This window comes from Marmota flaviventris, chromosome 1 (assembly GCF_047511675.1).
Source record: "Marmota flaviventris isolate mMarFla1 chromosome 1, mMarFla1.hap1, whole genome shotgun sequence".
Classification (NCBI taxonomy): Eukaryota; Metazoa; Chordata; class Mammalia; order Rodentia; family Sciuridae; genus Marmota; species Marmota flaviventris.
In genome coordinates this window covers 103,191,774-103,263,862 of record NC_092498.1, presented here as the reverse complement: position 1 = coordinate 103,263,862, position 72,089 = coordinate 103,191,774, and the positions used below count along the sequence as shown (strand labels likewise).

Genomic DNA, 72,089 nt, shown 5'->3' with positions numbered 1-72,089 from the left:
TGATTTTATACCTAGAAGATCCAGAAAATTCCACCAGAAAACTTCTAGAACTAATAAACGAATTCAGCAAAGTAGCAGGACATAAAATCAATACCCATAAGTCAAAGGCATTTCTGTCCTTCAGTGACAAATCCACTGAAAGAGAAACTAGGAAACCTATCCATTTATAATACCTCAAAAACAATAAAATACTTTGAACTCAAACTAAGAAAAGAGGCAAAAGACCTCTACAATGAAAACTACAGGGAGGGGATGGGGGATAGTAGAGGATAGGAAAGGCAGCAGAATACAACAGACACTAGTATAGCAATATGTAAAACAGTGGATGTGTAACCAATGTGATTCTGCAATCTGTATACCGGGTAAAAATGGGAGTTCATAACCCACTTGAATCAAAGTGTGAAATATGATTTGTCAAGAACTATGCAATGTTTTGAACAACCAACAATAAAAATTAAAGAAAAATATTTTTAAAAAATGAAAACTACAGAATGCTAAAGAAAGAAATTAAAGAAGACCTTAGAAGATGGAACAGTCTCCCTTGTTCTTAGATAGGCAGAATTAATATTGTCAAAATGACCATACTACCAAAAGCACTATACAAATTTAATGCAATTCCAATCAAAATCCCAATGACATTCCTCGTAGAAATAGAAAAATCAGTCATGAAATTCAACTGGAAAAATAAGAGACCCAGAATAGCCAAAGCAATTCTTAGTAAGAAGAGTGAAGCAGGTGGCATCACTATACCAGAACTTAAACTGTACTACAGAGCTATTGTAACAAAAACAGCATGGGATTGGCACCAAAATAGACTTTTAGACCAATGGTACAGAATAGGGGACACAGAGACAAACCCACATAAATACAATTATCTTATATTAGACAAAGTTGCCAAAAACATGCATTGGAGAAAAAGATAACCTCTTCAACAAATGGTGCTGAGAAAACTGGATCAAATGCAGCAAAATGAAATTAAGCCCCTTTCTCTCATCATGCACAAAACTCAACTTAAAGTGGATCAAGGACCTAGGAATTAAACCAGAAACCCTGGGTCTAAAAGAAGAAAAAATAGGACCAAATCTTCATCATGTCAGATTAAGCCCTGACTGCTTTATAAGACTCCTATAGCGCAAAAAATAAAATCAAGAATCAATAAATGGGATGGATTCAAACTAAAAAGCTTCTTATAGCAAAAGAAACAATCAGTGAGGTGAATAGACAGCCTACAGAATGGGAGCAAATTTTTACCACACACATATTAGTTAGTCACTAATCTGTAGGATATATAAAGAACTCAAAACTTTTAACACCAAAAAAAAAAACCCAATCAATAAATGGGCCAAGAAACTGAACAGATGCTTCTCAGAAGATGATATACAATTAATCAAAAACTATATGAAAAAATGTTCAAAGTCTCTAACAATTAGAAAAATGCAAATCAAAACTACTCTAAGATTTCATCTTACTCCAGTCAGAATGGCAGCTATTAAAAATACAAACAATAATAAGTGTTGGAAAGGATGTGGGGAAAAGGCACACTCATACATTGCTGGTGGGACTGCAAATTGGTGCAACCAATATGGAAAGCAGTATGGAGATTCCTTGGAAAACTTGGAATGGAACCACCATTTGACCCAGCTATCCCACTCCTCAGTTTATACCCAAAAGAATTAAAAACAGTATACTACAGTGATGCAACCACATGAATGTTTATAACAACACAATTCACAATAGCTAAGTTGTGGAAGCAATCTAGATGCCCTTCAGTTGATGAATGGATAAAGAAACTGTGGTATGTATACACAATGGAATATTACTCAGCATTACAAGTGAATAAAATCATGGCATTTGCAGGTAAATGGCTGGAGTTGGAGAATATCATGCTAAATGAAGTAAGCCAATTCCCAAAAACAAATGCCAAATGTTTTCTCTGATATGTGGATGCTGATCCATAATGGGGATGGTTGGTGGGGGAGCATGGGAGGAATGGAAGTACTTTAGATAGGGCAAAGGGGAGGTAAGGGGAAGGGAAAAGGAGGGGGCACGGGGATAGGAAAGATGATGGAATGAGATGAACTTTACAAGTTCACTCTTTTTTGATCCTCATCTAAATACTGCAAATAAGGGAAGCAGCCAGTTTTCCTTCTCCATTTCCTTCATTATCACATTTTTAAGAGTCTATCTCATTGCCAACTTTCCTAGGCACTGATTAGTTTTAACCCAACAGGCACAAACAGAAACTGAGAGTGTTCCTCCACCAAATGAGATCAGTAAAATGCAAGAAATGTCTCAAATAAGTGCCTTCCCCAGCCCACAAGACACTTCCCTTCTCCCCACCTGGACACCTTCTCCCTCAAAGGCTTCCTGGGAGCTCTTCCAACTCTCCTATCATTGCTCTGGGAAACCTGCCCTGGCCCCATGGAAGTTCCCACCTAGCTATGTGCACCCCTCAATTGCTGGGCTTTGAGTACATCTATAAATGCTGCGTGGATCACTGTTAAACCATCCAGAAGCCCAGCAAAACAGAGATACTGAGCCCTCCAAACAGGGCATTCTCTGACATATTCAAACCTCTTAGTTCCCCTTCATGGAACAAGAAAATCCTAGAAGTGCTAAGTAGAGGTAAAAATCAAACCAAGGAGAATAAAATATAGTTAGACAGCCCTAGGCCTTTCTCTGGTGTGCTGTCCTGGGTATGTGACATAGCCTCTTTATCAGTAAAATAATGATATTTGTCTCCTGGTTTGATACTGACACACCATAGAGGTACACAGCATTGAGTCCATAACAGGCATGCTGTAATTGACAATTAGTATTATTCTTACAATAATTTTCTTCAAAGTAAATCTGCCAAAGATGGGCAATATTTACCCAGAGACTCACTACTCCCACCAAAGAAAAAAACTCAGGGGAGAGTAATTGAAGATACTTGATGCTTACTTGAATTTGGGGAGATTTCTTTGTGGCAGACATAGTATGAGTGACTTAGGAACTCGGTTCAAGATTGAACATGGCCTCCCCAAGGAGGCATGCTCTTAGAAAACATACTTGGTGTTTATTTCTTGTCCTAAGAACATTATGATGGCAACCAAAGGAATTTGTGCTAAAATAATAACCTTTCCAAAGCCAAAGGGCCCTTTGCACGTAGCAGGGAGTCCCAGGGAACCATCGAGGAACCAGAGCCCAATTGCTCCATTGACACACAGGAACAGGTGTGGCCCCCAGAGAAAAAGACGCTGACAGTGCTGGTTTTGAGAAAAATAGAAGACAAGAAAAATGACAAGAGTTAGGGTAAAACCCAAGTGTATCTAAATAAATGTCCCCTTCCCTTAACCTCTGTATGAAGGAACCACATTGCATCCTAAAGGAAGGGATCCAGATATACCACAGAATGCTCATCCCCTGACTCCTGGAACATCAGTGTGGTTTCCCTGGGGTCCCCTGGCTCCTTTCTCACCCTGTCTAAGTCATATTGCTGGAACACTGCCAGAACTCTGCCTCTAGACACAGGTTTTCTGATGTTCCTACCATTACCTATCAAATAAAGACCTCCAACATAAAAGCACAACCTGGCAAATGTGATAGATGAGATAATGTATTTAAGAGATTCCAGATAAAATCATGACACAAGAGTATTACATGGGCATTAAGTTTAGGAAAAACCAGTTTTTATCCTGCAGCTCGATCTCCATGTTGAGTCCTTGTAGAGAGTAGTAGGCTTGTGGTAGCTTATTTTCTTATGTGTTTTGTAATTTTGGAATTAGAGTCTATCCATGCTCAGCAAGGCAGCACAATAATCTTGGGATGGTTAAATTACAAGCACATCCCTGGAAAAAAAGTGGATTTTTATATGCTTCTGCCAGTGTCTACAGAATAAGAGCTTCAGTATTGTCCAAATTCCCCTAGTGCTGGGACAGAGGATGCCCTGCCCTGAGATTCTGAGTTCAGCCCTGATAACATTGTATAGCATGAAATATCTGCTCTCGTGACTAACCCCACTCACAGTCCAAGAAAAGATTCCCCCATCTCATGCTGCACAGCTTTAAAGTAGGAAAGAATGGAATCCAAATATCACGCTAACGTGGGCCTGGATGTTGCTTCAGAAGGTGGAGGAATTGGGTGGTGGAAGTACTTCTGTAAGAAAACCAATTAACTCGACAAACCCTTCTTCTCAACATTAATTTAAACAGTTCTTATACAATTAAAAACTCAATTCCAATTTGCTTGTTGTTTAGGGTTTTCTTTTTACAAGATGCAGGCAGAAGGCTAAAGGAAGCCAAAGTTATGGTTGCTTGATGTATGGATACTGCATCTCTGAGGAGCAGAACACAGAGCTATCACTTGTGTCCTGGGCCTCCTAGCTATAGCCAAACCTCAGCTGGGTTAGCCGCTCTAGGCTCTGGGTTCTGTTTGCTGTCCTTCAAACTAACTAAAATATACTCATCCTTCAAAAAGATTCAGCAATCCAGGAGTGGCTATAAGAGTAAATGCTTGCCACTTAGACTCAGGAGATAATAAGACTGCCATAGGAGGAAATTGGGCTTCCATTATACCACAGTATTTCAAATCCCAAAAGCAGATATTTTAGTGAACCCAGCAACAGTTAGTACTTCAGGAACAAAACAATGGCCCTGTCTATGTCTGTGTGGTATAAAAATGATTGCATGTAATTATATTGTTATTTTCATCTAAATTTTCTTAAGGAAAAATTTTTTTATATTTCTCTAGAGGTGAAGTTAACTTAATTTATTAGAATTGTGAACCTAATAGAACACAATAGTATTTGCTATTTCTCAATAGCCGAGTTTCAATGTCTGCCATATAATCACTCACTTAAAAGCAGAAGGGGAAACCCATATTTTGTGATTTAAGCTTACAATAGCACCTGTACATATCTTGATGATTCTCATTCTTCATGTCAACCAGGCAGCCATAAATAGTCCTGGACAACCACCTCCCACCCCTAATGCTTTTAGATCCTCAAACCACAACTGAAGCACTTCATCCCTATTTAGCCTGAAAAGCTGCACTAGTGCGGGCTCTACCTCAAGATTTCTGGGATTTCCTATTGCCAGTGAAGCCAAAAATGTCCTCATATTAGGGTTTATGATGGTTTCATGCTGCTACTGTTGATGGTTCTCCCTAGAAACATATCTTGCAGAAAGCAGAGTTGAGTTATAGCCACATACTAGAGATTTAGCAGGTGTTTGATTTGTAAGAAAAACTACCTGTTTTCTACAGTTTGGGCCAAGACCTCATGAGGATCTTAGGAAGGGGACAAGGGACCAAAATGTAGCCTGTATGCAGCCACACCAGGCCAGCAGAGGAAACATATTAGGCTCTGCAGTAAGTTGAAGAGAAGACTAAAATCTACTTACTGGACATGACAAGGTAGTTTTAGGAATAAAAAAATAAAAGTGGTTTTATATTATGCTTTAGATATGAGGTGTCCCCCAAAAGCTCATATGTAAAACAATGTAAGATTTTCAGAGGTGAAATGATTAGATTATGAGAAATGTAACCTAATCAATGGAATAATCCACTGATGTGGATTAACTGGACAGTAACTGTAGACAAGTAGGGTGTGGCTGCAAGAAGTAGATCTCTAGGGGCATAACTTTAGGGTCTATATTTTGTTGCTGGTGAGAAGAGCTCTCTCCCTGTACTTCCTGTTCCCATATTCTGCACTGCTTTCATCTGCCATGATGTTCTGCCTATCTTGGGCCCAGAGCTGAGTTAGCCCACCATGAATTGAACCTCTAAAACCATAAGTCAAAATAAACTTTTCTTGCTTTTAGTTGTTCTTTTTAGACCTTTGAGTCACAGTCACAAAATGCTGACTGAAACATTTTATAATGTGGTAAATTTGATTAACTTACTAAGGACTTTCTTGACAAATTTTTGACAATGTCAATTACTAAATATAAAAGAACTTTTTCTTATGGTATTCTTTTCCTTCAAGATGAGACCGTTGGATAAGCACAACAACATTCCATCTCATCTTTTACCACACAATGCTAAGAGCCTGGATGAACAGAAATCATGTGGTCACACATATCTGGCTCACACAGAGGCTGAGCAGGAGGGCAGACCTAGGAAGCCAAGCTTCTGCCAATTATGAATTGGCAGATGTAATGAAATATTCCTTTTAGGCAAAGGAGCCCCCAAGATAAAGGACATCCCAGGGGTTACATGTCCTACATGTGGCCAGCCTGTAGCTACAGAAAGGAAGATGACCTTGGCCTTGAAGCATAAAAGCAAACACACCAAAGGGTATCTTCATCCCAAAAAGCACCAGATGTCCATGAGCAGGTTCAGATGGAGAAGGACGTCATCCCTGAGAGCTACACAGATGCTGTGCAGAGCACTGGACTCAGCACTGCATTTGCAAGCTCTGTTACCCAGATGTAGTGCCTTTGTCAGCTGGGCATCTGCCCATTCATGGCCTCCCATGGGGACTATGACCCAGGTCCCACCCGGGACCAGTATGAGCAGAGCCACAGACACACAATGTACACACTGTAGAGCTACATTAACTAAGTAAGGAAAAGACAGAACCACCCTAAGGTCCAGCCAACAAAACAGGAGAGAAGAGGACACACTGGTGGGAAAGGTTAGACCCTTGTCCTCCCAGCCCTACAGCATCAGTATCCTGCCCAAACTCTGCCTTCACTCCCCCTACCACACAGATCCTGGGAGGGAAGAACAGCCAGCCAGACCCAGACCTGAGACATGGGGGCTCTCAGTGTTACCTTGGACAAGCAAACCAAACTGACCCAGCATGAAGCCCCCAGATACTCCTGCGGATCTCTCTCATGACAAAGAGATTCACCATTTGCATAATCAAACCATCTTTATGGCTTGTTCTACTTATCTCAGGATTATTTCTATGCCAAGACCTCTATTGGGAGGTTGGGCATTATATCTGCCTCATTGAGTAAGGCCCCTAAACTGTTAATTTGTCCCAGTGTGGGGGACAGCATCTACATTATCCCAATGAAGCAGAGCCAGGAGCTGAACTCAGAGTATGGGTGGGGGCTTCACAATGTGTACACTCCCCTTCCTCCAGGCCAGAGCCTACTACTCCTGGGCTGTGCAGGATTTGAAATCTAATTATCAAGCTAACTGGAATCTAAAAAGTTCATAAATTTGGAAATTAGGCAAGATTGGAGGCTCTTCCAAACTCTGTCACTTTCCTCTGACAGATCAACACTTTATAAATCTCACACCAAAATAGGCTGTGAATTGTGTGGGACTCCCCCCATCTGGTCTGCCCCCATGGGACTGGGATTTTTGCCTGTTTGCAGCTTGTTAGAGAAGTTACTTCTTTTTATTTTTAATTTATTTTACATATTTCAATGTGTTTCTTTGCATGCTCAGAATCCTCTAAAGTTGTGAAGTTAACAATGACCACATTATAAATAATCCTCATGTAATCTGGTGACTTTAGTTAAGGGGAAATAATCAGAAGTCTTTGCAAAAGGTTTTATTTTTTTTTAACTCCTCCACCCTAAAATTAACGAAAATTACTTTCCGCGTTTCAACAAAATACAATCTATCTTTGCCCACTGCAATTGCATTCAATATGAATCAATGCTTGAATTCTTGCCAATCTTGATAATTATTGCTTCCTTATGGCTTCAGCTAATTCTTCGTGGAACTCAAAACAAGTGATAAAATGGACAAATGTGAGTTTACATCCATATCACACACTCATACGAACTCACACTCACACAGACACACTCATGCACGTACCCTACATTCACATGTACACACACAAGCTCATACACACAAGCACAATCTTTGGGGGAGGTTGCTTGAAGTGGAATAGAAAAAGTATCTCAGAGCACAAATCTTTTCCATTGCCTCACTGAAAAACAGAATCTTATCCAACAATAAATATTCCACCCAACCCTTTAAAAGGAGCTGACATGCCCACACAACAAGAGAAGTTTGTTTATTTTTTTTAAGTCTCAGATTTGGATTATTTGCCTGGAATATCCTCCTCCTCTTATCCTCCCAGGCTCTGTCAACCTTGCAATTTTGAACATCTCACTAATTCAATTCTATCAACAACCTGGCTCCTTTTCCTTACCCCAGGTCCTCAGACTGTACTCAAAAAGTAACTGAGCAGTTCATATGTCTTTTCTTTTTAATTTTTTTTTCAGTTGTAGATGAACATAATACATCTATTTATTTATTTTTATGTGGTGCTGAAGATCGAATCCAGTGCCTCACACGTGCTAGGCAAGCACTCTACCCCTGAGCCACAACCCAAGCCCACATGTCTTTTTATTGAAAAACAGCTACCTCTAAATTGAGAAGAGTTACTTAAAATTGCACTGGAAAATGACACTAAGTGAAAGTATGATAGTAGGTGGAAAATAGCCTGTACTTCAGGCCTAAGATATCTTAGAATGGACCTTGGTGCTTCTGTTGCCCATCTGACACACCTTCAGATTCCTTATCTGCAAAATTCTCTGAATGTAGTTGCTGTAGGGATTAAATATTATGAACCTCAGGCACACCTTGCAGATATTGCACGTTGTTTCATACCACTGCAGTCAAGTGAATGTCACAATAAAGGGAGTCACATAAACTTTTTGGTTTCTCAGAACATATATTACAGTTACCCTAATTGTAGTAATGTTAAGTGTAGAGATATACAAGTAGCCAAATAAGTGTATGAAAAAAATGTTTAACATTATTAGTAACTAGGGAAATGAAAATTAAAAACTACACTGAGATTTCATTGCACACCAGTCAGAATGGTAGTCATCAAGAATACAAATAATAATAAATGCTGAAGAGGGTGTGGAGAAAAAGGAACACTTTACACGATTGATGGGATTGTAAATTAATTCAACCATTATGGAAATTAGTATGGAGCTTCCTCAAAAGACTAGAAAACACCACATGACCCAGCTATACCACTCCTCAGTATTTATTCTGAAGAATTAAATTTATCATACCATACTACAGTGATATAGCAGCACAATTCACAATTGTTAACCTACCAAACCTGCCTAGATGTCCATCAGAAAATAAATGAATAGAGAAGAGGTAGTATATGTACACAATGGAGTATTGTTCTGCCATAATAAAAATGAAATTATGTCATTTTCAGGGAAATTGATGAAACTAGAGACCATTATGTCAAAAGAAATAAATCAAACTCAGAAGGTCAAAGGTCCTATATTTTCTTTCAAATGTGTAAGGTAGGGAGGAAAATGGAAAAAAAAGATGGGGGACAGGGATTTCATGAAAATTAAAGGGAGATCAATAGAGGAAGGGGGACAAGGGGTGAGATAGTAATACCAAAAACTACTGAGCACCATAAAAAATAATAATAACAAAAAATTTTGAAATGTGAGCATTGCTAAAATGTGTCACAGAGACATGAAGTGACCACATACTATTGGTAAAATGGCACCGATAAAGTTCTTGAGGCAAGTCTGCCACAATCTTTGATTTGCAATATCTGAAAAACACAATAAAATAAAGGACAATAAACGAAAGTTTTTTTACAGTAAAAGTCTCAGTGAAAAACAAAATGGGATATTATATTGTATAGATGAGATGATCTTAACTATAAAGAAGAAAAACCCATGGATGTTAGAATGAAGGAAAAGATAATGCTAAGTGAATTTAGCCAATCAAAAAAAAAAAAAAAATGGCGAATGTTTTCTCTGATATAAGGTGACTGACTCATAGTGGGGTAGGGAGAGGGAGCATGGGAGAAATAGATGAACTCTAGATAGGGCAGAGGGGTGGGAGGGGAGGGGAGGGGGCAGAGGATTAGCAAGAATGGTGGAATGTGATGGACATCATTATCCAAAGTACGTGTATAAAGACATGAATTGGTGTGAACATACTTTATATACAGAGATATGAAATATTGTGTTCTGTATGTGTAATAAGAATTGTGATGCATTCCGCTGTCATGTATTTAAAAAATAAAAGCAATTAAAAAATTTTTTAAAAAAAGAAATCTTTCAACATGAAAATAAGCAGACCATCTGAGAAGAGATGTTCTGCAAAGGCAATCCTGACACTGACTACCCAGAGTTAGATCATACTTCACAGGTTAAGGGTTACAATAGTTTGAATGAGTATCCTTCAAAGGCCCATGTGCTAAAGGATTTGTTCCCAAATCAAGAGGTGGTGGAATCTTTAGAGGTGTGGCCTAGTGGAAGAAAGTCTGGTTACTGGGATCATGTCCATTCCTCTTCCCCTCTTTTTCACTTCCTTGCTACTATGAGGTATGCATCTCTCTCCTCCATATGCTCCCCACATGATGTGTTGCCTCACAGCAGTCCCAAAAGCAACAGAGTAAACAAACCATGGACCAAATCCTCTCAAACTGTAAGCCAAAGCAAATTTTCCTCTTTCTAAGTTGATTATTTCAGATGTTTTGTTATAGCAATGCAAAGCTAACTAACACAAGAGCACAGTCCCTAACAAGACTGTCCTCCCTTCAGACATAAATTCAAGGATTCCCAGACAACCCTTATTTCTGATTAACTTGCAGCACACTCATGGTTCCCCCAACCCCCTGAATTTCAACCTCAAATAGTGCTATTATGATTATAGATTTATAACAGAAAAACTAAAAAGGATATGAGGGAGATGTAAAAGGGCTTAGGCAGCCAGGGCAAGATGGTGAGTGAGGAGTTAGGGGACAGAGCCAGAACACAGGAGCATGGAGAAGGTCTTCTGATGAGGTCAACTTCCTGTTTAACAAAAGTGCTCATGAAGACAAGCAGGGGACTCAATCAGATTGACACTTCTGTACTTGTGCTTCTAAGTGGGGGATCCAACAGAAAAACTAAAACAGATACATGGACAGAGGGGGTACCAATCAATAATAGTGAGGAGCATGTGAACAGAAGAGAAGATCAGGAAAGGAAGAAATTCCAGAGACCATAAAAAAAGAACAGGCCCAAACTTCCCCCACTGGATTCCCAGCTCTGGGGTCCCTTCTCTCAGGAGAAATCTCTCTGTGTCACTTTTGCAATAAACCTAATTCTTTCTTGTTACTTCTGTGTCCTGTTCTTCAATTCTTTGCTGAACAGAGACAATGACTCCAGCACCCCTAGACAGTAACAGATATAAGCTATGACTAACCAAGATGAGAGTCATAGAGTGACCTCTGGGAGGGTCTCAAATGTGAAGCTTCTGTGTCCTTAGTCACCCTCGGGGCACATTAATAGGTATCAATAACCAGGGAAGCTCATTTGGGCTGTGGTACCCAGAGTTTTTAATCAGGCAAGACTGACTGAGTTATTGACTATGAACCTGAAGTCAATCTCTAGCTTCTCTCCTTCCCCAGAAGTTGGGCTGATGTCACATGGCCCAAAGCCCTAACTCTGTAATCACATTCTTGGACTTTCTGACATGACCAGGCTCACATCCTTAAGTTAATGAGGAAGCACATCATGAATTACCTCATTAGTATAAATTCTGGTATTGTCCCAGTGGTACATCATGAATAATAAAGATATTTATTGTCACTTGGAAGATTCCAAGACTGCCTCCTATGAACTGAGGGGGGGTAAAGTACACAGATTCTTTATTATACAAAAGACTATAAAATAATATTTCCCAATTTATACTTTCTCTGACTTTCTACAGTGTTTCACATGAGCATGAATTATTTGTGATCACAAAAATAAACAAATAAAGTAAACAAAGAGGGAGAGAGAATTTTTTAAAGTCATCTAAAAGAAAGTGGAAGACACTAAATTAAGAAGAGAAGTATTATTCCCCCACCTCCATTCAGAAAAGAAATTATATAATAAAATAAAACCTAAGGGAAAACTCAAAACCTTAAAAATTAAGACTGGAAACCAAAAAAATCCAGAAACTCAAAAGAATTTCTATTATGAATAATAGAAATGGAACCAGGTTCTTAAGAATCCCCAGGTCTTTCAAAACTTCATCAGACTAAGAAAAAAGACCCATAGGATTCAAATGGAGAAGACTGAGGACTCCCAAAGCACTCCAAAATTGAAGGGTAAGTAAATAAAAGGGTAGACCTCAAAACTGGTACAGAAATTGCATTTGGGGAGGTTTTGATGGCCATAGTAATGGAATATGTGCACAGGGATAAAAAGGGCTGTGGGGCTCTGTCTCCCAGCATGGTTTCCCAGGACTCTGAGAGTTCTTCACTTATGCAGAGAACAGGAAGTGGGAGAAAGGGACTCTCAAGGCCAGGAGTTAATCTCTCTCCAAAGAGAAAAAGGCACCTGCTTCCCCACATCATATTTGGTATCAAAACAGAGCATTGCTAAATCCAGAGCAGAAAAGACACAAACAGTCATAGAAGCAAATTTATTTTGCAAAAAATATATTCAAGCCTTTAGTCCCCTCTCCTCCTCCATCCATTAAACTGGCATCAAGGCTTGAACCTGAGGATCCACAGGGCATCCCAACAGAAGGAAGAGTAGATACACGAAACCATCGTTCACTATGTGAAAATACCACCTAACTGGAAGTCTATGAATCTAAGTAAATAGAAAAACACATTATCAATGAATCGATGAGAACACTGTGTGGTATACAAATGATAGAAAATGAACAAATGTTGAGACTAATTTAGTGCAGGAAACAAAAATGAATCGGGACATTTACTTGTACCAGCAAAATTGAAAATAATATTTATTTAATGAAATGAGACAAAGTGAGAGGAAAAAAGAAAAAACCAAGAGACTGCTCTTATAATTTGACATATCAATTATGTATACATATCAATTATGTATGCATGCATTGCATCATCAGACTCTTGCAATAAAATTTAAAAGAGCAAAGAGCAGGGCTCGGGTGATAGCTCAGCAGTAGAGTGCTCGCCTAGCACACACAAGGCCCTGGATTCGATCCTCAGCACCACATAAAAATAAACAAATAAGATAAAGGTATTTAAAAAAAAGAACAAATATATAAAATGAGGATTTTCATCACACATTTGACTTTATAACATTAGCCAGAAACTACTACCATCAACGCAAGTTTTTCATTTGTATGTAGGATACCTGACAAATTCATTAAAAAATAAAATAGAAATAAAAAATTTAGATAAAAAAATCTGAGAGAACTTGTCAATAGAACACACTGCTAGAAAATACAAAGGATATATTTTAGGTAGAAGGAACATTATCACAGATGGAAAACCGAAGATATAAGAGGAAATCAAAAGAATTATGAGACTATCTCCAAATTGACTATATTAAAACAAAAACAATAACCTTTTCTAGGATTTAGATTATACAGATGGAAATAAAATGCCTGAAAAAATGCATTGAAATTTTAAAAAGTACAGATTGAAGAAAATTATCTGTGTTTTTATTGCACAGGAATAAAATAAAGGTATCAATTAATATTAAAATTTGACACAAAATGATTAGTGGAAAGGCAGCAGAATACAACAGACACTAGTATGGCAGCATGTATAAACGTGGATGTATAACCAATGTTATCCTGCAATCTGTACACGTGGTAAAAATAAGAATTCATACCCCACTTGAGTCAAATGTATGAAATATGATATGTCAAGATCATTGTAATGTTTTGAGCAATCAATAAAAATAAATAAATAAATACTAAATATTTCCCAAAAAAAATAAAATAAAATAATAGGAAAATTAACCAGGAAAGCTACTTCTAGCTAAATAAAATTTCCATAGCTGCATCCATGGTCGATTTATAAATAAAATATTCAGTAAACCAAAACCAGTCAGTTGTGTGGCAGGGAGTCAAAACATGGAAAAGCAGCCCCTATAGGGGTGTTTTCTGTTTTATTTTTTCTCTTCTATCTTATCACACTGATCCAAAGGCAGCCCCAGTCACAGAAGGTGCAACAGTGGTAGACGAGACTCAGAATTCTATCTTTCTAGGAAGAGGAACTAAGAAAAGAGCTCTTGAAATTAAAAGAGTACAGATGGAAATCCCTTATTTTTTTCTGCGCTTTTCTTTCCAAGCTTTGTTCTCAGGATAAGCCCCATCCTGGGGCTGGAGAATAGACAAGTTGTGCTCCAGAATAAACCACCATAGTGACCAGAGAAATCACACACCAAAAAAAGACGCTCTACATTCCAGAGAGCATGGGGTCATCCCAGAGGAAAGAGAGCTGTGAAGGAGGTTGCCTGACTCTGGGTATGAAACTTCACACACCCAAAGACAGTGTGCCAACTGGTTCACAAGTGGACCATGCAAGGCAGGGAAAGCTTCAAGAAATGAATTGAGAGTTAAACCACAGCCAAAGTCACAGAGCAAGTGCTGTGTGATGCAGGCCTGGGAGAGACACAGAGCAGCATAGTAAAAGCTTTACAAACAGACATGAGGTTGAAACCACTGGCCACAGACAATGAAAGAGAAGTTGTGGTCAGGGTCTGATGAAAAGCCTGCCCAAACCAGCTAACCAACAAAAGCATCAACATGCCCCAACAGGATCTGGACCTGGTGTCTGAAGAGTGTAATATTCCCCATGTGGAGGACACAATCTAAAAGTAATCAGCACACAGAAAAACTAAGAGGATAGGGAAAATGCTCAAGAGGAAAAATAACCAACGAGGCTTGTCCTCAAGACTAATCTCATATAGAAATGACCAAAGAGATAAAGTAGCTTTTATATCCATGTTTCCTGAAGATATGGGAAGTGAACTTAAAAACTGCTAAGAGAATGCATGTTAAGTGTTCTTAACCTCAAAACATGTTGGACACCATAAATACATACAAGATTATCTGCCAATTACAAAAATACAAAAGATTAAGGTTTTCAACAGAAAGGAAACAAAACAAATAACCAACTGAAATGGAATATATGAAATAAAAACTAAATGGGCCTGCTCAAGAGCACAATGGGGATCCCAGAGGAAAGAGTTCATGGATTAATGATGAATTAATAAACATTATCCAATCTGAAGAACAGAAAGAATGACAAACAATGTGACATGATCAGAGCGCCACAAATCTCCATAACTATCTTAATATAATGATGACATCATGGGAATCACAGCAAAAGAGAAAGGATTGGCCCAGAAAATCCATTTAAAAATAATAGCTGAAAACATCCTCAAATTGATTCTTGAAGTAAGCAAGCATTAAAGAGAATAAACTCCAAATTCAAATGAATCAAATCATGAAAAACAAAGGGGGAAAAAACTAAAGAGCTGGAGAAGATGGCACTTGTCACAAAGGGCAACCATGATGTAAATGGACCATGAGAGTTTGTTTGGAGCCTTGTGTACCCTTGATGGAAGATTGGTCCTCCTCTATCCGGAAAGCCATCCCCTTCCACTGAAAGCATAGCTTTGGGAGGGATACACAAGAAACAGCAAGGCAAGAAGGGGACACTCAAACCACTCAGATCAGTCAAATCAATCCTAGAGATCAATGGAGGGACAAGTATGGCAGCCAGATGGCCCTTGCATCCACAAAGATGCAAATGACTGAGAATTTTCCCTGAGAAGTGGGAAGACATAGGTAGATGAGAAAAACAGTCACAGATAATAAATAAGAGATGTTTTTCCAAGTGGTCAAAGAGTTATCCAGGTGTTTGCATGCATAATTTGAGACCTGTGGATTGTCATTAGTGAAAGAAAGTGGAATTCTAAAGTTCATCCTGCCCTGAATATAAGCAGTTGGAATTCTGAATTCCTCTTAGGTTTCCCTCAGAGCTAGGAAACTGAGGACTCCAGACAATGTTTAGAGAATGAGTACATTTTCATGTGACTGAATTTAGATTGAGAGGGTGGAAGATTTGTAGCATTACTGCCCCATGGTTACAAGCCAAGTATAATTGAGCATACTTATTTAAGAGATAGTAGTTATGCAGTCAAATCTCATGCTGTTGTCATTTCAAAATATGGTTTTGAGCCAGCAGCCTTTGTACTGGGTTTTAAGAAAACCACTGTTGCCTTTGTGGAGACTCACATGGAGACTCAGTAGACCCTATTATACTATAAATATCTATACTGTATCCTAAGAAGTTCTTTGAGGTAACTCACCTATAGGTTACCTTTTTAAAGTTTTGTTTTTTTTTTAAATTGTATAATCTTCAAAACAGTTTATACTTTCTATAGCATTGAATATCTTTGAGTGTACACTTAGTGATTATTTAAAAAGTTTGACTCCTTGTGGTAAAAATTTGATAAAATGAGGGGCTGGGGTTGTAGGTCAGTGATAGAGCACTTACTAGCATGTGTGAGGCACTGGACTTGATTCTGAGGACCACATAAAAAAAAATAAAATAAATGTATTGTGTCAATCTACAACTAAAAATATTTTTTAAAATTTGATAAAATGCATCAACTATCTGGAATTATTCTTTGAAAATAGGTACTCCTCATGTTTACTGAAGAGTGACTTATTTGAAGGGCATCCAAATAGAAAAAAGAAAAGGTCAAATTATCCTTGTTTACAGACAACATGATTTTATAATGAGAAAAAAACTAAAGACTTCACTTGTTAGAACCAGTAAACAAATTCAGTAAGGTTGCAGGATACAAAATAAACATATAAAAATCATTAGGAGTTTATACAGCAATAACAAAATATTCAAGGAGGAAATAATGAAGCCAATCTTATTCACAATAGCTTAAAAAAAAATACCTTAGGAGTAAATTTAACCAAGGAAATGAATGATCTTTACAATGAAGATTACAAAGCACTGATGAAAGAAATTGAAGATGAAACAAAGATGACCCATGCTCATGGATTGGGAGAATTAAACTGTGCATGGTACACAAAATAATCTACAGGGTCAATATAATCCTTATCAAAATACTAATGATATTCTTCGTATAAATAGAAAAAAAAAAAAAAGCCCCTACAATTTGTATGAAATTTGTATGAAAGACTCTGAATAGCCAAATAATCCTGAGCAAAAAGAACAAAGCTTGGAGCATTATAAAACCTGACTTCAAAACACACTACAAAGCAGTAGTAACCAAAACAGCGTGGTGGTAGCATAAAAACAGACACATACTCTAGTGGAACAGAATAGAGAATGCAGAAATGAATCCACATATTTAAAAGCCACCTGATTGTTGATAAAGACAACAAGAATATTCATTGGATAAAGAAAAGTCACTTCAACAAATGTGCTAGAAAAACTAGATGCTCATGTGCAAAAGAAAGAAACTAGATCCCTGATTCTTTCCATATACAAAAATCAACTCAAAATTGATCAAAAATTTAAATGTGAGGCCTTGAACTATGAAGCTACTAGAAGAATATATAGGGAAAAAATGCTTCAGGATATGGTCTAGTATTTTTTAATATGAAACTACAAGCCCTAGCAACAAAACAAAAAGATGACACATGAGGTTTCCTTGAATTAAAAAGCTTCTAACATCAGAGGATTTAATCAACAGAGTGAACTGGTAAATTACAGAATGGAAGAAAATAATTGTAAATATATTTATCCAATAAGGAATAAATTTCCAGACTATATTAGGAACTCAAACAAAATTTATCAGGAAAAAAATAAGTAATTCAATTTTTAAAAAATGGAAAAATTACCTAAATAAATATTTCTCAAGAGGTTATATAAATAGCCAAAAAAGAATATGAAAAAAATGTTTAACATCACTAATCATCAGGGAAATGCAAATCAAAATCACAATGAGTATCATCTTATCCAGGTAGAATAGATCTTATTTAAAAAATAAATAAATAACAAAAGTAAGTAAGGATGCAGAGGAAAGGGAAACCTCATACACTATTGGAATGTAAATTAGTAGCACCATTATAGAAAACAAGATGGAGCTTCCTCAAAAATCTAGAAAGAGAACTACTGTGTGATCTAGCTATTCCATTATTGGGTATATATTCAAAGAAATTAAAACAATGTCAAAGAGACATCTGCCTTCACATATTCACTGCAACATTATTCCCAATGACCAAAATGTAAATCAACCTAGATATCTACCAGTAGATGAATGGATAATGAAAATGTGGCCTACATAATGGAATATTACTCAGACATAAAAGGAATGAAATTGTCATTTGCAGCAACATGGATGGAACTGAGGATATAATGTTAAATAAAATAAGCCAGGCATGAAGAGACAAACATCAAATCTTCTAATTTTTTCATGGAAGCTAAAATGTCCACCTCAAAGAAGCAGAATATAGAACAGTGAATATCACCAGGGAAGGGTGTGGAGGAGATAGAGATGAAAAGAGGATACTTATTGGATGAAGGTGCATGGTATGAGAGGGAAAACTTCTAGTGGTCTAGAGCACAGTAGGATAACTATGGTTGACAACAATTAATTCAATCTTTCAAAATAGATAGAAGACAGATTTTTTAATGTTCTCAATATAAAGAAATTATATGTATCTGAGGTGATACATATGCCAAGTGCCCTGTTCTGACTCATTACTCTCTCATAGATAGAGTCATTGAAATGCACATTGTGCCCCATAAATATGTACAATTGCTATGTACCCTCAGGCAAAAAAAAATGTTCAACAAAAAGAGATGACATAATAACCAATATCTTATATATATATACATATATATATATATATATACACACACACACACACACACACACACACACAAAATGACATTTTGTCTGAGTACAGTAAATCAATTTTTAAAGATAAAAGGATGGGAAAAGATATAGCATTCCAATAATAGTCAAAAGAAACTGGAGTGACTAAATTAATAGAAAAAAAGTGGACTTCAGGGGAAAGAAAATTTTCAAGAACATTGCATAATCATGAAAGGGTTAGCTCATCAAGAACAAACTGAAGTCTACATTTATTCATAGGACCTTAGAGGTTCAAAATACATCAAGAAATAACTGAAGAAATAGGAGGGAGATTGGAAAAATCCATAAACATATTTAGAGATTCCAAACTCCACTTTTAGAAAATGTAAATCACAATAGACATGTTTGTTGGAATGTAAATTAGTAGCACCATTATAGAAAACAAGATGGAGCTTATTTTCTAATAAGAAAATACCTGACTTTATTCTTATTTTCTAATAAGAAAACCCAACAATCTAATTTTCACCTTTAGAAACTACAAGAACAAAAGCAAATGTCATCAGGAGAAAGAAAATAAAGAGCAGAGGAATAAAGTTGAAAACACTGCAAGCAATAGAGAAAATTAATAAAACAAAAATGGATATAATAAAACTCCATAGGCTAAGCAAAGGAGAGAGGAAGATTTTAAAAAAAAAATAGATTATCAGGGCTGGGGTTGTGGCTCAGTGGTAGAGCACTCACTTAGCACATGTGAGGCACTGGGTTTGATCCTCAGCACCACATAAAAATAAATAAATAAATAAAAATAGCAGATGAAGTAAAAAAAATAGATTATCATTGTGAAGGGGAAAAGAATTTATGAAGGCTATGTGCTCATAAATTTGAACTTAGATAAAATGGATAAATTATTGAAACCAGAAATAAACAAAGTTCATATAAAAAATATAGATCATTTGACTCGTCCTACATCTATTTTGAAAAATAAACTCTTGGTTAAAATTCTTCAAATAAAGAAAATTTGAGACTCAGATGACTTCACTGTATTGCACCCTGGAAATCATGTGATTCTCCATCTTATTTATTCTTAATAAAAATGTTGATTAGGCCATAGGGGATGCTGGGGACACTGACTTTAATATGGTTTCAATTTTCAAAGCAGTTTAAAGCTATTCAAATGGAAGGACCTTCTTGATCTCCCTAATCCTGTCTGTCTTCCTGGGCCTTCTCCTCATTACATCAGCCTGAAATATAGGCTTTCAGTTTCCTGGCCCTACCATGCACATCTGAGGCTCCCTCTATGCCCAGAACAAGCCCAGAGTCAGCAAAGGAAAGACAGAAAATACAATGGAGATTTTCCCAGGCTTTTAGGTCCACAACTCCTCTAGTTCCTTAGAGTTTTGCATGCCAGTCTCATCACTCTGCCACTGCCAAAGGACTGCCCAGGCCAGGGATTGTAAGGCAGATAAAAACAAAACCAGCGCTGCTGATGTAGCTCAAGAGTAGATTACTTGCCTAGAATGCAATCTCCAATACCACAACAAAGAAAAAGAAAAATACAGGGAAATACCCCCACACATTTTCTCTGCCCTTAGGAGTTTCCTTTTGATCTCTTTAGATCAGAAAGAAAGGGTTTCCCTTGGGAATATTAATGTCCATATAGGACAATTAAGTATGTCTTTGAAAATTTAAAGAACTAAAATCATCCAGGATAATTCTCTGATCAGGAGGACATTATGCTAGAAATAAATAACAGAAAGAAATTAGGCATGTTTCATGTATTTGGAAATTTAGAAATATGCTATTTTCTTTGATTCATCTAATATTTAAAAAGAATAAGTATAATAGAAAATATTTTAACTGAATTACAATGAAAACACTACATATCATTCATTGAGTAATGCATTTAAAAGAATTCTTAACAGTAAATAAATTTTAATTTAAATGTATATACCAGAAAAAAACAATAAAAATGGATGCTGCACTGTCTGTCTCTAACATGTTAAAAAGGAACACTAAAGTAAACTTAAAAGGAAACAATAAAAAGAAGGGCAGAAATTAATGAAGTGAAAAACAAACAATAGAACAATAGAAAGCCAAAAAAAAGCAAAAAGTTGGCTGCTTGCAAAAGCTAATAATAAAAATTTCGAATCTCAGGCAAAAGTGTTCAACAAAAAGAGATGGCATAATAACCAATATTACAAAAAAGCGATATGATTAAATATACAATCAGCATAAGAAGAAGATATTGTAAGCAACTTCTATGTCAAAAAATAAAAATTTATTTGAAATGAATGATGTTGTGAGAAATTAACAAAACTGATAAATATAAAAAGAGAAAACACATAGTCTCAATTTTTTTTAAAGAAATCCAGTAAGTGATTTAAAACTTACAACTTATAGAAGGGAACATTTATTTGAGGTTCATGAGTTCAGAGGTCTCCATCCACAGAAGGCCAACTCCATTACTCTGAGCCCAAGATGAGGCAGAACATCAAGGCAGATGGGTAAGGAGGAGAAAACCTACACAACTCATGGCTGGAAGCAGAGAGGAAGAGGGAGAAGGGACCACAAGGAAGATGCACCCTTCCACTGGACTGCCTACAGTCATTATCCAGTCATTTAAAACAGGATAGACTGATTAGTTTTTAGCTCTCAAAATCCAATCACTGTAACTCTGAATATTCCTGCATTAACAAAATAGTTTTGTGGGGACACCTCACATCCAAACCATAACACTCTCTTCCAAATCCACTCATCATTCTAATTATAAGAAAACATCGGGCTGGGGATGTGGCTCAAGCGGTAGCACGCTCGCCTGGCATGCGTGCGGCCCGGGTTCGATCCTCAGCACCACATACAAACAGAGATGTTGTGTCCACTGAAAACTAAAAAAATAAATAAATAAATAAATAAAAAATCAAACAATCCCAAATTGAGTGATACTCTTCAAAACACCTGACCATTGTTCATTTAGTAAATGGATCAGGAAGATGGAGGGGGAGGAGAAGGGAAGGAACTGGGAAGAGATGAACAAATTATGTGCACATAGCAATATGGTAATAATGAATCCCACTATTATGTATTATTATAATGCAGCAATAAAAAACAAAAGAAGAACAAATTCATAATAAAAATAAAGTCATAAAAGAACAAAGACTGAAAAACCACCACAGACTGGAGAAGAATAAGGACATATGACAACTGATTTAGTCAGTTTTTTTTACTGCTGTGACCAAAAGACCCAACAAGAATAATTTTAGAGGAGGGAATTTTTTTTGAGAGCTCACAGTTTCAGAAGTCTCAGTCCATAGATTATCAACTCCATTCCTCGGGGCCTGAGGTGAGACAGAACATCATGGCAGAAGACTGTGGTAGAGAATAGCAGGTAGAAACATGGCACCAGGAAGCAGAGAGAGAGCTCTGCTCAACAAGGACAACATACAAATCCCAAAGGCACACCCCCAACAACCCACCTCCTCCAACCACACACCTCCTTTAAGTTACCACCCAGTTAATCCCTGTCAGGGGATTAATTCATTGTTTGGGTTAAGACTCTCCTAACCCAATCATTTCTACTCTAAACCTGTTTGCATTTTATCACACTGGATCTCTTGGGGGATTATCTCATATCTAAACCATAACAACAGCTAAATGCAATCTGGTATCCTAGATTGTATGCTGAAACAGAAAAAAAAGGATCTTAATGGAAAAACTGGTGAAATCTTAATCAAGTCTGCAGTAAGTTAATAGTGTTTGCAAAAACATAAATGTCTTGATCTTGATAAAGCTTTCAGGGTAAGTCAAATGTACTAAGGAAGCTAGAGGAAGGGTATATGGGAATTCTTTATAACACTCCTGTAAACCTAACATCATTTCAAAATTAAAAGTTGTTTAACAAAAAAAAAATCAACAAGAGCAGTACAAGAAATTATTCAAACACAAAAATCTTATATTAAATATTACCAAACCTGATTCGGCAGTAATCAAAGAAGGAAGAAGCAAAAGAAAGAAAAGAAGATGAAGGAGGAAGGGGGGAAAAAGAATGCTTAAGGACCAAGGTGGATTAATACCAGGTTCTCAAGATTGGTTAAACATTAGGAGAGTAATCAATGTCATTCATAGCAGTAAAAAACCAATGGTGAATTCACACATAAGCATCTTAATGGGTACTAAAAAAGTGTAAATTTCAACATGTTATTTTCTAAAAGCTTAGCAAAATAGTAATAAGTGATAATTTTCTTAACCCAATAAAGGGTATCTATACACACAGACACACACACAGAAATACAAAGTCTACACAAGCATCACACTTAAGCATGACATACTGAAAGTGTTTATTCAATAGTAAGATAAAGTTGCCAGACACTACTGTTTCTACTAGGTGATATACTGAAAGTAATAAAGCAAGAAAAAGAAACAAAACATATCAGTATTAGAAAGAAAAATAAGACAGAAATTATTTTAAGATGATAGAACTAAAGATGAAATAGTTAGGACAAAAGGATCTACAGCACTTAGCAAAGCTGCTGGACCCAAAATAAGTATACAAAATCCAACAGTATTTCTATGTGTCAATAACAACAAAATACTTTATTGAGACAAGATTTACACCAGCATCAAACAAAATCATGTTTTGGGAAATCAATTAAACCAAAGACATGTAAGACCTCTTTAAGGTAACCATTAAAGTTTTACTGAACAACAACAACAACAACAAAAATAACTAAAGATCTACATAAAGAAATACTCCACATTCATATATTGAAAGATATAATACAGTAATGATATCTATTACTTCAAATTGATCATTAGAACCAATGAAATTCTCAGAAAAATTATTTGGAACTAGATAAACTGACTATAAATGTCCTCCCATAACTCCTGATCTGTTGGACCTGGGCATAGAGCAAGCAGGCTCCTTGTTTCTAGTTGACTCTCACTCTTTGCTAAAATCCTCAGTTTTGGCTCCCTTGTTTGGGGATCTCTCACCCAGTACTCGTCCTTGCCTCTTTGCTCTTTCTTCCCCAGTACCACCCACTTCATTTGATTCTAGCTCCAGGGCCCCTGTCAATTTCTCCAAATCTGTATCTACTGTAATATCACATCAATCTTTAGCCTCCACTTCCCTAAGACTTTGCCCCCATACCCACCTCAGGAATTCACTCCCCAGACCTACTGCTAGCAATGACTCCAGTACTTCCCTGCCAGGGGCTCCATAGGATGGATCCAATCTAATTTCCATTCCTTCTCTTTTATGATCATTTTTTCACCCCCGCATTAGCATATACTTCATGCTAACCTTACAACCATTTGCTACTCTGACCGTCTTTGTGTCTTTCTCATCTGGGTAGGACTTTGCTTCCTAACATTTCCTTTAAGAGAAGGTTCAAAAGGTGGTGTCTAGGCTAAATCCCTTTCTTAGAAGAGATAAAAAAAAAAAAAACCTACCCATTCCCTGTGATGGACAGAGCCTATATGTTAGCCAGCCTTCAGTTACTGCTACAAAATAAAAGGAGATAGAGGATACTACAAATGCTGCTGCCTCTGCTGCTACCCAGGTTGCCTGCAGGTCTTTTGGGGTGCTTCTGCCCATGCAGCTGCAGCCACCCACTGCTGCTAACCACAGACACCGCTGCCCCCAATGCAGCTGTAGTTGATACTACTGCAGACACTGCTGCTTCCCCGCAGAGATCACCTGGATGATGCTGCCCACACAGCTGCAGTTGCACCCCCGCTGCAGCCGCTGCTGACACTGTTTCACTACAGCTGCTGCTGACCCTGCCACCTGCTACTACCAACCTGTGCCACCACCCAGAGATCTGCTGGAAGGGAGACTCCAGGTTTGATTACATGTGACCACACCCAACTTGGGACACTGGCCAGGGCCTGTGAGCCAGGGTGGGGGGTACCTGGCATTTGGCAGTGCCTGGGGTCTTCCTGCTGGGAGTGCTGGTGACCCCCCATCTTGCTGCTGCTTGTCAGGGTCGCTCCTTTGCATGAGCATACCCCTGGTGTTCTCTCTGCAGTTAGGAGCAGCTTTGAGATCTTGGGACTACAGCGTGGCCAAGGCTGAGGTATCTGAAGCCCTGATAGATGGGAGAGTAACTGGGTCTGGGAGGGCTGATCTGGGCCTGGTGATCCCAGGAGACCTCAGAGAAAGGGCTGAGAAACTTTTGAATGCTGACAGAGACAGTTTGACTTTCCATTGAGATTTATTTATTTTTCTATTGGCTAACATCTCTACCATATTGGAACAGAGTGTTTTTTATGCATCTGTGTGTGGAGGACAATGATATATGAATGGTGTTTTTGCATTTTTGATGTATTCTTATATCTTTAATTTTCTCTCTTTGTATTCTTCCTCTCACTTGTCTGTTTTCTTGAATTTTCTTTCCACCTTTTCTCCAATCAACAGCCAATCTCTGTTGGCTCCCCTTCCACACTCTTCCTGTGAATTTTTGCTTCTAGCTTTTCTCTTTCTCCCTTGAAAGCATCACATACTATGCTGCTTCTTTTCTCTTATCCACCATCTGAAATTGTAAACTGTTTTAGCAAATTTCCTATTTAGACTATAGTTATTGAACTCATCATTTTGGTTTTAATGTGAGAAAGCAGTAGACACGCCTTAATGGGAGCTATGAGGTTTAATGCTATATACTGTTTACACTGGGTTCTGTTGAAATTGGTCTCACCATTAAAGGTAATACACTAGAAACCTTCAGGGACACTATAGGTCAGCAGGGTAGAAATTGTGCTGACTTAGATCCATACTGCTAGATGGCAAAACACATGAACAACATGAAAAATAAGGAAATAAAGCACCCAAACAAACCAAAATGTTCCAACAACAGAATCCATTGATAACACAGTAGAAGAAATGTCCAAGAAGGAGTTTAGAATGTACATATTTAAATTGATCTGTGAAGTAAATGATAGTATAAGGAGTGAAATCAAAGAAAAATATAGGAAGTGAAAGACCACTTCAATAAATACTTAGAGATTGTGAAAAAAAAACAAGCAGAAATCCTCAAAATGAAGGACTCAATAAACCAAATTATAAATTAAATAGAAAATATCACCTACAGACTACACCACTTGGAAGATAGAACTTCAGGCAATGAAGACAAAATATATAATTTTGAAAATAGAGTTGACCTTGCAGAAAAAGATGAACATAAACCATGAAGAGAATATCTAAGAATTATGGGATAACATGAACAGATCAAATTTAAGAGTTATCAGAATAGATGAAGGAGCAGAGATACAAACCAAAGGAATGCACAATCTTTTCAATGATATAAAATCAGAAAATTTTCCAAACCTAAAGAATCGAATGAAAAATCAAATACAAGAGGCTTACAAGACCCAAAAATACAAAATTACAGCAGACTCACACCAAGACACACTATAATGATAATGACTAACACAAAAAAATAAAGATAAAATCTTAAAGGCCATGAGAGAAAAAAATCAAATTTCACATAGGAGCAAACCAATTTGGATCTCAACTGATTTCTCAATCAAGACCCTCAAAGCTAGGATGTCCTGGAATAATATATTTCAAGCTCTAAAAGAAAATGAATGCCAACCAAGAATTTTATATCTATCCAGCAAAATTAAGTTTCAGATTTGAATATGAAATTAAAAGCCTTCAATGATAAACAAAAATTAAAAGAATTCACAACTAGAAATCCTGCACTACATAATATTCTCAATGAAATATTCCATGAGGACAAAGTGGAAAAAATAAGTGAAAACCAGCAAAGGGAGGAACTACACTAAGGGGATATTCAACCAAAGGAGAAACTAAGTCAAGTTAAAAACAAGAAATAAATCAAAATGACAGGGAATACAAATCATACCTCAGTAATAACCTTGAATGTTAAAGGCCTAAACTCATCAATCAAAAGACATAGACTGGCAGATTGGATTAAATAGCAAGACCCAATAATATGCTGTCTTTAAGAGATTCATCTCATGGGCAGACATCCATAGGATGAAGGTGAAAGAATGGGAAAAAACTTATCACTCTGTGGATCATATAAACAAACAGGGATTTCTATCCATATATTACATAAAGTGGACATGAAGCCAAAGTTAATAAGAAGGGACAAAGAAGGATATTTCATACTGCTTAAGGGAATTAAATATCAACAAGACATAACCATCATAAATATTTATGCCCCAAACAATGCAGCATCTATGTACATCAAAAAAAAAAAAAAAAAAACCCTTCTCAATTCCAAGATTCAAATTGACCTCAAAACAATAATACTGGGTGATGTTAGACACTTCTTTCACTACTGGAGAGATCTTTCAAACAAAAATAAACTATAGAACTAAATAACAATTTAGACTTAACAGACATATAGAATATTTCATCCATCAATGAGCGAATATACTTTCTTCTCAGCAGCACATGGATCCTTCTTTAAAATAGACCATATTTATGCTACAAAGCAAGTTGTAGCAAATACAAAAAAGTAGAGAAGCTACCCTGCATTCTATCAGATCATATGGAATGAAATTATAAATCAATGATAAAATAAAAGGTAGAAGCTACTCTAACACTTGGAGACTAAATAATACACCATTGAATGACCAATGGTTAGCAGAAGAAATCAGGGATAAAATAAAAAATATTTAGAGATAAATGATAATTATAATTCAACATATTAAAATCTCTGGAACACTATGAAAGCAGATCTAAGAGGAAAGTTCATTGCATTGAGTTCATTCATTAAAACAATAGAAAGTCAACAAATAAATAACCCAATATTACATCTCAAAGCCCTAGAAAAAAGAAGAACAAATCAACACAAAAAGCAGTAGAAGACAAGAAACATTTAAAATCAAAACTGAAATCAATGAAATTGAAACAAAAAAAAATCAAAAAAAAAATGGTTCTTTGAAAAAATAAATAAAATTGATAAACCATTAGGCACACTAACAGAGAAAGAAAATTCAAAATTACTAAAATTTGCATTGACAAAATACAGACACTTCTAAAATACAGATTATAATACTCCTATCTCTCATCCTGGACAAAACTCATCTGAAAGTGGATCTTGGACCTAGGCATTTGACCAGAGACCCTGTGTCTATTATAATTAAATTTAGGCCCAAATCTTCATCATGTCAGTTTAGGAACCAAATTCCTCAATAAGACTCCTAAAGCATAAGAATATACAATTTTGAAAGTTTATACTCTAATAAAATAGAAAATCTTGAAGACATTGACAAATTTCTAGAGACATATGACCTACCCAAATTAAATCAGGAAGACATTCACAATTTAAACAAATCAATTTCAAGCAATGAAATTGAAGGCACCTTCAAAGTTTACCATCAAAGAAAAGCCCAGGACCAGATGGATTCTCAGCTGAGTTCTACCAGACCTTCAAAGAAGAAGCAATACTCCTCAAATTATTCCATGAAATAGGAAAGGAGGGAACCTTTCCAAACTCATTCTATGAAGCTAGTATCACTTTGATACTAAAACCAGACAAACACAAGTCAAGCAAAAAAACTTCAGACCAATATCCCTGATGAACATGGATGCAAAAATTCTTAATAAAATTCTGGAAAATTGCATAAAAACATATTTAAAAATAGTACATTATGATCAAGTGGGGTTTATCCCAAGATGCAAGGTTGGTTCAACACATGGAAATCAATACATGTAATTCGTTGCATTAAAAAGATTTAAAGACAAGAATCACATGATAATTTCAATTGATGCAGAGAAAGCACCTATTTGACAAAAGACAACATCATGTTCAAAACACTAGAAAAACTACAGATGGTAGAAACATACCTCAAAACTGTAAAAGCTATATATGCTAAAAATAAGGCCAACGTTATTCTAAATGGAAAAAAAGAAAGCATTCCCTCTAAAAACTAGAACAAGACAGGGATGCCCTCTTTTTCCACTTCAATTCAACATAATTCTGGAAACTCTAGCCAGAATAACTAGACAAAAGATAGTAATTCAAGGTATACGAATAGGAAAAGAAGACTCAAACTATCCCTATTTGCTGATGACATGATTCTATATTTAGAAGACCCAAAAAACTCCACCAGAAAAACTTTTAAAACTCATAAATCAATTCAGCAAAGTGACAGAATATAAAATTAACACCCATAAATCAATGGAAGTCCTATACACCAATGATGAATCAGCTCAAAGAGAAATTAGGAAAACTATCCCATTCACAAAAGCCTCAAAAAGAAAATATTTGGGAATCAATCTAACCAAAGAGGTGAAAGAAATGAAAAGTACAGAATACTAAAGAAATAAATTGAAGTAAGCCTCAGAAGATGGACAGCTCTCCCATGCTACTAGATAGCAGAATTAATATTGTCAAAATGGCCATACTACCAAAAGCGTTATACAGATTTAATGCAATTCCTATTAAAATCCCAATGACATTCTTTATAGAAATAGAAAAAGCAGTCATGAAATTCATTTTGAAAAATAAGAGGCCCAGAAGAGCCAAAGCAATCCTCAGCAAGAAAAGTGAAGCAGGGGGCATCACAATACCAGGACTTAAATTATGCTACAGGGTTATAGTAACAAAAATGGCATGGTATTGGCACCAAAATAGGCATGTAGACCAATGGTATAGAATAGAAGACACAGAGACAAACAGACATAAATACTGATATGTCATACTAGACAAAGGTGCCATAAACATACATTGGAGAAGACAGCCTATTCAACAAATGATGCTGGGAAAACTGAAAATACATATGAGGCAGAACGAAATGAACTCCTATCTCTCATCCTGGACAAAGCTCAACTGTAAGTGAATCATGGACCTAGGCATTTGACCAGAGACCCTGTGTCTATTATATTAAATTTAGGCTCAAATCTTCATTACGTCAGTTTAGGAACCAAATTCCTCACTAAGACTCCTAAAGCATAAGAAGTTAAATCAAGAATCAATAAATGGGATGGTATCAAATTCAAAAGCTTCTTTACAGCAAATGAAACATTCAAGAACATAAACAAAAATCCTACAGAATGGGAGAAAAATCTTTGCCACCTGCACCTCAGATATAGCATCAATCTCTAAGATATATAAAGAACTTCAAAATCTTAACACCAAAAAAAAAACAACAAAATAATAACCCAATCAATAAATGGGCAAAGGAACTGAACAGACACTTCACAGAAGAAGAAATACAATCAGTCAAATATATTTTTAAAAAATCATTTAACATTTCAAGCAATTAAAGAAATGCAAATCAAATCTACTCCAAGATTTCATCACACTTCAGTCTAAATGGCAATTCTTAAGAATACAAACAACAATAAATGTTGGCAATGATGTGGGGGAAAAGGTAAAATCATACATTGCTGGTGGGATGTCAAATTGGTGCAACCACTATGTAATGCAGTATGGAGATTCCTCAGAAAACTTGCGATGGAATCACCATTTGACCCAGTTATCTCACTCCTCAGCATATACCCAAAGGACTTAAAAACAGCATGCTATAGTCACGCGACCACATCAATGTTTATAGCAGCTCAACTTACAATAACTAAGATTTGGAACCAACCTGGGTGCCTTTCAACAGATGAATGGATAAAGAAAATGTGATATATATATATATATATATATATATATATATATATATATATATATATATATATGCATACACACATACAATTGACTATTGCTCAGCTATAAAGAAGAATTAAATTATGGCATTTGGTGGTAAATGAATAGAACTGGAGACTATTATGCTAAGTGAAATAAGCCAATCACAAAAAACCAAAAGCCAAATATTTTCTCTGATATGTGGATGCTGATGCACAATAAGTTGGGAGGGGAATAGACATTCACTGGACTATACAAAGGTAAATTAAAGGAAGTAAAGGGAAACAGGAATAGGAATGACAGTAGAATGAATCAGACATAACTTTCCTATGTTTTTATATGAATACACAAACAATGTAACTGTGAAGCCAGATTTAAAGTTAGGCAGTCAGTGTAGTTAGGTAAATCGGGTCTAATATCGAGTAAGATCTAAAACGGAGGCCATGTTGAATGAATTCCAGGAAATGCAGGACAACTCATGGAATGTTAATGAAGTCCCGAGAAAAGCCCTAGGCCCAAAGTCCATCCCAAAGGAATGTTAATGAACAGCCCCAGCAGATTTGAAGATAGCCCATCCCAAAGAAATGTTAATGAAATCCTTCCTGCCCAGATTACTTCTTTGGCCCACCTGTGTCCCACTCCTAGGGCCTTCCAACCTACATTCCATCACTGAAAGAACTATAAAAAGGGGAGACAACAGCCCTTCCAGGGATTCCACCTCTTGGGTCCCCTTCTTCCTCCAGGAGAAGTCTTTTCTGCTGTCCTTTAATAAACTTCTAATTTCTACTCTGACCTTGCCTCAGCGTGCTTCTCTGGTGTTATTATTCAACACTGGGGAAGTAAGGACTTGTCACCGGTCACCAGCGGTAACAACTGCACATCATGTACAACCACCACAATGGAAAGTTAAACTCCATGTATGTATATGTCAAAATACATTCTACTGTCATGTATAACTAAAAAGAACAAGTTTTTAAAAATTAAAAATAAATAAATAAAACCTTCCCCAAAAAAACTTCAGGTTAAATATCAATAGTGAATTTTCACAAACACAGGAGAAATTGCATAAATTGTAAATATTTTCATTTAGAAAAAAGTAAAATACATTTCATTTCATTCTATATCCAGAATAGACATCATAACAAAAACAGAAAAGACAGTGTCAGAACATATAGGCCAATATCCCGCATGAATATAGGCATAAAAAATCCTCAACAAATCCTAGCAAATAAAATATAGCAATATATATTTCTTAATTTAGCATGAACAAAGGATTAAATCCTAAAAATGCAAGACTGATTCAATATTCTGAAATAAATCAGTGTCATTTATTATACCAAGAGCTGAAAGAAAACACATATGATAATATTTATCAATGCAGAAAAAAATCATTTGACAAAATGTAACAACCAATCAATCATGATAAAATTTTCAGCAAACTAAAGAGTAGGCAACATTGTTAATCTAATAAAAGGCATCAATAAAAGTTCCACAACTAGCATCATACTTAATAGTGTAAGACTGAATGCTTTATCACTAAGATCAAGTACAAGACAAGGTTGTCCTTTCTCATGGCCCTATTCAACCCTAAGGCAAGAAAAAGAAATGAGTCATACTGATCGGAAAGTAAGATATAAAAATGTCAATATTTACAGACAATATAATTGTCTACATAGAATATTCCAAAGAATCTACAAAAAAAAAAATACTTTTGGAATAAATATGTAAGAGTAGCAAGGACAGAGAATATAAAATCAACACAAAAAATTCAATCATGTTTTTGTATATTATGAACAATTAAACTTCTTTAACTTAAAATTACTTTTCAGAATAGCTTTCAACATGAAATACTCAGGTACAGATCTTATGAAATACATACATGATTTTTATACTAAAACTATAAACCCTGCAATATGTTGCCTACTTCCAAAATATGTCTTTTAAACTAAGCATGTCACCTACTTTCAAAATACAACAGTAGGTTAGATACAGGATAGACTTTCCCATCCCAAAAGGAAGAAATTGATAGAAATAAAAGATTCCCATGTTCTAAGCAAATTCAAGCCCCAGCAAGAAAATTACAGTAGGTTTTCAAGGTCTAAGAATAATCCTCTGTTTTTAATGCTTCACCCTCAAAGTCTGCAAAGGTAAAAATCAAACAAAACAAAAGCAAAGCAGAAAAAAAATACTTTTTCTACCAAAAAGACTTTAACCCCAGACGATTTCACTACCAAACATGTAAAGAAGAAATAACAACAATATTAGTCTCTTTAATAAAAAAAATTACAAGAAAACTACATAGTTTCAGGGAGCAAATGATGGCCAGCATCTCAATAAGGGGTCCTTCTTTCTGCCCAGGAATCCAAGCCACCCTAAAACTTGTAATCTCAGATAATTAGCAAATAACAAAGCACAGATACTCAGAAATATATTTATATGAAATGAAGCCCCTGATAGATCTAATCCAATGGGTTCTGGTACTAGACAAAGACAAACGAACAAGGCTCTGTTAGTTTATATAATATAATATAATATAATATAATATAATATAATATAATATAATATAATATAATATAATATTGTCCCGTCCGGCAGGACACATCAACGTGGGCAGCGAACCTAGATGGGGAGGAATGAAGGGACAAGAGACACGAAAGGTGACAGCAAGACAAAAATTCTGATCAAGCTGCAAACTTTTATTGTTCACACAGGAGTATTTATATGCTGGGGATGGGGAAGCTCTCTAATCAACAATTGCTGGATGTGGGTGGTAAAACTGCCAGGTGCAAGATGTCTGATGATCCTGATAACCGCAGGATGTTCCAGGGAGATAGGTAGCTGCAGGATGCCTCCCAGGCAGGATGTCTCCCAGGGGGCTGTCAGGCTAATCTTTGAAGGAGAATTTCCTTCTAGTCCCTGACATCTCCCCCTTTCTTATATAAAATATTTGACCATACTTTACTGGCCATGTTTTTAGGGGGTGATAGAGGCTCTGTTCCTCTAGAAGGCCTTAGAATATCTCCTGATCCAAGTGAGCGTCTTCACTAGGAGATTTTGTGGTGGCCTTGGCATGTTTTTGGAGGAGACGGCTTTGAGGGGGGAGCATGCCAACCGCCATGCACCAGAGCATGTCACTCAGAGGTCTTGGGTTTTGGGATCTGTGGATCCATCCTCCTGCAGTCCTTCCTGCACCCTCTGTTATTATGGCCTAATGTCCTCACTCCATGGGTGCATCCTCCCTCAAGCGGAGGGGCCCATGGAGGAGCGAACCCTTATGGCAAGGGCAGAAGATGGTTGGTCAGAGCTGTTACTTATACTTTTATATAAGAAAGAGAGATCTGTGGGGATGTAAACTTAAGAAATAAGCCTGAAAGAAGGGTAGAACATCCTTTTAAATGTTGGCAGCTGGTCTTCCATCTCCAGATGATGATACTGGACCTGTATGGGCTTAGAGGCCAAAATATTAATCTGTTCTTTAATAAATTGTACCAGCCTGTTTATAATGCAGGGTCCTATGGACACCATTAAAAGCAAACCCAACAAAGGGCCTAAAAAGGGAAGAAGGTAGGGTAAAAATCCATTAAGCCCAGTCCAGAGGGGATTTTCAAATAGTTCCCTTCTTCTCTTTTCTAGATCTTCTTGAAGCTGCTTAATTTTAGTGCGTACTATGCCTGATTTATTGGCATAAAAGCAGCATCTTTCCCCTAAGGCCAAGCAAATACCTCCCTGGTTAGCTGTCAGCAAATCTAAGCCTCGTCTGTTTTGAAGGACCACTTCTGCCAGGGAGTCTATTTGGTCCTGTAAATCTTTAATAGTTCCTGATAGAGTTTGTACATCATCTATAAGTTGTTGAGATAGGCGACGGTAAGAGTGTATAGCCGTGCCTAAGCCAGCTGTACCTGTGCCCACAGCAGCTGTTATTCCAAGGCTGGCAAGGAGTGGTAAGGCCTGTATTGCCCACCTGTGTCTTTTGACTAAGGTGTCTAGGCTAGGAATGGGTAGAGGTTCACCTCCTGGGACAATAGTTATATCAGGGAGTAATAAGGCAAGAACACAGCCACCGGTCCAATTCGCTGGAAGCCTGAGGAAGGCTGAGTTTCCTCCACACATAAAAACTGTGCCATTGGGGGGACAAAGAGATGGGGTGGGTGAGGAATAATTTTTTACTGTTGAGCAATTTCCAAAGGAAGTAACTCCAACATCAATATCATAGGTATTATTCTGCATTGCGCCTAAAAGACATGATGTAAAAGTGCCTATAGGCTGTACTTTAAAAGGAAATCCAGGTTGGCATGTATTATCATTGTCTATGATAGAATTAATAGGAACTGCCATAGGCATGATTGCCCCTGTTGTCATTCAAAGCCAGCAATCACCAGCAAGGGTGGGGTTGGAATTATTAAGCAAGGAGAAGGTAGTTTCCAAAATATCTAATGTATTGGTATCTAAATCTGGGAGCTGGGATTTAGGCAGCATTAAGGGATGATATGTGAGCTCAGGGATTTGGGGTTTCAAAAGTTTGATTATCTGAAGATGCTTGACAGCATCAGTGGGTCCTCCACCATCAGAGACCCCTGTAGGGGCCTTAATGGGCCAGCAGGAGGGTTTACCAACAGTGCCTTGGCACCCAGCTGACTGTAACTTGGTATATATGCCTTCTCCTCCCCGGTCAAAGAGGAGGGGGGTATAATGAATAGTGGTCCCCTCTGCTGCATGAGTTTTAGTTAGGGTGGCTTCAAAAAATTGTTCTCCCTGCTTGTTAACACAAATTGAGGCTGACACATAACAAGAGACATGCATCGCCTGGGTATGCGTACAAGTTGCAGAACAATTTTGGAGAGCTTTGAGAGATATCAATGAAAATATAGTTAAAATCCTTAGATATTTTGTAGACATAATTATAATTATTTATCATCTTATGAGTTTGAACAGTAACTTTGAGAATTAGAAACTACTTGAAGATTGTATTTTCACTTAAAAGCAAATTTATAGTAAACACATTTATCTCAAATATCTGTAACTGAAAAGGCAGAGTATCTGATAAATGTAAATACAAAACATAAATTATGGGTTTTCTGTTGAAGAAAAACAATTAGGCAAATATATATTAACTTATCAATTAGGCATGTGCTAATTATTTTATAGATTAACAAATATAGGTTATCTAAATATCTTAAAAATATATATATTAAGAATAAGAACATAACTTATAATTGTATTAATTTTATGTAACCACGTGGTCTTAAAATATTTGGATCCATTTTAATTTATTTTTAACTAGGAGTGCACTCTTCTATGTGACGTCACTTGATGTAACTGAAATAAAATCCTTGTTGAGTATACATATTTATTTTTTATAGTTAGGAATGAGAATAAGGATTTTTTGGTCATCACAGGAACATTGCCGGCTTTGTTCCTGTGGCGAGCAAATGCATCCTCATAACCTCCAAAATTAAAAGTAAAATATAAAGAAGCATGTTTGATATCTCTCATCAATAGAACATTATTTAGTAACACAACTATAGAGAAAAGTCAGGTTATTTAACTCAGAACTAACTTAAATTTAGGGCTGCAACATAGAAAGCTGTGGAATTAAATTTTGTCTGAAAAAAATATCTTTCGTTAGCATTTACAGGTAGGCATTCTTAAAAATACAGGCTCTGAACAGCTCCGGTAGAAATCTGAAACACAGTAGTACAGGTTAGTGGCTGGAAGGCAGGACTAGAAGTCCCATCTGAGTGACTGTGGAAGAACCAATCGGAAGCCCGTGAAAGTGTGGGAGGTGGGACCAGGAAGCCGGCTCTTCTGGCCAGGCACCCCATGGTTACCATGGTGATGCAAACAACATGGAGTCCGCTGCCCATTTTCGGGGCAAAAGTTTTCCTAGCCAATTGCATTTTGATTGATTTTGTCTGCCTTTTCCCCCGCCTGGCCAAGATCCTACTGCGGTAGCAGCTTGTTCTGTCTCTGCGACCTGCGGTTGCAGCTCGTGTACATCCTGCACTTTTTTCTGTGGCATGTGGGTGCTCCAAAGGTTTTTTAGCAGCAAACGCTAGCATTACCATCAGATCTTAAGTTAGTCTGTGTTTGGCATTTAGGTCAAGTAATTCAAGGGTTAAAAGCACTGCTGGCTGCAGGGGCTAGGACCCCTTAGCAAGCAGCAAGCAGCAGCAGCTAAAGTCTCTTGTCCCCAGCAGCTGAGTTACAGCCATTTTGATTCATAGGACAATCATGTAGTAAAAAGGTCTGTACATACTTTCTGAGAATTGACAAAAACAATAGAAAATTGAAACTTATTTCTCTCCAGGTAAACATCACATTTTCTCTCCCTTTTTCTCACTCTCCTAGCACAAACTTCTAGAACATAAAGGCCAAAAAATATCTCTTTTTTTTTTTAAGCTTTTTTTTTTTTTTTTAATTAATTAGGTTCCAGTAAGAAAAGGTGGGAACAGGCACCTTTTCTGGGCCAAAGGATTCATAATAATCTTAATAATAATAATAATAATAATCATCTTCATAATAATCAGTCTCCTACTCTAAGCCATCTTTTACCATCAATGGTCCCTTCAAGGGGAAACCATGGACACAATTCTCTTATGTATGAAAAGAATAATCTTAAGTCCTTTTTCTTAACACGCGCCCCCCGCGCCCCGCGCCCCCCCCTCCCCCCCCCCCCCCCCCCCCCCCCCCCCCGTCTTGAGGGCCTCCTTGAGGCCTGACAAAAACAACTCATGTGACGAAACTGCTTGTCCCATAGTGGGTCACTCACCTTGCGTCATCCTCTCTCTCCTCCTGGATCTGTCTCTCAGTCATGTCTGCCGAGGCGATCGCGCACTCCCGCTTGGCCAAGTCTTCCCGGAGGACGGCGTTCCTTCTCAGTCAAAGGCTCGGGCGCACAACGTTGGGCGCCAAATGTCCCGTCCAGCAGGACACATCAACGTGGGCAGCGAACCTAGATGGGGAGGAATGAAGGGACAAGAGACACGAAAGGTGACAGCAAGACAAAAATTCTGATCAAGCTGCAAACTTTTATTGCTCACACAGGAGTATTTATATGCTGGGGATGGGGAAGCTCTCTAATCAACAATTGCTGGATGTGGGTGGTAAAACTGCCAGGTGTAAGATGTCTGATGATCCTGATAACCGCAGGATGTTCCAGGGAGATAGGTAGCTGCAGGATGCCTCCCAGGCAGGATGTCTCCCGGGGGCTGTCAGGCTAATCTTTGAAGGAGAATTTCCTTCTAGTCCCTGACATAATATAATATAATATAATATAATATATATTATATAATTATAGATATGTTTATATATTATATATTTTGTATAATATATATATATATATATATATATATTTCAAGGGTGGAGTCTTAACTTGGTGACATCTTGCAGTCAGCAGGTTGATTGACATCTTGTGACATCTTGGCAGGCCACACCCATCTCAGGTGCTATGTGGGCTGTGGCAGAGCAGGAAACAGACTCACATTGTCCTTGGCAATTGACCAGAGGAAATGTTCATTGGCCATTCCCAGACATCAGATGTCTCTATCCATGAGGCTTCCATGCACTGTGACCCACATGCAACCCACAGACAGCTCATGACAACATAGCAATACTGCTATGGACACAGATGCAAAAATTCTAAAAAAGAAAATTGGCAAATGAAGTTCAGAAATTAAAAAAGAATAATAAAATAATATATCATTATGAAGGTGTGGAGGGGTCTATTCCAGTACTGCACGGTTAGTTTAACATTTGAAAATTAATCTGTGTAATTCAAAAAATTAGCAAGGTAAAAAAAACTTTATGGTAATTTCAATGAATTCAAGAAAAGCACTTAATGCAATCCAATATGTATTTCTGATCAAAAATCTCTCTATAAAAACAGGAGAAAGGAATTTCTCATCCTGATGAATGTCACTTATGGAAAACCTACAGCTAATATCATTTCTGATAGTGAAGACTGAATGCTTTCCCCACTATGATCAGAAATCAGGAAAGCAAGTCCTCTTACCATCTCTATTAAATATTATACTAGAAGTTCTAGCCAGGGTGATAAGGCAAAAAAAATAAATAAAGATATCCAGATTGGGGGAAAATAAACAGATAAATGTGGGTATAATACACAATAAATCTACTAGAACAAATAAGTGACTTTTGCATTGATACAGTCTCCCACAATCAGTTGTGCTCTTACATAGAAGTTATGCAAACTTGTAAAGTCAAACCTCCAAAAAAAAAATACCATTTACAAAAGAACCAACAATATCACATGCTTAGGAATGTTTATGGCAAAAGAAGTATAAGACTCAGACACTGAAAACTACAAAATCTTGCTAAGGGAAATTTTTAAAGGCCTAAATGAATGGGTACCATGCCATGCTTATGGATTTGAAGACTCAATATTGTGAAGAGGTCAATTCTCTCAAAATTGATTTCTAGAACCAGTGAAATACCAATCAAAAACTCCAGTAGCATTTTTTGTAGAAACTGGAAAATTGGTTCTCAAATTCATATGGAATTTCAAAGATCTTAAATAGACAAAAACAACTTTGAAAAACAAATTTAGAAAAATAGCATTACCTGGTTTTAAGATTTATAATCAAGCTATAATTGTGAAAATAGTATGATATTCCCATATATATAAATATAGATGATATAATGGATAGACTACAGAACTAAGAAATATACAGATATATACAGAGAAACCTAGTTTTCAAAAATGGAACAAAAGCAAGTCAGTAGAGAAAGATTCAAGAAATAGGATATTATATTGTTTCACTTATAACTTACACCATACTTGAAAATTAACTCAAAATGGATCATTGACATAAATGTAAAAGTTAAAACTATAAACCTTTTAGAATAAATAGATAGATCCTACTGAATCTTTTTTTTAATTTTTTTAATATTTATTTTTTAGTTTTTGGTGGACTCAACATCTTTATTTTATTTTTATGTGGTGCTAAGGATCGAACCCAGCGCCCCGCACATGCCAGGCAAGCATGCTACCACTTGAGCCACATCCCCAGCCCCCCTACTGAATCTTAATTAGGCAAAAATATTCAATACAACACCACAAGTATGAGTCATAAAAGAAAAAATGATAAATAGCACTTCATGAAAATTAAAATCTTCACTCTTCAAAAGACTGTTAAAAAATGAAAAGCAGGGAAAAAATATTTTCAAGTTACATATGTAGCAAAAAAAAAAAAATGACTTGTGTCCAGATCATATAAAAAACTTCCAAAACTCAATAAGAAAACAAATGGTCCTATTTTAAAGATGGGCAAAAATGTTAACAGATACTCCACCAAAGAAGACACACAAAATATTAGCACATAATAGCTGCTCTACATCCTTTTTCATGAGGCAAATGCAAATTAAAACTAAAATGAGATACTTCTACTCATCTAATAGAATGGAAAATTTAATAATATATATATGGAAAGAATGTGGAGAATCTGGAACTCTTATATACTGCCAGTAGGAATATAAAATTGTGTAAATACAATTTGACTATTCATTAAGACATTAAGCATATATACATACATGTACTTTATTTAATATATAGGCTTACACACACACACACACAGGCTTTATTTGATATATATGCTTGATGTTCGTTTATATATTTACATAAATCTATGTATATATGTGTATATATAACATGTGTATATATAATATATATGAATACTATGCATATATATATATATATATTAAATAGTTCAAACATTTCACCAGTAGAACTAAAAATATATATATTCATACAAAGACTGTATACAAGTTCATAGTAGCTTTATGTTTAATAGCAAAATAAATCAAAATGAAATGAAAGAAATCCAAAGGTCCATCAACAGACAAATAAGCAAACCATGATAGAATTTAACTCAATAAAAAGGGGTGAACTATTTATACATGCCTCAACAGAGATGAATCTCAAAGTAAAAGATAAATCTCTGAGTAAAAGAAGTCAGAAGAAAGATATCATACTATATGATCTCATTTATATAAAATTCTAGGAAGCACAAATTAATCTAGAGTAACAGAAGAGAGATCTGCAGTTGCCAGGGGGTGAGGATGGAAGGAAGGAGGCTCTAGATTATGTCAAGAAGTTTATAGTGATGGAAGTTTTTATTACATTGTAATGATTTCCTGAGTGTATGCAGGAAAACCTATCAAACTGTACATTTTGAAGTTATGTAGTCTAATGTATGTTAATTATTCTTAAATAAAAAAGAAAAGTCTACCTATCTACAGTCAATAAAATGGGGAAGGTACCACATTATCTGTGGATGATGATCCTCAGTAAAGTATGAAAGAGGAATAACCTGCATTTCCACTGAAAAAGATGAATAATAGCATCCATGGATACTTCTATGGAAAAATTATAGGAATCTCCTCCTTTCCATCTGGCCTTTTACAGATGGACAAAGATCCAGAAGTGGCAGGTAGCTGCCCTTTTGGGAAGGGCACAGGATGGATATTGATGCCAAGGGCAAACAAGTAGAATAAAAAATGCCCCAAAATATTTCTTATTTCTGGCCAGGGAAAGGATCTATTATACACATGGTCCATCTGAAGACTATATATCATGGCCAGAAGTAACATCAATTGTGAACAAATTGACATTTGAACTAAGGAGACAGGCATCTGGGAGGCATGCAGGCTGGGCTAAAATCCATTCGAGAATAAAACCTCTAATTTAAGATTTCTTCAAGTAACTAAATGAACACAATAACAAACTTTGACTTCCCTACACCACGCAACACTGTGTTTAAGAGTGAATTCTTCTGTCCTTGCCTTAAGACCTAGTTGGTGGCCTTAGTCAGTCCTAGAATTAAGGTGCAGAACAAGTTTCTGTCGGAAAGCTAGTAAGAAGAGAACTGAGCAAGCAGGTGAGAATAAACACAGTCCGAAATCTTATCATTCCTGAAGGTTGAACCTTGACAAACAGGTGGATGTGTTTTCATCTATTCTGTTCTCAAAGGAATTTTTACTTTTATACCATTGAACTTGAGATGGGAGTGATCTTGCCAGTTCCTGAGATAAAAAGATCAGGCCATTTTTTCTATGATCTCTGAGTATTTAGCATTTCTTAAGTGGCTATAATCTAACAATAATATCTTCTTTAGCCACAGTTTTACTTGCCTTTTTCTGGCCAAGCTGCAAGTTTTCAAATCTTTCATGTCTGCTTTCTATTTCTGATTATCATAGTAAACTTAGCTATAAGCTGCCAGCAATATAGGTATCACCCCCTGAATGCTGTGTTACTGTGAAATTCCCTCTGCCAGATTAATTAGCCATCACCTTCAAATTCAACCTCACAGAAAATCTCAGGACATGGACAAAATGCAGACAGATTCTTTGTCAGAACATAACACAAATGGCCTCTAATTCAATTTCCAAAAGAGTCCACCTTCTTCTCTGAAACCTCATAAGCCCTGTCTTTACTGACCACAGTCCTATCAGCATTCAGGTGTAAACTCCCACCAGAATTGCCCATTAAGCAACTGCTACAAGGTTATAAAGCTTTTTCAGCTTCCATTTCTAAACTTTTCAAAATTCTTCCCCTGCACAAACTAGCTCTAAAGGCTTCTGAACCACATGGTCAGGTTAGTCACAGTAAGGACTCCACTTCTCAATACCAATTTCTGTTTTAGTGAGCTTTTTCATCACTGTGACCAAAAGAACCTGACAAGAACAATTTCAGAAGTCACAATCCATAGACAGTCAATTCCTCTGCTCTGGGCCCAAGTTGAGGCAGAACATCATAAGGGAAGGATGTGGAGGAGGAAAGCATCTCAGGACTTGGCAATCCAGAAGCAGAGGGTAAGGGAGTGCTTCACTCACCAAGGACAAAATACAAATCCCAAAGTCACAACCCCAGTGACCTACCTCCTCCAGCAACATCCTGCCTGCCCAAAGTTACCACCAAGTTAATCTCTATCAATGAACCAATGGGTTATAGCTCTCATAATCTAATTGTTTCACCTCTGAACATTCTTGCATTATCTCAAACCTAAGCTTTGGGGGGATTCCTCATACCTAAATCATAACAATGTGAGACAGAGATAGGAATTTCCTCTGTTTGAATGACCAGATGATAGAGAAATAGCTCTTGCCATGTAAATTTCTGGCAACGTTGGCATGGCTGTGGGTGCACAGGTGGAAAGAAGCACTATTGGTGGGGAGGTGGGGGGAGGCCATGATATGGCATGACTGTACTCAGAAACTCCCTTCCAAGTTATAGGGTCCTAGGAAGGCTTGCCTTCTGTTCTAAATATGCCTAAGGCTTTTCTCTAGGAGCCCATCGTTCATCCCCAAATTATTGCATGAAATGAACAGCACTATGTCTGAGGAGCCCCAAGTTCTAGACTTTGGTTTTCCAATGCCACAGGTGCTACCTTTTCCAGTCCACTTTACCCAGTTACCTTCTCTCCACTTCCATCCTTCAGTATTATTTCTTCCTCAAAACACACGTGCTGATGTCCACACTGTTCCTTCTGAGCCCTCTCCCTCATCCTTCCAACACAAAGAGCAATTCTCCTTGGATTCACATGCACACACTCTTCCTCCTGCCTGACTCCCTCAGCTGTCCTCTCACACATCATTTAAGACCCAACTCAAATACCATCACTCCTTGGAAGCTTTTCCTATACATTGGGCAGGTTTCCCATTCCTCTGCTCAGTTACAAATGTATTCGGGAAACCCCTCTGTTCTCCCCATGGTCACATTGCCCACCATGTTTTGGTCCCTGATGAGTCTCTCTGGACAGCCTCCAAAGCCATGTAACTGGCACATGAAAATATTTAATTACCATTTGTGGGTAACAGTCATTTGCAGTGTTAGCAGGAGTGTTGTTCACAATCGATGGTCTCAAAAGTATCTCCAAGCCCAGAATATATAATTCTGGAAGGCTCAACCAGCAGGTGCCCCAAGGGAGGGAAATTAGCCTTTCCCCGTTTATACTTACCCTGGGGGAAATTCTCAAGCCTTGGGCTGTGACACAAGTCCTGAAAATTGGATCATAAATGTCATTTGTCCCAAGAAGTTTGGACCTTTTTATTCTGAATCTAGTGATAGTCTATAAGCCTCACAGCCTCATCTCTGGGGACAAGGGGAGAGGGTACTTGCTGTGAACTGAAGCCTAAAGGTTGCTTATAAAGCCAGAGCCTGAGTAGAAGAGAAGAAAGGAGGCCAGACTCATCACTGACAAGCTGTCCATTAGAAGAAGAGTGGGCTAAATAAAAATAAAATAAAATGAGGTGTTTATGTCAGCTATGTAAGATAAGCAGGGTGGCCCCAGGAATCACTAATTATAATTGGGTCCACTGGGTTGGATTAGTGCAAAGAAACATATTCAGCCTCCTGTTACTCTGATGGTTATATACTATTTCACAATTATTAGCAATTGTATGCCAAGTACCTTTAAGAAGGGGAAAACATCTTTCCCACTAAATACACTAGATTATGTTTATAACCACAAACACCAAGTTAATTGAAAGTTTGACAAAATTAACTAGCATGTTACAAAATTGAGTTTTATCCCATCCAAATCCTTCCTGCAACAATTACATTCTGGGGGGTTTCTTCCCCTGCAGTTTGTCAAATAAAAATGGCTAAATATTAAAACACAATTCTCCTCACGTCATTACCACGGATTTACTCTGCTGTTGCAAGATTTCAAGATAAAAGTGATGACAGTCTATATAAAACATTGTTATAGGAATATATCCTTTGAAAGTTGTAATTTAACAGTTTGCTTCTCCGGAATCCACGAGCTTGAGTGGACGCCTGGCGCTCTGGTGCCCCCTAGGAGTCTTGCTTGGAACAAGCACCCATTTCTCAAACTGCAAGGCAATAGCAGGGTCCTCTGTTAATTAAAAATGAAGGAGAACCAAGGGCAAAGACTTATTTTTATCCTCTCCCAAAAGACATTCAGAGTGTCCCCTGCCCACTAGCCAGATGATAAATCTGGGCAAAATTGCTACACTACCAGTGACCAGAATGGCTTCATGTACAGGCCTGGGACTTCAAAAATCCTTTTTGATACAAAACCCAGCTCTACTTTCAAAGTCAAGGTCTCTGTGGTTATTTAAAGAACAAATGTAACTGAGGGATTTGTTTTGTTTCCTTTAATTTTCCAATGAAATCAGCCCCTATTCTTGGATGTCAAAGCAGATACTATGCAGCTACAAAGGAGTGATAGGAGAAAGGAAATAGCAAGTGACAATTGTGGCACAGTTTATTGTAAACAGGGTTGGGCCACAGCCTGAGCACAGTGGGAGAAGAGCTAATAAGAAAATGAAGGTGTTGTGTGTTGGTGGGACTGCCATAGACACACTTCTTGTCTTTGATCTCTTTTCCTTTGTAAAGGCCAAGTGATAGAATATTGTTTATCTATTTGCCATGGAAAAGAGGAACTAAATGGCTATAAATATGTAGCCATTCTAAAAAGTGGCTATATGTTTACAAAAGATAAATGTATGCGTGAATATAGATAGAGACAGGGACAGAAAAGGAAAGGAGGTAAACAGAGGGAGAGGGAAGGGAGGGGAAGGGAGGAAGGGAGGAAGGGAGGAAGGGGTTTCACCTGAAACTGCATGCTGGAAGGGGCAGGAAAAGAGGTCCTAGTTTGCTATTCCTGCTGCAAACTGCACACAGGTCTCCTCTAAAACTACTATCCACCTCCTGATGTAAGTACACAATTTCAACAACACTTAGGAATGTTCCCTGAGGTGGTCTCACTTGTTCCCACTGTTCATCCATAAACTCTGTGAAAGAGACACAAAAAGTTTCTCAATCCAATCCTGGACAACTAGCGTCCTCTGTTGGTCATCTAGTGAAGGAGTGCGCAGACAACACCAGAGAGTCGCGCGCTGGAGAGAAAGCAGACATCAGTCACAAAGACCTCAAGGGCGCGATTGCGCCACGAATTTAAAATCTACCGCAAAGTGTCCAGATTGCGCGCAGATTAGCGAGAATCCCTGTGCCCACTTGAACGCACCGGAAATAATTTAGTACAGGGATACAAAGAAACTTTCAAAAAGATGAGTGTCAAAATTACCAATTTTAAGGACTACTTGGTTATTAATTTCGTTTCAGCAAAGCCCGCTTTAGTACCTTTAGTTCTTTGGTCGCGGATATAAACTCTATTTGAAAACGTAATGAAACACAAAGCAAGAAAAACTGTTGGGATTTAAAATCTTCGAATCCCTTGCTTTAAAGTCGAATTCGCTGCCAGCCCACTCTGCTGAGGACTTGCAGCAAAGGAGCAAGTGTGAGTCCTGTCTGCTTTGAGAAGCAAGCTTGTAAACCGATGAAGGGCCTCCTGAGCTTCTGCAGAGCACGTATTTATGGCTCCCCAGGGGTTCGAATGGCCCAGCTGGTGCAGATTAAACCCCGCAGAGCCTTAGCTGCGGGAGACCCCGAATCAGGTATTCTCATTCAGAAATGTCCCACAACATGCCCTACACAGGATTTAAATTTTAGAAAGCTTTGCAAAGTAAAGAGTGAAAAAGGGAAGAGCGAAGCTTGCCAGTTTCTCTGACATCTGTTCGCCGCGGGGCAACCTCAATACCGACGTGGAGGGGGGAAGGGCGGCGGCGTCGGGGGCGCCGAGTTGGCTGGGAACTACTGAGGTGACCGAGGCACTGCAGTAGCCTGAGGTGCCCAGGTGGCTGTGTAGCCAGGGGTACCGTGGTTCCCGTGAGCAACTGGATGGCTTTGGCGCCGGACACGCGCGACGGGAGCAGGTGTCGGTGCGAACCACATGATGCGCGCCCCCGCACTTGGGCCCCGCTGTAAAGGGTGAGGCGCGGGCCCCCGGAGTCGTGCTCGCGCCGGCCCGCCCCCCTCCGACTCCTGGGCGCGCCGTTCCGGGGCGTGTCCTCGGCCACCCCTTCTCCTATATAGCAGCTGGTGCGCCCAGGCTGCCCAGATGCGAGCGCTGCACCTAGGTGCTGAGGACCTGCATTTGCCGGCTCCGATCCCACAGCCTCGCACCACTTTCTGTCGCCCAATCCGCGTGTGCTCCGGCTTATTGAGCAGCAGGCCCTAGCGGTGGGCGCCATGCATCGGGCGCGCCCCGCACTCTGGGCCACTGCGCTGACCGCACTGACGCTGCTCCGCGGACCGCCTGTGGCCCGGGCAGGCGCTGGCGCAGTGGGCGCGGGCCCCGTAGTGCGCTGTGAGCCATGCGATGCGCGTGCGCTGGCCCAGTGCGCGCCTCCGCCCACAGCGCCCGCGTGCGCCGAGCTGGTGCGCGAGCCAGGCTGTGGCTGCTGCATGACGTGCGCGCTGCGCGAGGGCCAGCCGTGCGGTGTCTACACTGAGCGCTGTGGCGCCGGCCTCCGCTGCCAGCCGCCGCCCGGAGAGCAGCGCCCGCTGCAGGCGCTGCTGGACGGCCGCGGGTTCTGTGCTAATGCCAGCGCCGCTGGCCGTCTGCGCGCCTACCTGCTGCCGGCACCATCCTCTCCAGGTGAGCTGCCAGCGCCAGGCGCACCGCGCGCAACAGCAGGGACCCGGTGCGAATGGCTGGGGGGGACAGGGTGTGCTGCTATGGGAAACTCCGCACTTCTCATCCAGAAGGTGGTAGTGGGGAAACTGGGGCTCCGGGAGACGAAGGCGCTCGCTAGAGGTACCCTCCGCAGCCAACCTAGAGACTTGCTTCGTTCTCATAGTGCAGAGTTCAGGTAAAAGCGCTTTCAGTGAAACTGGGTAGGTTTCATTGGCGTGGAAAGCGGACACCAAAATTGGCTGTCTGTGGAAAGAGCCTGGGGCTGGGGATGTAGCTCAGTGGCAGAGCGCTGTGCCCATCATGTGTGAGCTCGGTTTGGTTTCCCAGCACGTCAATAAAAAGGAAAGAAAGGTCCTAAACTCTGGAGATTCTCCTTTCCCAATGCGGAGAAGCAGGTGTGTATTATGTAGCCCAGCTCTGGGACTCGGCTTTCATTCCCCACGAAGTAGAAAGGCGCGGAGGCAGAAACAGGGGTGGATTTGGATCTGGGGAGCTGGGCAGGAAAGTCTAGGAAGATACCTGTCTAAAAATACTAACATTTGCATAGTCTTTGGCTTGGAAAGCAATGTCATGTCTTCTTGTGTCTGAAAACCCCTGAGATGGGATTGTGGTTGGAAAACTTGAAGTTCAAAAAGAAGTAACATCTCAAGGTCACCCAGGGGAAGCAGTCTTATAGGTTTGACCCTCATTTGAGACTTTCAGTATCATAACTCTGTACATCCTATCACACCCTGAGCCGGGGAGGCGGTCAGACAAAAGCAAAGGTGTTGGTGCTGCGGGGAGTACAGACCCAGAGGATTTCAACAGCTGAGAAGGGAGTTGAAACCAGAGGACTGTTTCCCTCCTTAATGCCAAGAGGAAGGAATGAGGTACAATTGAAGGGAGCCTCCAAAGGAGGAAAAATGCAAATCTTTGGCAGTTCCCCCTTTTGGCTCAGCCACTACCAGGCAGGCGGCAGCAACTCTGTTTAAGGACATCACATTGTTCCCTTAAAAAAAAAAAAATTTTTTTTTAAATGGATTTGGCAGCTGTTCTAAATTTCAAGCATGCTTAGCCAGTCTTGCTTAGTTATGTGAGGAAAGTTCCTGCCCTGCACAGCTGAAGGCAGGGAGAATTCTTCTCACCCTAGTCCCCCACCTCCACCACCCCCCCATCATGCTGGACAGATGGTGCTGGGCAAGCCCCCATCCTGGATTAGCAAAATGTACAGTCCCTTTGTAATTTCTGTAGTTGTAGAGTTACACTCTTGGATGAAGCTATTCCCTTGATGGTCAAGGCTGGCTTTATTCATCCCTAAGGAACCGGATTAGCGGAAAGACAAGATTCCAGTGGTCACACTGGCTCTAGCCAATTGTTAAAGTCTCTGAATGCTCTTCTCTCATAACAATGTTACGTCATTTGATTGTGGACCTTATTGTTCTAGTACATTTGGGGGTATTCAAAAAGTTATCTTAGAAGTGCTTAGAAACAATGTCTTTTTTAGTTAGGCTTTAATAATCATTATGATTATCACCTTTATAGCTCTATAGTATCTATCTGTTGGTTGATGTGGGGTCTTATAAAGTTATTTTTTAAAAAACTAAGTTGACTTCTAAAATTAATTTTGGAAAAAGTAGTCATGTAATAGTCAAAAGTCATAATTCTCTTGCTTAAATAGAACTGTTTTCTCTTCAGGCTCTAGTCTGCAGTCTAAGCATTAAAAGAAACAGAAGAAGTTTAAGATATTACTCAGCTTTCTTGGAAAAGAAATGCAAATATGTTTATTTACATATCCTTAGCATCTCCATTGTCCCAGTACTTTCTTGGAAAAGGAAAAAGAAACAACTAAGATTAAAGAACATTGAAACTAAATTGATCAATTATGAAACTTTTCTGTCATATCCTGAATTAGACCCTGGGAAATTTTACTTCCCAAGGCACTAAACACCTTGGGGACCTCCAGGAGCTATTGGGTAGGTGAAACTGAGCCCCAGGGAGGGGAGGGGCTTCCCCCAAAATCTCCTCATTAGCCTGCTAGTAGGAGGAGAGAGCAGAGTGTCTACAGCCCAATTATTTCACCCCTTTGGTAGTTTTCAGGGAACCAGGCTTTTGCTCCTCTGAGCCAAGAGCTAGAGGCTGTGGCTGCTTCCCAGTCTCCACAGTTGGGCATATCCCCTGGAGGCAAGAAACAGTAATGGATTCTGAACCAGTTGGACAATGACCAGCTCCCTGACAAGGTTCTGATTGTGGAAGTAAAGGAATTCCATGACAATCACCTGCAGCCAAAACTGAAACCCCTTGGGGATCAGAGCTGTATACCAGCCGCACACCCAGCTTGAAAGCATTTCAAGTCCATTCCTGGAAAGGGATAGAGTTAAGGATTCTGACTATACATCCAGCACCCATTTAGTCATATACCTGAAGTTTCAGTTAAACTGTTAACATTCCAGCAACCTTGTCAATTATTGAGCTTTCTTCATTAGCATTTTTAATTATAATTATAATTTTTAATTTTAATTATAAAAGGGGAGTTTTCCAGAGGTGGCTTTCTCCTTCATACCACCGACCCCAAGGAATGAACACTCTTTGGCATTTAGAGATCTATACTGTGAGTGGGGCTTTGGTGCCATCTGCAACTCTGGAGATGCTGTGCTGACAGGCTGTGCTGACCGGCGGGGAGGACTCACCCAATAATGTGCCCTTGGAGAAGCACAGGGTCAATGTGGACCTTGAGTTTTAGAGATGGGATAGATGGGAAAAAAGGCCCCAATATGTCTGTGTGATGCTGGGTCCTGCAGCAAGACCCTTTGTTGTAGGTAGAATTATTTTCCCATCAGAAATGGACAAAAAGTTTATAGCACTGGCAAAGTAGAGGACAGTGCTAGTCAAACTGGAATGAATTTGAGAATTCCCAGGAGGACTTGTTCACACCCAGTCTGCTGCCTCCACCCATTTTTCTGGGGTAAAGAATGTAACTTTTCCCCCAGATCCTGGAGTAGTCGCTGCTCCCAGGAGGAGGAAACCGTACTTGAAGCTGCCTGAGAGATTTCTAATGGGCTCTGCAGCAACTTCTGTGGTGTATATTCGCCCCCTGCTGGACACATAGAACACTGCTGCTTTGGAGTCTAAGTCTTTGAGGGCACTTGATAAAGCATTTCCCACTTTCAGTTGCAGCTACATAGGAAAAGCACATGGCCAACTAACTTTTAAATAGATCGTCTCTTGAAGTAAAGCAACCACAATACGGCAAGCAGTATTACAGAATAACATTTTGTCAAGGTTTTGTTGTTGTTGTTGTTTATTTGGAATGGTCGAATAACTTTGCCATTTAGATGAGACCTGATTGTAATAGCAAGATTTTGAAAAGACTATTGTTCCATATCAACAGTAATCACATCTTTCTCTCCCTTGTGCTTTTCTAGGAAATGCTAGTGAATCTGAGGAGGACCGCAGCACTGGAAGTGTGGAGAGCCAGGCAGTCCCCAGCACACACAGGGTGACCGACTCCAAGTTCCATCCCCTCCATACCAAAATGGATGTCATCAAGAAGGGACATGCCAAGGATAGCCAGCGCTACAAAGTGGACTACGAGTCACAAAGCACAGACACCCAGAATTTCTCCTCTGAGTCCAAGCGGGAGACAGAATATGTGAGAACCTTTCCTCTTAAAGCCAGGAGAGGGGACACCTACCAAGATCCATAAGGGCTGTCTTCACATGACAAGTCCTAATGGTCCTGGAAATGTGGGCAGCCTTACACCCCTCCTAGCACTTATAAAGTGTGTGGTGTGCCCTTTAATCTCTGCACAGAGAGATTTTCATAAAGATGGTTTTATTTTATTCACTGGGCACTGTTTTTGGACCTCTGCCAGGTTCTATGTCATATTCTGGGGATTAAAAAAAAGGGGGAGCAATGATTAACTTCTTCATGGGACTTTCTTGCTAACCTATTCAAGAGGTACTGAAGGGATGTATATTATAGGACCCTCCTGGGATGGTTGTGAGATTATTATAATACATAATAGGATTTAAAAGCAATAACCATGCCCCTGTGTTTCTGGTACTTTCTAATCCACAGGGTCCCTGCCGTAGAGAAATGGAGGACACACTGAATCACCTGAAGTTCCTCAATGTGCTCAGTCCCAGGGGCGTGCACATCCCAAACTGTGACAAGAAGGGATTTTATAAGAAAAAGCAGGTGAGTAAGGGCCTCTGCATGTTTTCTTCCTCTCCTCAGAGGAGAAATTGGCCTCAGGTCAACCCCAGGGTTTTTCTGGCCATAGTTCTAACTCCAAGCCATGTGGCACTGGCACTGTGACTTGGAGTCTATCTCAGGAGATGGCACTAAGGGGAACTTTGGCTTGGTGCTCTAAGTGAGGGTTGAGCCCAGATCCAACTCTACATTTTACTGTCTGTTTTAACTACTCACTCAGAAGATACATGGAGGAGCCCTTTATAAACTGTAAAGGGACACACTAACACATTTGTTAATATTGCATCATGGAGTGACATTCTGAATAACTACGGTGGTGAATTTCTTACATGAGGACATAAGATCTGGTATTGACACCTTCCTGGTAGTGACAAGCTATAAAAGGATTAACAAATTTTAGATGTAGTTGAACCAAAATAAGTATGCCTCTATGGCACACCATGGATCTCAGAAGACCTAAGCAAGCAGAACTGGCCATAGATGGCCATGTTTGTCATAGCAGCCACATCAGAGAACTTGTCTTCTTCCATAGCTATTGCACTTGGGCCCTTATTCACACACTCATTTTCTGCCAGTCACCCATTCAGCAGATTTATACTGAGAAGGTACCCTGTGTAATGCTGGGCTGGGGCTCAGAATCAGTCTGTTATCCCAAAGGCAGAAGGAACATACTCATCTCTCCTGTTCTCAGGGAGAGGTTATGCTGCACACACGTGCACATAGACATGTACACGGCCACCCACACACAAGTGACTCTGTGGGAGTGTTGGCCAAAAATTCTGTTATGCTTTCTCAACCCAGCAGAGCCATGCAGGGAAAGCTACCTTGTGCCCTTGTTATCAACTTGCCCAGGTTGTTCATGTCTGTCTTCTCTTTTCTTCCCTCAGTGCCGTCCTTCCAAAGGCAGAAAGCGGGGCTTCTGCTGGTGTGTGGACAAATACGGGCAGCCCCTCCCGGGCTATGACACCAAGGGGAAGGACGATGTGCATTGCCTCAGCATGCAGAGCCAGTAGACTCCATTACACCATGTAAGCCCAGGGACTGGGTGGGGCTGTGGGGGCCTCAGCATCCCTGGCCCTGGGGGCTCCTCTTCCTGGGAGTGGTGGGATAATGAGAGCTGGGCATAACCACCGGCCCTTGTTCAGGTTCACTGCAACTACACCCAGGAACTACAGCCAGGCCCAGAGAGAGAAAGGCAAGGGGACAGATCAGGCCAACCCAACCAATAACACAGGGAGAAAGGCCAGAACCAGGGTGGTCTCAGACACTGTGCTTCATTTTAAATAGTCTACAACATGAAATCTTCAACCCACGCACAGCGTGAAGGCTTTTCAAAGTGAAGCTTTCTCCTTAGAAGTCTGATGATTCTTTATCTTCACATCAGGGAAACTGTTTTCATCCACAAGAACTTGTTAAAGACCCCAGTTTCTAAATTAAAGATGTGGCTAATTTTTTTTTTTTTCCTATAAATATACTGTGAATATTCTCAGTCTGTAGTTAATATAACTTTAAGAAAATTTGTTTAATATGAAATTGGAATTTTAAGCCATCATTTTGAAGAATGCTATTCGATATTCTTTTTTCTTTTAATAAGTCGAGAGAGTTGTTGGGGGGAAATAGGAATAAATGTATTGTTTTATCTCCTCAAGACATTTAGAAAGCAGTAGAAAGTTTTATGTTTAGTTAGTTTATTTTTTTCCCTTGGAAGTTGGAAAAAATAATAATTCTAATGTTAGGGTAACATTTTCCAACTCTGAGCAACTTATAGTGTTCTTTGCTTTCTTGAAAGGTAGCAAATTGACCCCAGTCCCCTGCATACACCACAGCAACATTTATCTGGGGCCTGTGTCTGCAAATCAGGAAGCAAGAGTTGTACCCTTTTAGTTTTTCAGGTGATTATACCAACATATTTCTTTTTCTTTTTGTTTCAGTAAATGTGGAGCTCAAATACGCCTTATTTTGCACAACAGACTGCCAACGACATGATCAGCAGCTGGCTACAGCCTCCATTTATATTTCTTTTGTGGTGAACTGATTTAAAAAAAAAAAATAGAAAACCAAAGTTTAGGCAGGTTTTTTTTTTTTTTTTTTTTTTTTTTTTAATGCCTATGGTTCCTTTAAATGGGAAACTTGAGCATCTTTCCACTTTCCAGTAGTCAGCGAAAAACAGTTTGAATTTCTCTGTTGCTGCCTATAAAAGTACTCACACGCTCATGCACAAGGCTGTGGACTTCTCCCCACCTGGAATTTTCACCGTGTGTTTTCTGAGGCGGCCGACCCTCCGACTTCAAGACTGTGGTGGCTGTGTTGCTTAATGTAGAGAACACACTTCATCCCCACCCTCAAGAGTAGGAAAACCCCTAAACCCCAGTCACCTGGACATCCTGGCGCATACTCCTGAGGCTCACAGCCCTCTGTGTTGCCATCTTTGAGTCAAAGGCCTGGTCCCTCAATCATGAAGATCATTGCTTACTCTCTGCCAATGACCATATCTGCTTGGGAACTATTGCAGAGTATAAAGTGGAATCTTTAAAAAAAACAAAAAAATGACCAAGAATGCTCTAGGGAACTCTGGGAACTTATAAAGGCAGGTATTTTTGACCCTCCTTTGTCAGGCAGCTTCCTGAAGATGTGGCCCAGTGGAAGGCTCAGGATGGCCATTGCTGTGGCCACCGTAGGGCAGGAAGGGCAAGGGTGGTGAGCCTCAGCCTCCGTGTTCAACAGCATCATAAACAATGACAGGATTCTTTGGATGACTGCAGAAAATAGTGTTTTCTAGGTGAATTCCTCAAAACAAAATTTATTTTTGAGGATAGTTTTATTGTTATCTCTTTATCCTTCTTGGTACAATGTAAAAAATAAACATACTCTGTAGACGGGAAAGATGAACGGCTTGTTGGGGAGCCTATCAAGGACACTGGGAACACATAGAGACTCACCTGTGTTTGTTGAACTTGGAGTTCTCCTACTTTCTTTATAATTAACACATATATTCAGAAAAAATACATTCTTAATAATTGTTAACATTGTATACAACATAGCCCAAATATGATAGGATCTGTACTAGATAATCCTAGATAAAATGTTAGAGATACTAGATGATTTAACCACGGCCATGACCGAGGAAAAGAGTTCAGGTCCAGAGGCCGGGCTGTTCTCCCCAAGGCCAAACCATGAAGGTCTGGCAAAGATGGGCAGAGGGACTCTGCCCTGCCTGCCATGGTCCTGGGGGTGGATGCACACTGCACAGAGCTCTCCTTGAGAACACAAAGGGGTCTCAAGACATTCTGCCTACCTATTAGCTTTTCTTTATTTTTTTAATTAAGTTTTTGGGGGGAAAAAAGTATTTTTGAAAAGTTTGTCTTGCAATGTATTTATAAATAGTAAATAAAGTTTTTACCATTTAAAAAAAAAATACCTCCTTCCCCTTGTTATTGACCGCCTCCAGGTTTTGCATCATGATGGAAATAACTCTTGAGAGGGTAGACTATTCTAGACACAGTAGAAGACTTCTTAAACATGTTGCCCTGTCTCCATGGCTAACAAAAGACCCAATCAAGAGAGCTCCACTGGCCTTCACTGGCATCCATTTAGCACTGGGCCACATCTGAAAGAATGTCCAGTTCTGGGAGGTTGTGATAGTGGCTGTCACTGTGTGGGAAGGTCAAAGAGGTCAGCAGATGTGGTCTGTGGATTTCTGGTTCTTGTATTTTGGGGTTGTGCCCTGTATTGTCTTAAGAGCAGCCTTCCTAAGCCATGCAGGACGACATATGAGAAAGACACTCCCCCAACCAGCCCCATGTCCTTTTCCTGTGGCTCTTTTGCCAGTGTCTCCTTGAAGGGACAAAATGGACAGAGGCAGGAAGAAGAGGAGGGTCCCCAATAGATGCTAGGAGGGGTTCTGAGATCTCAGTCCCCTCTCTGCAGCCTTGGAACAATTGTCTCTTGTCAAGGAGCAACTTGAAGAAATGTACTGAGCCCTTAACTTTAGGGCATTGGAGAACAAACTGCACATCAAGGAATCAGCTGTTCAGAGCCATGTCTGATCTGTCAATAAAACATCTAAAATACTTCCAAAGTCAGAGTTGTACATAGTGAGCAAAAAGTTGGTTCTGGGGGTGTTCAGAGGTTTGGGAGTGTGGGGTGTAACCATGGAGTTGATCATGTGAGAAACCAGAGAAAATGAGGATGCAGACACCTGGGGTGCTAAGCTTGCAAAGCTGCAAGAATGGAGTAAACAGAGGGAGCTCACCTGGGGGTGGGAGAGACACAGAGACCATGGAGTATACCTTTGCAGCAGGCCAGGCATCTAGGGATCCAGGGCAGGAGTTTGGCAGGGCCTTCAGTGCCACTGCAGAGGTAAGAGCCACACAATTAGGCCTTTTCTCCCCGCCCCCAAGTACTGGGTATTGAATAAGGAACTATATTCCCAGTTCTTTTTTCTTTCTTTTTTTTTTTTTTTTTTTTTTTTTCAGACACGGTCAAACTCACAGTCAATCCTCCTGCCTCATTTTCCCAAGTTTCTGGGATTACAAGTGTGCACCATCCACCCAATGATGGTTCTTTAGAAGTCCACAGGGCTTTCCTCCCTGGAAGGCACACAAGTTAGTGGCTTCCTTGTTCTCACTCCTTAACCTCTAATCTAGCCTCTGCTACTTTCCATACTTGTGATGGTCAGTCTATGCATCAGCTTGACTGAAGTGCCCAGATGAAATGTCATTTAAGGGTATGTCTGCAACTGTCTCCAGATGACAGGAGGATTTGAATCAGTGAGTCCAATAAAGCAGGTTATGTGATTGGGCATCATCTAATCCATTGAAGGTCTTAACAGAGCAAAGGGCAGAGGAAGAAAGAATTTGCACCTTTTTTCCTGCCTGCCTAGGCCATATACTCTCTGCACCTCTACTGGAACTCACATCACCACATTACCAATTCTCAAGTCTTTGGATTCAAGACTTAACTCCACCTCAGTTTTCCCAAGTATATAACTTATGGATGACAGATGGTGGAACTCCTCAAAGCTTGAGTGTGTAAGTCAGTTCTTCATAATAAATAACTTTTTAAATGTTTTTTAGTTGTAGTTTAACACACAACCTTTATTTTATTTATTTTTATGTGGTGCTGAGGATTGAACACAGTGCCTTGCATGTGATAGGCGAGCACTCTACTGCTGAGCCACAACCCCAGCCCCAATAAATAACTTTTGATAAGTGATTAGATACATCAATGATAGATAGGAGATGACTGATGGATAAATGGATATAGAAAGATAATTGATAGAATGATACAAAATCAATAGATAATTGATGGATATAGATACAGATCATAGATAATTGATGAATAGATGGATGGAGATAGATGGAAGGGATTGACAGATGATAGATTGTTATGATAGAGGATTGACGGAAGATAGATTTATAAATAAATAGACACTTAAAGGATAATTGATAGATGATAGATGACCAAAGGATGATTGATAGATTATAGAGCTGGAGTTGTAACTCAGTGGTAGAGTGAGAGGCCCTGCTTTCAATACCCTATACCAAAAAATATACAGATAGAGATAGATAAATATAGATAGACAACAGATACACAAGAAGATACATACGTACATATTTACATACATAGATGTAAATTATTGGTTCTGTTTCTCTGGAGAACTTTGACTAATCCAACACCTTTGATCACATCTTCCTTCTAAATATTCTCTTTCCACTTGCAGTAAATATGGAGAAACTATGCCCACCTGGTCCTCCTCTTGCCCACCGCTCCTCTGCCCGCCAGCTTGGACCCTGGGAAGTCCCTCTGCCCCGCTGCCTTCTCCCCCAGCCACCTTCTGCCCTCTCAGGCTTTAAGGTCCTGTGCCGCCCACCCTGCACACCCAGAAGTGGAAAGCTTTTGACACCCTGGAGTCAGGGCAATGCAGAGGCTGTGTCAACAGCCTCTTTAACATTGACACAGCTTCTAAACTGATTGCAGAAATGATCCTGATAGCATCCTCAGAGGAGTGCCCAGGAAAGAGCAAGACATTTTTTTAAAAAAATGAATCCATACAAAGAAATATTTTGCCCTGACTGAAATGTTTTTGAAAAAAAAGTTGATACCATGGAAGGATGTTTGTGGCAGGCTAAAAATAAAAGCATAATGCTATTAAACTGTGTAAACTAAAAGGAAATACACCCAAATGTTAACCCTGGCAACGTGAATAGAGATCATGGCCTTATTTTATTTCTACTTCATTATAATCATAACAATTTCTATAATGAACATGATTGTACTTTTTATTCAGAAAAATAAGTTGCATTTTTTTATGCCCCTGCCTTTAGTTTGAATCTGAGCAAAGAGCTTTCATTTCCATCAGCCCCCTGGGCACCATCTCCATAACTCAGATGGTTAGTCTGAGTTGTCAACTTGAACAAATTCAGAGATGCCTAAGGTTAAAAGGCTTCTTGGTGTGTCAGTGAGGGTGTTTCTAGGAAGTATTGGCACCTGGGACAGCAAACTGAGGAGGAGAACCACCAGAAACATGGGTAGCACGTTCCAATAGGTTGGAGACCTACATGGAACAAAAAAGGTGGAAGAATGAGGCAGCCAAAGCAGATGCAAGCTCCATCCTTCTTGAGAATTCTACTGCAATCCTTCACCTGAGAATTTTGGACTCCAGCTCCTTCGCTCTTTGAAAGAGAAAGTGGACTCTGACCAGCGGCTCACCAGGAAATTTCCAGACCTTCAGTTCCAGATTGGACCTGCATCATTGTGCATCATTGATCCCTCTTGTTCTGAGGCTCCAGCTTCTTGAACTGAGCAGCTACTCGTTCTTCCAGCTCTCCAGCTGGCAGACGGCCATTGTGGGACTATCCAGCTTCTGGTGGTATAAGCCCATCTAATGAATACACACACACATATATGTATACGTATGTATTGAATGGGTGTGTGTGTGTGTGTGTGTGTGAGAGAGAGAGAGAGAGAGAGAGAGAGAGAGAGAGAGAGAGAGAGAGAGAGAATATCCAGAGGCAGGAGCAGGTATAACTGTCAGGGAGACCTGGGTGTGGAGCAGTTCTGGAGGGAGATGGGGCCAAGGCCAGACAGCAAGCTGTGATCTCTGGTGTTTGCTTCTTTGGTAGCTTTAAATGGTGTTTTACCAGCTGATCAGGGACTCCTCAGATACTTACCTTAGAGCACAATGAAAACGCCCCATAACTCCTCACCTCCAGAGCTGGGGCTTTGAAAAGTAAATCCTTCATTCCCTCACTTAAAATTGCTTCCTAGCATAACTTCTTCAGGGCATACCCTAGTTACCTTCTGTGGGACTTGGTCTGGTTTGGCCTTTCTACCTTCCTAGTCCCATTTCCTCAAAACCAAACAGGTCGGGTGTGTGGGTGTGTGGGGGTGTGTGTGTGTGTGTGTGTGTGTGTGGGTGTGTGTGTGTGTGTGAGAGAGAGAGAGGGAGAGAGAGAGAGAGAAAATACATCATAAAAAGTTACTTTTACTTTTTTTTGTCTTAGGATATGCTTTCTGAAGACCCAATCTAAGCCACAACATGTCCATTTGCAAGAATGTTTTAGTAGCACTGCTGACGATTTTTTAAACCTGAAAACAACCTTATTCACATTAACAGGAGCCTGGATGGATGAGCAGTGGTATTGTGCAAGAGGGAAGGGCCTTTTGAAGTCTAAATGAATGAACAGTAGACCCAAACAACAATGCAGATGATACACAGTTTTGCAGCATCAAGTTTAGAAATCAAGTCCCTAAGGATCACATTCTACAAAACATACTTTATAAAATGTTAAAAAAAAAAAAAAACAAGTCATTGAAAATAAAAATATACTTTGTAAAATAGATACAGATGTGATACAATTAAATGAGAGTGGAATAATAAGTGATTATTGCCAGAATTTTAGCTCTCAGTTCACATGGATCATTATTACATTATTAAAAATGAGTGTCAATTGTGGATCAGTAATGAGTGTGAGTTCTAAACCAAGGATTCTAAGCCGGGCATGGTGGTGCACTCCTGTAATGCCAGCAACTTGAGAGGCTGAGACAGGAGGATTGCAAGTTAAAGTCCAGCCTTAGCAACTTATCAAGGCCTTAAACAACTTGTTGAGAACCTGACTCAAAAAATAAAGAGGGATGGGGATGTGTTTCAGTGGTAATGAGCCTCTGGGTTCAATCCCTGGTACTAAAACAAAAACAACAACTACAAAAACAAGGATTATGATGAATCATCCCAATTGATGAAAGTGTGTTCAAAGGAGAATAGAGAGAAGGAGAGAAGTTGGAGTTAACAATGACTTCTAGAAGTTGATTCTCTGTCCCTCCCTTTGTAGACTCTGATCTGCCTCTTTTCCACCACACTGAGGCTCTTGACCTTCCTCTTCTGACCTTGCTACAACCAAAAGTTCCAACCAACTCCTAGCCTCCTTTATCTTTTAAAATCTATAATAATCTTTGCTTCCAAAATCTTCTTTCTAAAGTGCTACAGTAGCAGTGTTACTCCCACTGAGAACTCTTTCTTTTTAACAGGTTGAGATATAATTCAAATACCATAAAATCTACCCATTTAAACTGCACAATTCAAGGACTTGTAGTATAGTTACAGATGTGTACCTATCACCAAGAGAATTTTAGAATATTTTAATCACTTCAGTAAGATACCCTGAAACCTTTAGCAATAATTCTTCATCTTCCCTCCCTAGTCCTAAGCAATGAAAAATCTGCTTTCTGTCTATATAAATGGCTCTTTCCTTAATTTTCATATGAATGTAATCATGCAATGTGTGGTTGTATGTGACTGGCTTCTTCCACTTAACATCATGTTTCCAAGGTCCATCCACACTGATACTATTATTCAGTAATCTATTCTTTTTGTTAGCTGAATAATATTTCATTGTCTAGAAACTTGGAACATTTCATTTACCCATTTGTCCATTGATGGACATTAGAAACATTGTCTCCTTTTGGCTCTTATAAATGTCTCTATGAACATTTTTATACAAGGTTTTACATGCAAGCATATTTTCATTTATATTGAGTATATACTTGGAAATAGTTTATACCTGGAAGCTCTCATATGTTGGTGGGCTTTGGGATGGAATTCTGTGGAATTGGTAGATCATATGATAGCTCTGTATTTAATTAGTTGAGAAAATATGAGACCATTTTCCAGAGTTATTGCACCATTTGGCAATCCCACCAGCACTACATGAGGATGCCAATTTCTTCACATCCTTGCCAACACTTCTTGCTGTATGACTCTTTGATTCTAGTCAAGTGAATGGTATCTCATTTTAATTTTAATTTGCATTTCTGCCGCCTGTGGCCAGCGCAGGCAGCTAAACTAGAGGTCGCTCTAGTGAATTTCCTAAAGTAGGAAATAAAACACAGACACACGATTTACCTTTAAATTCAAGCCCCGGGACAGCTCTTCTGCCCTCAGCCTCAAACTCCCCAAATGGGAGAGCAAGGAATGTCATTACAGGCTGGTGAGAGAGAGGGAGCACATTTCAGAGTGGACTTTTATTGGGGGAACTCTAGATTCTTTAGAAATTTCCATCCAATGAAGGTCAAGGGGGACAGGGTTACAAGGACAGGCGAGGTAACTCCATCCCTGGGGATATAGGAAGGCACGCCCATGCATGAGGACACATTTGGCTGCATTTTTACTACTCTCAAGATGGGGGCTACCGTCTACAGCCACTTGAAAGTGGCCAGATGATTGGGAATGACCAACAGTGCCTGAAGCCAATCAGGAGATGAAAACACTGATCACATGACATGGCAGCCTCCCACACATTTCCTTCATCACTTATGAGTCCAAGCATTTTTTCATGGCCATTTATGTATCTTCTCTGGAGAAATATCTATTCAGATACTTTGCCTATTTCTAATTGTGTTACTTATAATAGTATTGAGTTATAAAAGTCCCTTAGATGTTCTAAAAATCAATATTTTTAAAATTTTATTTGTTCTTTATAGATATATATGACAGTAGAGTATACTTTGACATATTTATACAAACACAGAGTACATCTTATTCTAATTAGGGTCCAAGTCTTGTGGTTGTACTTGATGTGGGGATTCACCGTGTGTATTCATATATGTACATAGGAAAGTTGTGTCAGATTCAACCCACTGTCTTTCCTATTCCTGTCACCCTTCCTTCCCTTCACTCCCTTTGTCTAATCCACTGAACTTCTATTCTTCACCTACTTTGTCCAATCTCTTACTACATACACACAATTTGTGAATATTTCCCCCCACTCAGTAGGTTGTCTTCTCCCTTGCCTGATGGTGTCTTTTGAAGTTCACAAGTTTTTTATTTTGTAGACATCCAATTTTTTTATTTTATTTTTGTTACTCTTGCTTTTAATATCGTATCTAAGGATGCTTTGCCAAATCTGGGCTCTTGAAGATTAACTCCTGCTTTCTTCTAAGAGTTTCTTAACTTTACATCTTTAAAAAGTTCTTTAATTTTGAGATTTTTTAAAAAATTTTTATACCAGAGATTGAACCCAGAAGCACTTAACCACTGAGCCACATACCCAGCCCATATATATATTCTAATTAGGGTCTAATATATATATTAGAGAGAAGGTGTCACTGAGTTGCTGAGGCTGGCTTTGAACTCATGATCCTCCTGCCTCAGCATCCCAAGCTGCTGGGTTAGTTAAATTGTGTACTTAGCATGAGGAAGGAGTCCAACTTCACTCTTTTATCTATGGACATCCATCTGTCTCACCAGTGGTGTTATCCCCATTGAAAAGTCTTGACACCCTTATTGAACATTGTTGACTATCAATATAGTGGGTTATTAATGGACGCTCAATTCTGCTTCATTGATTATCTGTCTACACCACACTGTCTTGATTATCATTGTTGTGTAGTAAGTTTTGAAATCGGGAAGTGTGAGTTCTACTTTGTTGTTCTTTCAGGATTGCTTTGGCTATTCTGGGTCCTTCAAAAGTCCACATAAATTTTTAAATCAGCTTGTCAAATCTACAAAGAAGCCAGCTGAATTTCTGATGGGATAGCATTAAATGTGTAGGTCAGTTTGGGATGTATTAACACCCTGATAACCCATGGATATAGCATGTTTTCCCATGTATTTAGGTTTAATTTCTAAGTTTAATTTCTATCAAGAATGTTCTGTTGGACCATTTCTCATTCTCACTGCAGCCATGACATGTAACGCTCTGGATTTGAACTCATATCTACCTTGCCCCAAAGCCAACCAATGTTTGTCCCTCGTAGTTGCTGTCTTGAAAAACAACACTACATCTGAAAACTTCTTGCACAAAAGAAAAGTTTTCCTAGAGATCTAAAGTATGGAAGATTGGGAAAGATTCTGGCATGGGGCTCAGGCAATTCAAGATTTGGCAAGCTGAGCTTTGGGAGCAGGAGAGATGGCCAAATGTAGCATTATATAGTAAAAAAAAGAAATCCAAGTTCATAGTGCAGCATTGCTAAGGGACCGGTGAAAGATTTGAAAATCCAGAGAATTCCAGTGCAGGGAAGGGTTAATATGAATCACTGTGGCTCCTGATTTATATTTTTATTTATCTATTTATTCATTTACTCAGTGTGTGTGTGTGTGTGTGTGAGAGAGAGAGAGAGAGAGAGAGAGAGAGAATGGTCCTGGGGATTGAACCTAGGGGCACTCTGCCACTGAACTACATCTACAGCCCTTTTTATATTTCATGTTGAGACAGCGTCTCATAAGTTGCTGAAGCTGACCTCAAACTTACGATTCTCCTGCCTCAGCCTCCCAAGTCATGGGGATTACAGGTATGCACCACCACACCCGGCAACATAGCCCACTATGGAGGAGAGCCCTTATTTCAAGGAATTAACAAGATTTTTCTTTAGTGTTTCAGCTAATACATGTCATATGAACATTCTGATAGGACCACAGAGGATGGGGAGATGGCCAAATGTAACATTATATAGTAAAAAAAAAAAAAAAGACACTAATAATATGGGATGTTTTAGAATAAATATCATCCTCTCTGAACTACTTTAGAGTGGAGGTGACTCACAGAAGCTTTCACATCTTTCAAGATGCCACAGCAGCAGCTTTTCTGCTCTCCCCGAGCATTCTGCTCTGTCCTTTTGGCTTACATCTCTGTGGGCAGGCCTTTGCTTTCACAGTACCTAGATGAAAGAGGACTGAGCACTTTGTTCAGAAAAGTGGTACCAGCTCCAAGCCACTGTTCTTAGACCTCTTTGGATGGGCAAAAGCCAGGTGAAGATAATTTGTGTCCCATGTGAAGGCTCACCAAAGGTTGACCTCAGCAGAGGAAGAGTTTAATAACCAAGTGGATAGGGTGACCCATTTTGTGAGTAACAGTCAGCCTCCTCTCTTTCTATCCTCCTCTGTCACTGTGCAGTGGCTTGTGAACACAGTGGCAGTAGTGGCAGGGATAGAGATTATGCATGGTCTCAGTGACATAGACTTCCACTCACTAAGACCGACCTGGCTGTGGCCACTGCTGAGTGCCCAATCTGCCACCAGTAGAAACCAAGGCTGAGCTCCTGCTGTGGCATCATTCCCCAAGGGGATCAGCCACCTATCTAGTGGCAGGTTGATTACAGTGGGCATCCTCGATTATGGAAGCACCAGCATTTTGTCATGACTAGAATAAATACTTATTTTGAATATGAGTTTGCACTCCCCTGCACATGCTTCTACAAAATTTATCATTTGTGGACTTACAGAGAGGGTCCTATCTACCAATATGCTATTCCACATGGCATTGCTTTTGATCAAAGAACTCACTTCACAGCAAATGAAGTGCAGCAGTGGGTCCATGCTTGTAGAACTCACTGGTCTTCCCAGGTTCTCCATCATCCTGAAGCAGGTGTCTTGGTGGAATGGTGGGATGGCCTTTTGAAGTCACAGTGACAGCCCCAGCTAGGGGGCAATACCTTGCAGGGCTTGGCAAGGTTCTCCAGGAGGCTGTGTATGTTCTGAACCTGTGTCCATGAGTGATGTTGTTTCCCCCATTGATTCCACAAATCAAGGGGTGGAAATGAGAGTTGCACCACCCACTTTTACTCCTACTAACCCAATAGCATAAAATTTGCTTTCTCTTCCCACAATTTTATGCTCTTCTGGCCTACAGGTCTTGATTCTGTCAGGAGACACAACTGTGATTCACTGAACTGAAAATTAAGACTGCCACTGGCCACTTTGAGGTCCTCATGTCTGAGTCAAAAGGCAAAGAAGGTAGCCACAGTGATGGCTGGGATGACTGATCCTGATGACCAGGGGAAGTGCACTACAGTGGCCGTAAGGATGAGCATATCTGGAACATGGGCAATCCTTCAAGAAGTCTCTTAGCATTATCATTCCTTGTGGTTAAGATCAATAGGAAACTACAACTGCTAATCCATGCAGAGCTATGATGCCCCAGACCCTTCAGGAAGGCAGAGTAGGACCTCCCACCAGGCAGGACCCAGGACCCACTGAAGTGTTTGCTCAAGGCAGAAGGATCAAAGAATAGGTAGTAGAAGGTGAGGGAGGAGAACACTGAGTGAGCAAAACTAAAGTGTTTCCTTCTTGAAGATGGAAGAAACCCTGAGCCTATTTTTAAGTTGAAGGGAAGGAGAGTAGGCAAAGAGCCCTGGGGAAGAAGGGGGCTGTCTGAGAGGTAGGAGGGGACAGCCATCCTGGTGTATACAGAGGACGCCTGACTATGCTGTGAAGTAGGAGGCCAGGGGTATAGGGCAGACAGAAAACACCATCTACAGCAGAAACATAAACCCTATGAGGCAGGTAAGGGTAAAAGAGGAAGGGATTTCAGAAACAAAGATGACAACATATTTCAATTAATGGCCACAGAGATAAAAATATTTTCATGCAGAATATTTATTCCAAATGTTCTGCTGTGTATTTAACAATGTATCCAATGCACATTTTTTACATGGAGCAACATCACCACATCTAGCTTTGATTACATACTCAACATTTTAACTTTTCAACTTTCCATGAAAATTTACATCAGACATGGATCCGTGGGATGTGCCAAGTAAATCATTCTTAAATACAGGTTTACTGTCCTTTAAACCACTTGGAAGACCACTGCCTCCTATTTGCTTCTGCATCTTCTAGATAGTAGCCCTCTATGCTCTTTATAAACAGAAGCATGAGCTTTTGAAGAACTGAAATATAGTATTTACACATAAGGTGATGAGAAGTGTTTCATGATATACAAATTAATATAGCACAAGATACTGTGTAGAAAAAAATAAACTTACAGTGAATAAATATAAACCAGTTTTATATATCAAGGAATATGTGGAGTATAAAAAGTAGTCCTTAAATATATACATATACACATATATAAAAATGTGTGTATGTCCTAGAGTATAAATATGCTATATACTTAAATACTTCATGTGAAAGAACATATACAGCATCTATTTTTAGTTTTTCACATTAAAATACTGGTGGCAGTTGGGGTCCCCTCTGATCTCCAGAGATCCCAGGATCCTCCTCCCACTCCAAGGGTAGACACACCAGCACAGTCCTGCCTCTCCATCCAGCGATGTCTCACACTGCAAAGACAAGTCCAAGGTCAAGAGCAGCAGACAAGGAGCGGACAGGGAAGGTGTGGCTCTGGCTGGCCCCCTCCCTGAGCGAAGCCAGAGCATTGCAGAGCCACCCACCAGCAAAGAGGGCAAATCCAACACTCTCCTCATTCTCAACACATATGGAGATAATGGCTGAGTAGCATATGTGATAAGAACTTAGTAAATGTGTGAAAGACAGTACTGTGACATATGTCTGCTTCATGGCCCCAATGCCAGAGGAGCCCAGTCCCAAGGCAACATATCCCATGTTGGAACCACTGTTCCCTGTGTGTTATGAGGCAGTGCCTAGACCTCAAGTTTCTCCCACCCCCCATTAAAAAAACTTCCAGAATGTGTGCTTCTCTGAGCCCTGAAGGCTTCCTCAAAATTAAGTCTGGGTTTGTTTGGTCACATTTATTATTTACAAGTCACAAATATGTTATTGTGCTTTATTTTACAGGTTGTTTCCCCTTGTGGGGGAGAAAAAGTAACAGATGTCCAAAGAGACTTTCTCTTCCAAACTGAGTTGTTTTGTTTCTCTAGCATTATAGGCCAGGAACTGATATCACAAGTGTTAGGAAACCTGTGAAGCCCTCTGTCTCTTTTGCTTGCTGAGTGATTGAGCAAGGGTCAGCTCCAGACTGCTGGCCCAGCATAGGGTTTCCTCCACTGGCTTTGGAATATTGAGAAGCTCATGAAACTACCTTGGAACTAGATTTTCCTGATACCCACAGGAAACCAGCTTAATAAAACCAGCTATGGTATACATGTAGGATTAACCATTCTTTACCATCGATGTGGGGTAACGGTGGCTATCCCTATGACAACACCTAGTAGTAAGGCCACCTACCTGTTTGCTGTGATAAAATCCATTCTTATTGCAGTTTGGCAGATAAAATTTGTAAATTTCTTCTCCTGCTTTCTGTTGTGCCTTAGCTAATCTCTCCAGCACTTTGTAGAGTTCTCGTCGGCAGGGCTGCTAAAAGAAAATTTTGATTAGGATGAATATCAGAAAATTATCATCTTAAATGATAATCAATTGGGGTTTTATATGGGCCAGAGCAGCCCCAACATTTAGCCATGAGGTCCCAGGACCTGGTTCCAAATTACCAGCAGTCTCTAGGACTTCTTTTCCCACATGTGTGCAAGGGGTCTGGTCTCTGACTTGAGCTTTTAGGATAAAGGATGGGAACATCACTCCCTCCCTCACTGAATGCTTTCTAAACACCTATACAGAGACATCCCCTGGCAAAAGTCTAGCCAATACCATAAAACCTTTCTGTACTCCTCCTGCCACTTGTTGGCACCCACCATTTGGTAGAAACGAGAGTGAGAAAACAGAGAATTTAGCAGCAGAGACTTTCAGATTTTGAAAAACTTTGCAATCTACAAAGTTATTTCACATAATCCAAATCAAGTGAGGAACAAGGCATCCTGAGATAAGAATTAACTTTCCTCCATTTGTCATCATTTCCAGATGAAATTCTGAAGCATCCAAAAAATAATTCAGTATTTCACTCTTCTGGGCATGCATGTCTGTCGTAGTGATTTTCTTTCTTTTATGCCTCGCCCAACTCCGGAATGAAATTAAGTCACTCCAACTTTGGTTCTCTGTCGCCCTCGAGTGGTAGAATTAAAATGTGATGGGAAGTTATTTTTTAATGGGTTTCGAGTTTCAGTTTGGGAGATGGACGGTGATGATGGTTGCCATATGTACTTAATGAGACAGAAGCTTGTATTTACAATGGCTAGAATGATAAATTTTATGTATATTTTACCATAATTTTTAAAGGGGACAAAGATATGACGGGAGGCAGGATAGTTAGGCTCTTGTGCTTAGCTTCAGCAAAGTATAACCCAATGTTCTTTAGTGATTTTCTACTCTTGACCCCTTGTTTAGGGATGAGCTCAGAGACATGAAGTAACCTGCCTAAAGGTACTTAGCTGCAAATGCATCTAACCATATGGCCTCACCTTCCATTTTTTTATGTCGGCCATCTCACGGGCCCTCATGCTTTTGTAGGTACTGATGGCATTCCAAAGAATGGGCTGATCCTCCCTGGAGGAGGCCATTAGGTGGAAATTCTCTAATAGCTGCTCTTCAGTCATCTCCACACTCTCAGGAGGCACTCTCTCGGGGACCATGGAGGCCTTAGCTTCTGAAAAAGAAATGCAGCAAACTCATGAGCCCTCTGAAAACACCTGCCCTTGACTCCCCAGAGTCACTTCCTTCCCTCAAAACCACCAGGCCAGGATGCAACTATGGTCAGGTTAACCCAGATTTTTGGAGATAGTTTCTGGGAAGAGATCATCGATGACCCAACAGCAATCCCAGTTCAATTCTAGAAGAAACTAGTTCTGGAGGGTGTTAAGGGTGCCCCATGATTTTAGTTCTAAAGTGGCTGGGAAGGAGCAACATGTAGGTTTGCTGAGGCCAGGAACACCTGGAAAAAGCCAAGGATTAGGGCTCAATTCCTGACCCCATTAGTGAGGAGTCTTAGAACTTCAGATTTCCATCCATAAAATGTGATATCCCATAAACAGGTGGTAGAGTTCAGTGAGAGGTAGGGTCTAGAATGCAGCTCCCCTAACCCAAACCAGTAAGTAGTCTCTTGTCTTCCACGGGGCCCTGCCCTATTCACTAAGTGAATACTAAGTGACTTCTCTGTAACCAACATCTTCTCTGCCCCCATCCAAAGAAAGGGAAGTCACTAGACACCTTGGAGATAGAGTCCAAGGATACATGGAAAGAATCTGAGAGAATTAATTCAAAGGACCTCACCCCTAGCCCAAGGGAAATCCATTTCCTTTGAGGAATGTTGAGACAGCTCCATTTCTTTTACTCTCAAGGACAGGAAAAACTGTGTTCCCTACTCAGAATAGTCTGGTGCTCCCATACAGATTCCTATTAAGTTATGGAACCTGGAGACTACTCCAAGACCTACACAGGAAGTGCAACCAGCCCAGATGGGGAGATATGGGGCTGGAGTAGAGGAAGAGGCATTTCCTAAGCTTCCTACTACAAACAAATCACTGCTTAAATTCAGGAAGCAACTTGATTGTCAAGTTCTTAGGGGCAACATACACATCAAACACTGTTTGTCTATGGCAATGAATGGAAATGAAGTTTTTAGCTTAAATTTTCACATTATGTTCTGTAAACATCTGGGAAGCACATACTGTATCCACAGGACATATATTACAAAGGACATTCCAACCACCTCCTGGAGGGGCCAGCTGGAGGGAGTCCCATCCTAAACTTTTCCAAATGAATGCACCAGCCCCTGGGGCTGTCATAGGAGGTCTAAGTCCCCCCGCAGTCTCATGGCCTCCACTGTCTTGATCTCAAGAGCTCAACGGGCCAGGGTGCCTCCTGTGGGTTCTCTTCCTTATGCTCCACTAAGCTGTGTGCCCTTGGGCCTCTCCCTTTTTCTCCAGGGGCACTTCCCCCAGGACCCAACAATATTGGGCCTCCACTAGGTGACTGAAGCTCTTTTCCCCACTACAGACTCCAGCTTCAAGCACTCCACCTGGGCCATTTGTGTCCCACTCGCTGTGGGCTTTGGACAAGTCCCTGTCGGGCTTCAGGCCTCTAAAATATCCCAGGACAGGGGCTATAGTACCTTCACCTTTTTCTTCAATGCTGGAGAGTCCACTCGCGGTGGGGGTGGCAGGCTCAGGCACGCAGGCGCCCTGACCCCGAGTAAGAGCGTGCAGGGGCCGAGGTTCTCCCGGCAGCGCACGGCAGCTGAGTCCCCTGGCACAGCGTGCAGTGGCCACGCCGCAGGCAGCGCCTAAAGGCAGGGCACACATAGGGCAGCAGCCACAGCCAGCAGGCCGGGAGAGTTCCGGGCACGAGGAGGGCACTGGTGGGCAGAGCGCGAGCCTCTCTGCGGAGCAGGGCGCACAGTGCCAGGGTTGGGTCGAGCTGGCAACCGCGCTGACCTGGACAGCCAGCAGGAGCAGGAACGGCCAGAGGCCGGCAGCTGGGACCTCAGGCATAGCAAAGTGAGGGTAGCAGGCAGTGAACGATGCTCTCTGGGCAGGTGGCAGTGGCACGGTGGTCAATGCTCTCTGGGCAGCTGGCAGTGGCTTGATAGGTGTCCGATTCTGGATCGCAGTGGGCAGTGCACGATGCTCGCTGGGTGCAGCCCGCGCCTTATAAAGGGCGCGGTTCACTCCACTTGGACTAGAAAGTTAATGATTGCCAGCGCGGCGTGCTAGGAGCCCAGTGTTCAAAATAAGTTTGTTTTGCTCCTGCTTTCTGCGCAAACCGTGGGTGGAAGAAGGGTAAACGGTTCTGGTTTCAGACAGTGTTTGTCCTGTTGTTATGGGGGTTAAGGCCTGGAGCTAAAGTCCATATCTAACAACAAGCATGCAATCAGATGGGGGATGGCACTTGTTTTTGTTGAAAGACATAGTCATCTTGGTTGGCCAATGCTCTCCTACTGGACTCAGGGAAAACCTGAGCATTCATATGGGGAAACCAAGGCCTGGGGTTGGAAGGTAGGACAAACGAAGTCCAGGTCTCTGTAAGCTTCAAGGAACATGAGTAGGGAGTGGATTCTCTATGGCTAAGCCCAGAAGTGCCCCCCCGCCTTGTTCTGCAGGAAGACTCCTCCTAGCAGTCAGGGAAACCCACAGTTTACAGGGAGGTTTCTACCAAACCCATCAAATCTCACTTCGGCCCCAAGAGAAGGACCTTGTTAACTTTACCTCCAAAGAGACATGCTCAAAACCTTAAGGAACAGTCTAGGTGCTGGCAATGGAGCCAGGACCTCAAAACTCCTTCTGACATTATGGCTTAAGCCAAATATTTATTAATATCAAATATGAAATCTTTTCTTAGGTAAAATTTCTATTTCTTGGTTATTCTCTTAGATCACAAGGAAGGAAAAGAAGTCAGATGTCTTTAAAGAAAATCAGAAGTGAACTCAGCTCCAGGAGCTGCAGGCTCTCTCTGGCACCCGGTCCATGGCTTCTCAGGGAAAAAACTATGATCAGGAAAGTGTGGAACCCTGCCTCTGGGACTCCACGAGCAGCATTTCCTCCAACCCCACATTTCCTCACCTGCCTGTCCCCATCTTTGCTGGTCTAGTCACAGGCCCAGAGCAGCCCCCAGCCCTGGCCCTGACCCCTATTTGCCCTTCCCTTCAGGTTCTTTAGGAGTGGTATTTCAGGCCTGGGGAGTCTCTGGAGGGTGGTTGGAGTGGCAAGCATCTGTCCAGTCCCTTGCTTTACATTAATGGACTCTGAGGCCAGAGGATGAAGAACATTGCAGGTCAAAGTCACAAGGGCTGTTATGGCACACCTTGCACTACTGGTACACTGTGGTGCACTCCTGTTCATGTTATCTGAGTCTTAAGAAAATGCCTTTCTCTGTAACTTGGCTAAATAAGGAACTGATATTCTTCCATTCAAGGAAACCAGCACTGATGCTTTCTCCAGAGCAAGTGTATGGGGTGACTAATGTACTTCTGGAATTTGAGGTTCATTGAAAACCCTAAAAGATAAGGAATACAATACCAAGGACCAGGGAGATGGGTCAGGGGGGCATTATGATAGCTCACAGTAGAACACCTGCCTGCCAAGAAGTCTCCTGAGTTGGGAGTTGAGGAATAAGGAGGCTTTAGAAGGTGTGGGGCTGAGGGAAGTTATCCAAGGTGGGTGTGGAGGAGTTAGTAGCAGAGGAACATGGCCCCATCACACAGAAGCTTGCAAAGTGTTTAGGAAGAAACCAAGATGGTCCCTGTATCCAACCCCAAGGAAAGGTCCTCCTTTGATTCACCAGAGAAGATTAGAGGGAGTTGCCTCTGCCCCTACTTCCTGGTGCTGCAGAGATGGACACAGCCCAAGGCCACCAATGAGGGGAGCCATATGGGAAAGAGAAAAGGATACTCAAAGGACAAGTCTTGCTGGCCCTGGGCTATATAGCCCACAGAATTGGAGATAGGTGTGAGATTATGTTGTGCTCCAATGTAAAGATGCACCAGCCAATCAGTCTCTACTCTGAAGCCATCCTGCTCACAACCTAAATGTCTATTGCCAGGGTCTGGATAACTAAATCTTTGGGGGCATCTTTTCACTGGGAAATATGCAGTTATTAATGAGGAAAAAAAGCAGCTCTATATTATATTATAGAGAAAAAAATCTTCAAGATGAGTACTTTTTCAAATTAAATAAAATCGCCAAGCTCAGAATGAGAAGGTACAGAATATGCCATTGTTGATTGTATAATAAAAGTAACTGTGACTCTAAATTTATGGGTCTTCTTGAGAAGACTACATGAAAAGAGATATAATGCCCACTTGGCAGTAGGGTAGTGTGTGAATTTAAGTGGCTAAGGGACAGTCTGGACTTTTCTGTATCCTTTCTGGATTTGTATTATATACTTAGTTTCTCTGTTACTTTATCTACCTAAGAATAATCAAATTGAAATTAACTTATTACCTCCTATTCTAGTCACTTCCCTGGTTCCCTGGACCTAAGAAAGTGCCTCAGTTTTGCCATGTTCATTTTTGTTCTACCTGGAAAGTCTCAAAGAGCAAGAGCTCCAGCATCTCTTCAGCAACAATCAAAATAAAATCCATCAAAGTAATTGTACTTGGAAGTTCATGATCATGTTTGTCATTTTTTATTGAGATTTCAAATTTACTTTTAACATTTTTTCTTTAAAATTAATATTTTAAATT

At 39.8% G+C, this 72,089-nt stretch overlaps 2 protein-coding genes across 2 annotated transcripts; one reads left to right on the top strand and one right to left on the bottom strand.

Annotated features, from left to right (window-relative positions):
* The first annotated feature begins 46,082 nt into the window (after window positions 1–46,082).
* On the top strand, window positions 46,083–54,376 carry Igfbp3 (insulin like growth factor binding protein 3). The gene is made up of 5 exons (XM_027938408.2): window positions 46,083–46,590; window positions 50,031–50,257; window positions 50,686–50,805; window positions 51,708–51,848; window positions 52,752–54,376. Exons 1-4 carry the CDS (start codon window positions 46,182–46,184, stop codon window positions 51,831–51,833), a joined length of 882 nt encoding a protein of 293 aa, XP_027794209.1. The 5' UTR covers window positions 46,083–46,181; the 3' UTR covers window positions 51,834–51,848; window positions 52,752–54,376.
* A 10,874-nt stretch (window positions 54,377–65,250) lies between these two features.
* On the bottom strand, window positions 65,251–69,399 carry Igfbp1 (insulin like growth factor binding protein 1). Its single transcript, XM_027938317.2, has 4 exons — window positions 69,054–69,399; window positions 67,372–67,556; window positions 66,248–66,376; window positions 65,251–65,382 (listed from the first exon to the last, which is right to left on the bottom strand). Exons 1-4 carry the CDS (start codon window positions 69,397–69,399, stop codon window positions 65,251–65,253), a joined length of 792 nt encoding a protein of 263 aa, XP_027794118.2.
* Between the last annotated feature and the right edge of the window lie 2,690 nt (window positions 69,400–72,089).

Excerpts from the sequence above, each read along its gene's own strand:
- Igfbp3 (XM_027938408.2), top strand. The coding sequence starts at position 46,182 with ATGCATCGGGCGCGCCCCGCACTCTGGGCCACTGCGCTGACCGCACTG. Across the intron at positions 46,591-50,030 it reads GCCGGCACCATCCTCTCCAG|GAAATGCTAGTGAATCTGAG; the intron begins GTGAGCTGCCAG and ends GTGCTTTTCTAG. Across the intron at positions 50,806-51,707 it reads GATTTTATAAGAAAAAGCAG|TGCCGTCCTTCCAAAGGCAG; the intron begins GTGAGTAAGGGC and ends TTCTTCCCTCAG.
- Igfbp1 (XM_027938317.2), bottom strand. The coding sequence starts at position 69,399 with ATGCCTGAGGTCCCAGCTGCCGGCCTCTGGCCGTTCCTGCTCCTGCTG. Across the intron at positions 67,557-69,053 it reads GCCTGCCACCCCCACCGCGA|AAGCTAAGGCCTCCATGGTC; the intron begins GTGGACTCTCCA and ends TTTCTTTTTCAG. Across the intron at positions 66,377-67,371 it reads CCGACATAAAAAAATGGAAG|CAGCCCTGCCGACGAGAACT; the intron begins GTGAGGCCATAT and ends ATTTTCTTTTAG.